Here is a 72,089-nt window from a genome sequence, read left to right on the forward strand (position 1 = left end):
ATTTTTAAATAGTAATGGGTAGCATAAAAAGTGAGTGAGTGTTTCTTTTAGGTCCGCGCGTTGTTGTTTTTTTGGTCATGATCTAGGTAAGATGAATTTTATGTTATTAGGGGGATGTTTTCCTTCACGTCCGCGCTTTCAGTATAAATTGAAACTCGTTCGGCAGTCCAGCTACCCTTGTTGATTGATCAACACCAAAAAATGAACACGAGACTTGAGAAACTGTTGGAGCTTCATGTGCATCTGGAATATGCCAGGCGCATATTAAATGAACTGGCCGCGGAAGCCATTGTCGAGGAGGGAAGGATAAGAGAGGAGGAAAGAAGAAACAAAGAAGAGGAGGAGAGAAGATATAAAGAAGAAGAAGAAGAAAGAAGATATAAAGAGGAAAGAAGAAACAAAGAAGAGGAGGAGGAAAAGGAGAGAAGAAATTTCAAAATCCCAGAGAGCGAAAATTGGGATTCTGAAGCGACATATCCTGCCTCTGCTCTCTCCCCCCAAAAGGTAAAAAGTAACTGGGGGATAAGATGTGTATGTGGCGCCAGGCCTGGAAGGTGCCACCATTAACCAGGTGTCCATGAAGTTCCAAACAAAACAGCCCTTTTCAGGGCTACCCAATACTCTAGAAAAGAAATAACGATCCATTTGCCAATGTGTGTAAGTAGAGTAGTGTGAAAATAAACACTAACTCTTTTTTTAAAAAATGTGAGGGTATGTGTTTGTGTGATTGTGTGTTTGTGTTTGTAAGTGATAAAGTAGGTTGGTGTGGATAGTAGATTATGGGTTTCTTAGCGTATGTGAAGAGTATAGTTAGGGTTTTATTATATGAAAAAAGTAGGGGGATGTTTTCCTTCACGTCCGCGCGTTGTTGGGTCATGATCCAGGTAAGATCCATTTTATGTTTTTTAGGGGGATGTTTTCCTTCACGTTCGCGCTTTCACTATAAGAACCCACAGTGTTCGTCGTTCAAACCATTCTGCAAAGAATAAAAAGAAGATGGCGTCAAACCAAATGGACAAAATACAAACCTTGCAAGACGTTTTAGACAACTTAGGAATAATGGAACAGATGCTAATAAGACTGGTTGAAGACCATTATTCCTATAGTCCCCATCGTGTAAAGATGGAAATTAACAACTTAAGAAAAGCAAAGGACAAGATTAGTGGTGTGATGAAGGAAATCAAGGAGGAGAAGGAGGATGAAGAGGAAAAGATAAGAATAAGAACATGGAACGAAAAAATTGAAAAAGAAGAAGAAAATGAGAAGAGGAAGAAAGAAGAAGAGGAAGAGAAGAAAGAAGAGAAGGAGAAAAAAAAGAAGAGAAAGAGTGTTGGAGATAAAATAAGAAGTTGGTGGAGGAAAAGAAGAAATTAGAAGCAGAAGAAAACCCAAAGGCCCTTTTCAGGGCCCCCATATTTCTCGAAAAGAGATAGTCTTTCCATTGCCTACCCCTTCTTATATTTTATTTTAAAAAAAAAATAGAGACCCTCCCTGTTTCAATTTTACATAGACCCTATATAATCCCAGGGGTTTTTGGCTATGTTAAATTTACATAGACCCTATATTGTCCCAGGGTGGTTAATGTTAAATTTACATAGACCCTATATAGTCCCAGGGGTTTTTGGCCATGTTAATTCCCATAGACCCTATATTGTCCCACGATTTTTCTCCATGTTAAATTTACATAGACCCTATATTGTCCCAGGGGTCTTTTTAATGATAAATCCCATAGACCCTAAAGTATCCCACTTCACTACTCACACACGTTACGAAATATACATCAGACTTGGTGCAGCGGCGACATGGACATAAATAAATTCAGAAATTTCTTTAGTCGTGCTCAGGCAAAACCACACGGATTTGTAACGATAAATTTACATGATCCTCGGACACGGTATCGAATAGGATTAGATACAGTTTTAGTTAGAAATCCTTTAGGATTTTCCAGAAGCAGCAGAGAGACTGAAACAACACCAATTATTTCGTCTAGTAGACCCTTGTATCGAGAAGTAGTTATATAGGTAGATATTTTTCATGAGATAACCCTTCTGGTCAGCGAAGAAAGCCTATTTATCAGTGTTTTCTGACTAGAAGGGTTTATTTTGAAGACAAGATCTTCTATCAAGAGTGTTTTCGATAGAAGGTTCTGTTGGACGAAATAGTTGGTGGGTTCAGTCTCTCTGCTGCTCGTCCCTATATACTACTATCACCTTACTGATATCCGCGGACATAATTTTGGTACTCGGTAATTTCACCGGTGCTGATTTTCGTCTTATTAATCGCGCTAGTCTTTCTTTGATTGCCGAGAGCGCCTCACCAGCAGCACTAACAATTGCACCAGGAGCTTTTTCACTAACAACATTAATGGCTTTCAACGATAACTGTTTTGCAAGAGGACCAAATTTTTGTGCTAACCCTGCAAATAATCTTTGAGTTACATCACCAAGTCCGTCTCCGGAAGTCGCTCTATAGACTGGTAATCGTGAGTTTACTGCTCTGATCTGCACAGGTGTATGTCTATTGAATATGACCATGTTATGCTATTTACTATTGTTTAATCGCTGAAATCATCAACGAGTTCATGGTATATACAAGCATCCATGACACCACCTTGAAACAATCGCCGACAGATATCAGCCGCTTCATTAATTATTTCTGGTGAGTTGTTTCCGGCTCGTTTTCCTCCTATGAGAACTTCTAACCGCGAAACGTCATTGAAACTATTATTAGGGCAGGGAATAAAATCACTTTTCAAACCCTTGACGGATGTTTGTTTTTTGTTTTTTTGGTGCTAGTCGGCTGTGTTGTTACCGGTGTTGTTTTTAATGGTGTTGACAGATCTGCGATCACAACAGCTCTTGCAACAACCCTTGCTTGAACATCTTTCTTCAATTGTTCAAACTCATTTTCCCATTTTGCCGTGACCCGCTGAATACCTTTATGTGTAACAAACACCAACCGTTCCCATTGGTCATACCTTAACGATGGTGAACCATGCTCCAGGTAGTTTTCATGATCATTAAATTCACCTACAAGATCAACCGCGCCACCGTAGTTTTTCATCCTAATATTCTTTGCCTTATCCTGCTTGATTTCTGCTTTACCAGGTTTGTATTCCGGCAGAGCTTCGGCTCCAGGTGGCGTTTCTGATGCATCTACGAAATCCTCTCCGGGTGGTCTTGCTGCAACTTCCTTGATAGCAGTGGCCGCCTTAGCAGCTGCTTCAGCGGATCGTTCAGATGCGGCTGCCAACCGTCTTGTCGCAACATTTTGTTGTTGAGCAGTACGCGATAATGATGTGGTAACAGGTTTAAACAATAGTTCAGATGATTCTGTAAAACCTTCCTTAGCTTCTTGTTGTAATTGTTAAAAAAAAATTGAACTCATCTTTTACAGGCATAATTGTTTTGATTGCTTCTAGTCGCTCTCGTGCTAATCTAGCTGTGTACGATTCCGGGTGTACCATTATTTGGTATAACAATTTTTTAATTCATAGCAGCAGGGAAGGCGACGACAATGAATTGGTTCATTATTTGTAATCGAAGCGCCATTAATGGGTTTTTCAACCAGAAACCACATTTGGACTAACTCAGGAGGACCTCCCAAGGAGGTTTATCTCCAAGGGTTCCTCTTGAAACGTAGTCGACGTTATTTTCGGTTGAAACCCTTTTCTTTTTCTTTTTTTTTTTTTGAGACCTTATTTGGATATTTGGAACCTTCTAAATTTTGTAGGATTCGCCCTCCCTGCTGTTTGGTTAGCATGTAATCATTCTACAAATCGTACATGAAAGATCTATAATTTCGGTCATGCAAATATGATCCGAAGGGTAATGGACATTGTACGTGTCCACCTCCCTCCAACTCTAATGGACAGATCATTTGAAAAGGACACATTAAGATAATAGTTAAAAATATACCGTACTATAATATTTTCTTTGAACTCTTACACTATTGCAATGAAAGTTGTATCATGTACTCAAGTTTATGCATGAAAACTAATATATTGTTATCCTAAAATGATCTGCACCATAGAATTTTACATTCCGGATCTTTATTTCTCGTGTAACTTTTGTCAAGAATCACTATCTACCAACATAGTTGAAAAAGAAAGAAAAAAAAATGTTTTCTTAATTGCTTTTCTTTTTAAAGATAAAATCATTATTTGTCATTGATGCAATAGGAATTGTCAGTGACTCAACCAAATTTTGATAATCTACTCGGGACTCCCCACTTCCATTATTTAGTCCTATATAATAACATTGGGACTCTTGAGAACTTAGATCCTCAGAAAAACCTGGTGAGATTCTTGCGTAGGATTAATCTTACCTCAGGATTAATACAAATTTGGGTTTAAAAAAAAAAGAAAGATAACTGATAGTTTTGTGTGACGTTTAGTATTCGTAATGACTTTTTAATTTTAATTACGCATCATTTACCTATTCACTAATGATATTAGATATCGGACATTTGATAATTCGATTTGTAAAAAGTCCTTTAGTCCACACTAATATCTTTTCTGACCTGACCTTTTCGAATTTCAACACTGCTTCATTTTTCTAAATTAAATTAAACCCTATTTTGCTGAATGTCATTCGATGCACCTGTTATAACAATTAGCCGTAATACATTAAATATCATATACATCGATTATATATATATATATATATATATATATATATATATATATATATATATATATATATATAATTATTTAAATTGTTATTTTTACATAGTTTTATATATATTTTATATTTTATTTTATTTTAAATATAAATTATTACAGAATATAACCATAGTTCGATGCCTGATGCTATCATGTTTATTACGGAAACAATCCTGATTATCACTTTCTTTTGAAACAATCCTGATGATGACTCGTAGAAAAAAAGGAGAAATAAAATCCTTCAAACCGACTTAGTCGGCTTCCGCAACCTGATTCTGCACGTAGTGGAAAGTGGACAAGACTTTTGCGCATGCTTCTTCGAAATCGGGCACTAAATTCAAACTACCTGCTCATAACTGACCATTTCTCACTAGAAAATGTTGTGCTTAATGTCTGCAACCTGCGATTAAGAAGAATGAGATAGGATATCAGTTTTAATGGGTAAAACAAGCAGTACGGAAGGTGAATGATCCGTGTTAAAGAGATGAAGGTCTTGCGGGTGTCTCAGTTGGGATCATTCATCGCTATTGCGGGATCCAAAAGTGGTAGGAAGCGATCTGTAACGAACCCAGTTCAACTGAGAATTGCCCATCCCCCACTCATTTCATGTCCCGAAATTACGCCGAACTGCATCAAGGAGACTGTTGAGACTTAATTTTTATCATTCTTGGATGCATCTCCATTGAAAAATTAGCTTTATTTACTTGTAAAAAGTGGTATTTCAATTTTATGTCATATAATTTCAAGTTGGAACCTTCAGTAGAAAAATTAATATTGCATTGATAGTTTGCATTTATATTTTTTGACATTTGATTTTGTACTGAAGGTTTCTAGTAGAGAAGAATAGGAAATATGTGAAACAAACCAAAATCATCGATTACATCAATCTTTGTCATTTAAATAAATTGAATACATACATTTCAAGAGAAGAAACATAAACACTATTTTGTTTATCTGAATGAAAATCAATATATACATATATATAATCTCAAGAAGTTATTAAATCGAGTTTTGCACGCTGACGCCGTTGACCAACAACGGGGTCAATGCACAAAATATTTGAGAGATAACTAGGCCTACGCACCGGTCATTGCAGATATGGCTGAAACGACCAGATTGAGATGCCAAGGTATCTACTTATTTATCCAAAACATAATACAAAAGAAAACAAATCATAATTATACAAGCAATTGCAAATATAAACCCAATGTAGGTATATGAGAAAGCTTGCCAGTAGCTTCTTGAGGGTCGGTGGTTCTTTCCGGGGTTTTTCCTGGGTTCTTCCTCCACCATTAATACTGGCCGCCATGTATAGCCTATCGTGTGCTGAAAAATGGCGTTAAACACAACAACAACTTGTCAATTTGGCAAATATAAACAAAATACTCTCTCCTAATGGAAAATCCGAATCAGACCAAACAACAGGTGCCAAGGCACAAAATATATTAATCCAATAATACACTTAATAAACAAATAATTTATGCTATGGCATAATAGAGACCCAAGCAACACGCATGCATACACAAAAACATTGCAGTATAGACACTTTATTATTTTATAATTTGGTTTTAAAGACAAAACTCTTTTCAAAAACTGTTAAGTCTTAAACAAGAAAAAGAAAACTAAAATGAATTTGATTAGATAATGCCATCCATACACAAATATGGGGACAATATACAACACCAACACCACTATCAACACACACTGGACTCTCTCGACTCTGGCAGAGTCACTATTATAATAAACAAAAAGCTTATAAGGGGATGAAAACTACCTCCCAAGTTTTATATAACTTTAGAGGGAGCCAGTACTCTCCAAAGTTCTTGTGAGAAAATGGAAATCAGGCCCACTGCCAGCCCAGGCAATGGGAAAATGGTACATTTTCTCCAAAAATCTCAAAGGGATAATCAAACCAAAAACATTTGACAAACAAAACAAAGAGTAACCTTGCTAAATTATTTTTACTATTTTATTATTTTTCTGACACAAACACTTGTAACACTTAGGTGGGTGGACAGGGAAACCCATAGCATACAACACTATTTGGAAAAAACAAGGGTGCTACTTCTATGTCCTAACCAACCATATATGTTGGGATGGGACTAAGAGGTGTTAAGACTCCTACAGTAAATAGAGGTTACTCAGAAATATGAAATATACATGGATATATTCAAAAATTTTGGCAGCTTAAGACCTACTATGTTTATTATTATTACCTCCTCTTAATGTATGGAAATTAAACTTTATATATTTTCAATGCTTCGCAAAAACACTTTTCCCTCCACTGGCCGCTTAGTACCATAGACATGTATCCGGATATGTATTCGGTTGGGTTCCAATGCTTTTACCTTAAAAAATTCCAAATTTATTTAAAAATATACCGTAAAAGCAGACCACTGTTCTGGAACCTAAGCGGCCATAGAAAACAGGAAGCCAGAAACAGTTATGCTTACCTGACAGTCCTCTGGTGGCAGGGTCCAGTTTCATAAATTGGCCCCTGGCAAATTTCTTAACTGAAGGCTATGGTGTGACTTTTTCAGCTATTATTGTTTACTATTTATACATATGGTAATATTTGTGAACTAGGTGTTTCGGGCTTGTGTTGTTCTTGAAATTGATGTCAGGCATGTACACCTTCCATAGTTGCTCTGCAGTATGTTGATAGTGAAATACCAATAGTCGGCTAGGAAGAAGAACTAGCCTCCCATAGCAGTAGACACGTGGATTCAAGGCAAGTAGAGTATCTCAAAAACGGCTTGGATGACAACTATTCTGAATTGCATCAAACTATTTAGCAGACAATGTTTTTCAAAATTTTCATAGGGGAAAGAGCTTCCGTTTGCACTGTGAGCACCACATGCTGTCAAAAATGGCCTTTGGATGTGAAAAATGCATGTATAAAATAGGGGTTGGGGTGCATAAACTTCTTCTGCAATGAACTGCCATTGACTTCTCTGGTCAAGTGAATACTATTCTTATGCTTTGTTTTAATATAGGTATCAAAAAATATGGACCTTTTTAACCTCACTTGTGTATTTGATTTTTTTATGATTTTCTATACTAGGTTGCTGATTGCGGCATTAAATTTGTACATAAAAACTGTCCCTTCCCCTCTTAAGGCTCTTAAGGATAATTGATAATTTTTTTATGGTGCACTCAGCCACATCTATTATACTTTTCTGTTTTTTTTGTGTATATTTAAATAATTTTTATGCATTAGCTTCATTATATTTCCTTCCTTTTTCCACATATCTCTTAGTGTTGTATGTAATGCTCTTTGGAAAGGGAGGTAACTGTGTTTTGTACCTGAATGTGAGAACTGTTCACATCATGACAAAGTAGCATATTTTGGACATAACTTACTAAATATGGGAACAAAATGGTAACCATAATGTATTGTCTTGCACTTTCTGTAGCTGTCATGGTTTGCACACCTATATTTATGAATAATGTTCATATTTCAATACAGACACGCATAAACAATTGCATAGCATGTCAACATGTATTCTTATAAGTAATTTTACTCCACAGGAGCAGATAGAATTCAGAGGAATCATACATAAACATACTGTTTGAATATTGAATGTCACCAGTGGAACGGTATTAGAAATAATGATGCATAAGGCATATTGTTTGCTATATTTTGGTGAGAAGAATGAAAGTTATAGCACACTGATATAGTTTCTACCTTCATGACCCCACTCTGAAGTTGACATAAGAGATTCATATCTCACACTTGGGTGATAATGGGAAATGTTTCAGTGTTATGTATATATCTTGAAATTTCTAGGTTCAGTTAACAAAGGGGGAAAAGCTTAAAATTAAGTGTCAGTTTCTTGCATTTGACAATGCACATACAGTTTCTCCTCTGAAAGTCTTACGTTTTCACTGAATATTAAAAGTACATCAATATCACTTGTTTCTTTTCTTTTTGCAGGTCTCAGTTTGCATGGTAAGAGATTAGGATTAATCGCTTAGTCATGCTGAAAGAAGCAATAGCTTCAATGTCATCCAGATACTCATTCTGATCTAAGTGCACAAGAGAGTGACTTTGACGGACAGATTTGGCTTCTGCAGGAGTTGTTTTATGGTACGTGCTTATCAAAAGCCAAGCCGGTGAAAATGCTTTTTACCTTGAACTGAATTTTCAACTGTAAATAATTGTTCTATACCTTATCTTATTATTTACTATGATTTTGTAAACTCCAGAAAACATTAAAGTCAGTTGTAAGTAAATTGGTATCTGAGAAGAAATTTCTCTGTTAAATTGTTTTGAGTAATTTGTATATGTGTGGTCAATTTCATTGGCTGTGTATCAATGAATTTATTTGAAATGTCACTTTGTAAGTTTTATTGTCCCACACATCAGTATATCAATATTACAGCATTGTCTAATGTTAATTGATTAAACTTTGACTTCTCCAGACTAGCTAGACTTGTGTTGTGATTACCCCCCCCCCCCCATTTGTTTGAACTGTTCAATGGAAAGTGCTCATTTTTTGGGACTATAATATTACTTTGGAACTTGTGAATTATTCAAAGGAGTTTAGGACGACATTTTGACGTCACTATTCTTGGCAATCCAGTACATTCCGGTTCTGATGTTTATGTGGAACTTTTCATTCTTATGGACTTTAATATAAATCTTTCAGGATTATTTTGGATTTACTCCTCACATTTTCATTTATAACTTTGATAATTAAATGATTTGTAAAGTTTTACCAAACTTGTCAGTTTTGCTTTTTTCAGTTACATAGTTTATGACCATAGAGTTGTAAACAATCTATGGAAAAAAAAAACAATTTGTACCTGTCATGAACTCCCCCACACTTAGGTACTTAAAATAATGGAGGGTGAATGTTTAAGACAGGTGATAGTCACTGAAAAGATGATGGCAAACCAAAACTGCACAAATAATATTACATTTATTGACATATAACATTAAAAATGTACACAATCCCTCTAACACTACCTTTCGTGATGATAATAAAATATTAAATGAAATGAGATTAATAGAAACTGATTCATGTCCTGTTATTTGGCTCTCTTTTAATTGTAGTCCTATCATTGCATGTATATAACACTTAAACGTGGCCAATTCTTTGCTTCTCTGCTTACATTTCGAATTTTCCCTCACCTGTTCAGGGCAGTTAGTGGGTCCCTATGGGAACGTGCACTCCCACGCTTCTATCTTGACTGCTTTATATTCCCAAATCTTATCAATGTATGTGTGACAGTTTGCTTTCCACGCAGCACAGGTATCTTGGATGAACAGATTTTTCCTTCAGATCACATCAGTATTGCTTAGTGAGTATAAACTAATTCACTTTTGGCAAAATATTTTGCTCAAGCTGTTAATTTGATGGGTTGTGTGACATCCCTCCCCACTTTAAGACAACAAATGAGTCCTGTTTGGTATCACTGGATTTGTTCATGCAAACCAATTATTAGAATATAATGCATCAGACCAAAAACAAACAAGTAGATTGAGACAGTCTTGATGATATGAAATAGGCAAATTTTATGGACAAACTTGATGGACGAGGCTAGACACAAAGATAAAATGATGCCTATTTACAAGACTGGGTACCCATGGGCATTGCCTAATGATGTGTCCACTGTAAGAACAAGGACAACATTAGTGAGTGACTAAGCAACCTGTCCTGTTTTGGTGGTCCTGCCAGGCTTGGCAACATTTCATGCACTCCACTACACTTAATCAGATACTTAAGATGGGGGGAGGGGGGGATGTTTAGAACAGGTGATAGTTACTCAAAAGATGAAGACAAACAACCGAGAATACAAGAATAATATTACTAATATTACTATGATACCTATATAGGGAACAACAGTCTCAGTGTATCTGTAGAAACAATTGTGGGTGCCATTTATAAACTAAAATAGTGTGATGTAGTAAATCAAAGGAACCCTATACATTTTTAGTCAAATATTAACAGTCTTTTAACAAGGAAATGTATGAAATCTTCACAAAATAACACATGTTGGCTTTGGAGGGGAGCTTATGATAAATATTGCTATGACAGACAGTTGTTTGGCCTGATGACTTTATATCAGTGCAATCAGCTCCAAGACTGGAATACTTGAAACTAAATAAGTTATTTAAATCTAATATAGATGCTTTTGACCAAATATTGATTATTTTACCTGCAAAAGATGATATATCTTGTACAAAAGTAACTATCTTCTGGGGTGACTCTACCAGGCAAAATGAGCAATTAGGTCGCCTAAAAAATTTGAACTTCACCTTCTTCTGTTAGGAAAGTGACAACTACTTCACCCTGTGATTTTCAATAGAGGTACATTGATTGACGATGCATTTTGAGATGCCCTCTCGCCTTTGCCAGGTTAATTCTAGTGTTGTGTTGTAGCAAAATGTATTCAAGTCCACACTGTGCTTCGGACTTTGTGCCCTATTGCAAGAATCCAAAATAGCTTGGGATCATATTTGCATATTTATGGACGGCTGCACTCCAGATGCAGGCATTGTATAGAACATTATCAATGTGATATAAGACAGCCTCCTCATCTCAGAAAATAAATTTAGCTCTTAAGGTCTCCACTACATATAGCAGCTTGAACTTGAGGTTCTCACTTTATCAATAATTGTTTTAAAAATTATTTTTAATTGCATAAAAGTTGATGCATGTTTCTCATGAACTAATTTATATTACATGGATTATATATTGGAGGATATAAAAATACGATATCTTATGTATATCATTAAGTTATCCCTCTTACACTATACATGACATTTAAAAAAATGAGCACTCACATTTTCATTTTTTTTCAATGGAAATAAAGACAAAATTTATCATGAAATATTATATTAGCCCTCAGTCTTTTTCTGTTTTTTTTAAAAATGAAAATAAAGACAAGATTTATTGTGAAATATATTAGCTCTTGGTCTTGATGCACATGTAAGCACAACCGATTTTTATTTTTGTCTCGTGGTAAAGTTTATAAAGCTTAAAAATTGTATAGTTTTTTATTAGATTTAGGTATTGTTGTGCTCAGTGTTAGACCATGATTGATAGTTTCATGTGTAGCATCAATATGAATTATATGGATCTATATCGATCTAAATTATTCATCCTTTTGTTTCAGATGGAAATGCACACAGCTTATCCTGAAGTTCTCATGCTTGTAATGGATGCTATAGTACAGATGCCTTCGGACATTCTTTGGACCCATTGGGCATTGGCTCCACATATTTGTCTAAGGTAAGGTTATCAAAATTCCTCTTCTAATTTTTCTTTGTTACTTTTGTCTTTGTGATTGCTTTATTATAAAAGACACATCACTTTATTATAAGCTACGGATCACTTTTAGATGCACACTTTACCCCTGTTTTTGTCTCCATTTAATTGGCTATATTTATTTATTCTTGGCATCATTTGTATTTTAATTCCTAAATTTCACACCAGATCCAAAATAACTGCTTAGAAGCTATGATCTACTTTATTTTGGGACAAATTGGCTTATTGCATGAATTTTATTCACTACACAAGGAGGGAGTTTCTCAGTGTTACAAGGCTGACCTTTGTGCATGGACTAAGAGTAACTGACCCCATGTATATGCCGTCATAGTAAAGCTTGACGGCAATACAAAATTATTATTTTTATTGTGATTATGTTGGTGGGCATTGTAATCATTAGATTGATTTATATTTAAATTTATTTAGATGCAGAGCTATATTTTCAGGGTGATAAATAGTGTAAACCACAAAGTAATAACTTTATGTGTGAAAGACACTATATTTTTGCAAAGAGATAATTATTTAAAAATTAAATGCTGAATTGCAAATTTAAGATGCATTATTTTGTGAAACACTTGGCATTTGTTAAAAAAATATTTCCTGTGGAATTTGAGGAATTACGTGCACACCTTGCAGAAGTTTGAACTTTGAATAATGGGTGATTTTCATTTATGAAAAGAGTGTCACGGCTTGGCATTTTCTTTACAAAAAATTATTCTGTAAATAAGATCAGTACATTCATTTATTACCTAATTGTTTATGTACTATTCTATGACATCGGGTGTATTACTATTTTTTAACATACTGGAAATTTTTTAAACTCACCAGTAAATGAAATTTTCATAAGATGTTTTTCAAAACATTTACCTCTAAGGTTCATATGCATTAGGTACTACTTTATGGTAACTCCCCACCCCGTTAAAACAACGCTTGCTACGGAAACGACAACGAGGGAACAAAAGCATTTTCAGTCGCATCATTCTTCAACGCATCACAACAGTTGTGGATGGCATCCTACGCCAGGAACAGGCAAGGTTTTAGGAAGGGCAAATCCTGCATCGACCACATCTTCGCTCTGAGACAGATCCTTGAGCAGTCCCATGAGTGGAATGGATCCCTTTATGTGGTCTTTGTGGACTTTGAGAAGGCCTTCAACAGCCTGCACTGAGCCTCTCTGTGGAAGATCCTACAACACTACGGCATCCCCCAGAAACTTGTCAACGTCATCAGGTCCCGTACGAGAACTTTGAGTGCAGAGTCATCCACAACACCCTACTCACTGAACCATTCAAGGTGGAAACCGGAGTGAAGCAAGGATGCATTCTCTCGCCGATCCTCTTCTCACTGGCCATTGACTGGATCATGCACCGCACCATAGAGGGCAGGAGGCAAGGAATACAGTGGACACTGACCTCAGTGCTGGATGACCTGGATTATGCTGATGACATTGGGCTGCTGGCAGGCAGACACCAGGATATCCAACAGAAGACACAACAGTTGGTACAGACAGCAAGCACCATAGGTCTTCGAGTCAACATAGGGAAGACACAAGTCTTGAGGAAGAACACTAGAGTGGGCAACCCAGTCACCATCAACGACCAGCCTCTGCAAGAAGTAGATGAATTCACGTACCTGGGCAGCAAGGTCGCCACGGATGGAGATTGCACAAGGGAAGTCACCACAAGAATCAGCAAGGCCAACCAGGCCTTCGCAATGCTGAAGCCCATCTGGAGGACAACAAACCTCAGTGCCCACACAAAGATCCATATCTTCAAGAGCAACAGGCTGAGCATCCTTTTGTATGGGTCATACTGTTGGAAGACCACTGCATACATAGAATGCAAGCTCGAAGTCTTCCAGACCAAGTGCCTGCGACGGTTCATGAGGATCTTCTGGCCAAACATGATCTCGAACGAGGAACTCCGGCACAGAGCGGGCGCAAGCACCATCGCTGAGACTATTGCAAGCCGTCGATGGAGATGGCTCGGCCACGTCTGCAGAATGCCTCCTGACTCACTACCAAGGGTGGCACTGACATGGACTCCACCGGGGAAAAGGAACCTTGGCAGACCCAAAGAGACCTGGCGCCAAACCGTGGAGCAAGAACTCAAGTCTAGAGGCTTCACCCTGCAGACCGCCCCCATAACAGCAGCCGACAGAATAAAATGGTGCTCCCTTGCTGTCGCCTCAAGCATCAGATGGCGCAGAGAGGATTGATTGATTGATTTATGGTAACTCAGCAGAATGGCGGTCATATTGTGACAGCTAAAGGAAAATGTTCAACAATGAAAAAATGAACGGCACAAAATACAGGAAGATATATCCTTCCCAAAAAATATAAATGTGGAGGTACACGAAGACAAAATATAAAGCAAGAAAATGTTAAAATTCTATAAACGATGAGTCCTTGAATCATTAAAATTTAATGTATAAACCGCATATCCATAAAGGGTTTTGGAGGGGAGCTTATGATAAATATTGCTATGGCAGACAGTTGTATGGCCTGATGACTTTATATCAATGGAATTAGCTCCAAGACGAGAATACTTGAAACAAAATAAGTTCTTTAACTTTAATATACATGATTTTGACCAAATATTGATTATTTTACCTGCAAAAGATGATATATCTTGTACAAAAGTAATTGTCTTCAAGGGTCATGCTGCCAGGCAAAGTGGGCAATTAAGCCGCCTGAAAATTTTAAACTTCACCTGCTTCTGTTAGGAAAATGAAAATGACTTCGCACTATGATTTTCGATAGAGGTACATTGATTGACAATGCATTTTGAGATGCCCTGATCGCCTTAGCCAGGTTAGTTCTAGTGTTGTATTGTAGCAAAATGTATTCATCATGCCATAAGAAGCTAGTTGTTCTAGATAACTTTCATTTGGAAAATGAATTCTGGTAATTACAGGTACTTTATTAAAGATATGGTATTCTTTGCCACCTTTCTTTTAAATGTCCTGCAATAATTGCCCCTTTTTGTACACATTCTCTTGCCTTGAAAGTCTCCATGCATTTTATTTAGATAAGTTTGTTTGCATTCCCTTCTGAAGTAGCTGGAATAAGTCAAGAGCAGTTTCTTTAAATCAGTATTTGCCACTGACACACGCATAAGCCTATTTATAACATACCATTGACTTTCAGTGAATTCTATTTATTTCTGTCAAACTGTTCTTTTGGAATTTCCTGGTATAAATTCAAACATTTCTGAGTGATAACAACATTAGTCACATATTGCCCATTCTGTCCATTTGAGTCCACACTGTGCTTCGGACTTTGTGTCCCATTGCAAGAATCCAAAATAGCATGGGATCATATTTGCATATTTATGGATGGATGCACTCCAGATGCGGACATTGTATAGAACATGATCTGTGTGATATAAGACAGTCTCCTCATCTCAGAAAATAAATTTAGCTCTTAAGGTCTCCACTACATATAGCAGCTTGAACTTGAGGTTCCCACTTTATCAATAATTATTTTAAAAATTATTTTAATTGCATAAAAGTTGATGCATGTTTTCATGAACTAATTTATATTACATGGACAATATATTGGAGGAAATAAAATATACTATACCTTATGTATATCATTAGGTTATCTCCCTTACAAGAAATGAGCACTGATGTTTTCAGTTTTTTCAATGAAATTAAAGACAAGATGTATTGTGAAATATTATATTAGCCCTCAGACTTTTTATGTTTGGTTTTAAAATGAAAATAAAGAAAGATTTATTGTGAAATATTATATTAGCCCTCGGTCTTGATGAAAATGTAAGCACAAATGATTTTAATTTTTTCTCATGGTAAAGTTTATAAAGCTTAAAAATTGATATATTTTTTGTTGTTGTTAGATTTAGATATTGTTGTGCTCAATGTTAGACCATGATTGGTAGTTTCATGTGTAGCATAAATATCAATTATATGGATCTATATCGATCTAAATTATTCATTCTTTTGTTTCAGATGGGAATGCACACATCTTATCCTGAAGTTCTCATGCTTCTAATGGATGCTATAGTACAGGTGCCTTCGGAGATTCTTTGGACCCATTGGGCATTGGCTCCACATATTTGTCTAAGGTAAGATCATCAAAATTCCTCTTCTCGTTTTTCTTTATGCTGCTTTTGTCTCTTTTATTGTTTTATTATAAAAGACACATCCCTTTATTATAAGCTACATATCAATTTTAGATGCACACTTCCCCCGTTTTTATCTCCATTTCACTGGCTATTTTTATTGTTCATTTTTAGCATTATTTTTATTTTAATTCGTAAATTTCACACCAGATCCAAAATAACTGCTTAGAAGCTGTAATCTACTATAGTTTGGGACAGATTGGCTTACTGCATGAATTTTATTCACTACACAAGGGAGGGAGTTTCTCTGTGTTATAAGGAGGATGAGTAGGCTGACCTTTGTGCATGGACTAAGAGTAACTGACCTCATGTATCTGCAGTCATAGTAAAGTGTTGAAAGCTTGTGCTTTATAATAAGATTGGGTCATCACCACCTCTCTGTGATGTTACATAAAAGATATAAAGTCCTTTATTTTAGAAGAATTCTCCATTATGTTGTAGGAAAGGTAGATATTAATCAGTATATTTACCTTTAAATGATCATTACATAATGATATGTGATTTATCCCATATCACCCTTGTGAACTTCAGTAAGTGCTTATATGAATAAAACACAACTCATAATTCATTTTATTTCCAAAATTTAGTTTGGTAGTAAAGTTCACGTATAAAAACGGCAGTTATAACAGATTAATGACATTAACATGAACTTTAATATGAAGCATAGCTTGGTACATCATAAAAAAAATTTTAATTGCAAGACTAAATGCACTTGTTACTTGTTACTGAAAAAAATAAGGTTGACTATAGGTATAACAGTACTAATTGTACAACCCCAGGTGGGCGGATCTTAATGTGTAAGGAACATTGTATTCAGAAATAATCAACAAAACTAGCTGTGATTGGTGAATTATGTCAGATTTGTAGCTTCTGTCAGGTTTAAAAAAAGTTGAGTCTGTTGGCAACATGTGAGTTTTTATTAATGCATATCTAGTTCTTATTTTCTAATTTTTAATTATATTTTAAAAATATTATACACATAATTGAAAATACATTTTTTGACAGGATAACTCTTAGTCCTGTTTAGTTCCAGCAGAGTTATCTCTCTTAAATGCAATGGAGTACCTGGATCTATCTTTGTCAAATTCACAATCCAACATTGTTCTCTATGATAGTTGTGACACATGTGATGAAGTAGAACAGAAAGTATATTTATTTCACCAAATATTAGCACTGATGTCTATGGAAAAACGATTGGTATTGTGATACCTACAAGTGTCTTCACAACAGTATTCTCAATGCCACCATATTTGTTGTGATGTCAGTGGTGAAAGATCAAAGTAGTGCGATCCAACACAGTTGCAAAATGCGATAACGATATTGCTTGATCCAGTTGTTAGTAATGCACAGTTATGCTTTATTTTTACATCTTTTTGGAATTAACAGTGTGTCGACTTATTTTTTGGCATTTAGTACGAGTGAAAGAATGTCTTTTCACATGCTACAGATCTGGAATGAAGACAGCTTGAGGGCAATACAAAATTATTATTTTTAATGTGATTATGTTGGTGGGCATTGTAATCATTAAATTGATTTATATTTAAATTTATTTAGATGCAGAACTATATTTTCAGGGTGATAAATAGTGTAAACCATAAAGCAATAACTTTGTATGTGAAAGATACTGCATTTTTGCAAAGAGATAATTATTTAAAAATTAAATGCTGAATTGCTAATTTAAGACATATTATTTTGTGAAACACTTGGCATTTGTTAAAAAATGTTACCTGTGGAATTTGAGGAATTACATGCACATCATGCAAAAGTTTGAAATTTGAACAAAGGGTGATTTCCATTTATGAAAAGAGTGCCAAGGCTTTTAGATTTTCTTTTCAGAAAGTTATTCTGTAAATAAGAGCAGTACATTCATTTATTACCTAATTGTTTATGTATTATTCTATGACATCGGGTGTATTACTATTTGTTGTTGTTGTGGGGTTTAATGCCATTTTTCAGCACAAGATAGGCTATATATGGCGGCCGGTATTAATGGTGGAGGAAGAACCCGGGAAAACCCTGGAAAGAACCACCGGCCCACGAGAAGCTAGTGGCAAGCTTTCTCGCATACCCACATTGGCTGAATCTTAGACTCGAACCGACGCAGGGAGAGGTGAGATGGCAGTGATCCGTAACGAAGAGCGCTTTAGACCACTGGGGGGCCCTGCTATTTTTTAACATAATGCAAATTTTTCACACTCATCAGTAAAATAAATTGTCATAAGATGTTTTTTAAAACATTTATTTACCTCTAAGGTTCATATGCATTAGGTACTACTTTATGGTAACTCGGTAGAATGGCAGTCATATTGTGGCAGCTAAAGGTAGATGTTCGAAAAATGCAAAAAATGAATGGCACAAAATCAGGAAGATATACCCTTCCCAAAAAAAAATTAAATGTGGAAGTACATGAAAACAAAATACAAAGCAAGAAAATGTTAAAATTCTGTAAACATACAGTCCTAGAATCATTAAAATTTCATGTCTAAACTGCACATCCATAAAGGGTCCAAGATTTTCTCATATTTTTTATCCTCATACAACTTCTTCAAGCAGTTTATGTCAAAATCCTTACATATAACAGTCTGGAATTTGTTAAACTCCACAATAATCTATTCCACTGTCAGTGGATCGACAATTGTTTCTCCCCAGTTTTATCAGATTAGACTTTTTTTTATACCTTAGTTGGTCTACTTCTTTAATTGCCTATGTAAAACAAAAGCAAGACAAAACTGATTTGAATTGTTTGTGCATTTTGCTTAGTTTAAGTTAGATTCTGCTTTATCACCCACATGATATTACATTTTTGGCTTTTCACCTTTGCTGATTCTTTCTGACGCCTGTGCCTGCTGTCTAGATGTGCCTGGGTGTTCGGGGGTACCACTTTCTTTTAAGGAAAGTTTCTCCTTTTTTGTTTTTTTTTTCGATGCCTGCGTCTGCTTTCCAGATGCTTCTGGTCTGTCGGAAGTGCCACTTTCTTGTAAGCAAATTTCCCCATTCTTCTTGCATATTTGCACCATTTCCCCATTATTTATATCTTTTGGTGGGGTAAGAGATGACGGTAATTCAATTCTCACCTCAAAATCATGTTTCAGCACCCCGGTGTGTGCATTTCGGTTTTCTGCCGCTTTCTTAATGTCATCAACAATTTTGTCGTTGAACCCCCTATTTGTCATTGTCCATTCTCTGGGAACAGGAAAAGATAACTTTTTTGCCAGTTCCTTTTGTACTGGAACTCCCACTTTTTGTCTGATTTGTTTTTCAACTTCATTGTAGGTTAATGTCTGAACGGGATTGATAGGAAGTACAAACATAGTCGACGCCGAATCTTTTCCATAGAATCTACCAATTTCTTCTTCGATCTTTGTCATTCTGCTACATTTTTCTGATGTATCGACTTGCGTGAATCCGATCTTAACAAATTGCCATTCCTTGTGATATATGTATTTCAACGCAACTCCGTATATACATGGCCTGAAATTTTCTTTCCGCACGTAGACGGTTGATCGATGGCTTGATGTATTGAGTGCTTCAACTAAACTATCACTATTTTCATTGCCCCCAATGGCCCCTTTCCAAAACCAATTGCAAAAGGCTTTCTTCTTTTCATCATTAGTAAGTATTTCGTCAAATATACTAGTGTTCGACATCTTGACTAATCAATTAGAACGTGTACCCTCTAATGTAATTTTAAGCATCTCGATCACAAAGAAGCGAATAATTGGGGTAATACTAAAGTACGAGAAGCTTCTCTTCGTGGAAAGAAAAACAAGTGCGAAAGAACTATTTTCTTTATTTCTTTATCAAATTCAATAATTCTTATTTTTAAATGAGAGATGATGAAGAAAAAAAGCACATTGACCAATGTATTTACGTGAATTTTCTTGACATTTTGGTTTCACGACCTCAGTACTTACGGCGCGGTATGTCGGATGACTTGCGAGATGAAGAGAGAAGTGCAAAAAAATAAACTCGTAGTTTCGTTATTTCTTTATCAAATTCAGTATTTATTTTTTAATGAAAGATAATGAGAAAACACATTGACCAATGTATTTACAACATGTATTTTCATGACATTTTGGTACTAAGGCCAGTCAGTAAGTATTGCGGTATGTCATATGACTTGCAAAAAGAAGAAACAAGTGAGAAAAGAACTCCTATTGTCGTAATTTATTTACGAAATTAATATTTTTAAAATGAAAGATGGACAAACACAGACTCTAGCATATGGCATGTAAAATGACTTGCGAAAAGAATAAATACATGCAAAAAAAAGCTTTTTCCTGTAATTTCTTTATTATTCGTCCAAATTTCATTATTTTTCCTTTTAAAAGAATGATAAGAGCAAACACGTTATATTTTAAAAAAACCCAACTCAACCCCAACTCCCAACGTATTTAGAACATATCAAAATTTTGAATCTTTTGACATATGACCGGTAACTACAAATCACGATACCTTTAAAATGTTTGCAAAAAGAATTTACAAGTGCAACAAGATTATGTGTTTCCTTTATTGCTTGATCAAATAGAATATATATTTTATCGAACACTGTCTTAAATATACATGTTAGGATGCCAATTCATCGTCACTGCTTACAACTTAGTTTGAAAGTTCATTATTACTTAGGTTATCTGCAGTGTCATGCAGGAATGACGAATAGGTCTTTGCCGATGAATTTGTGCGCATAAAAGTCGGTCCGAAACCCAGTGGATTTTCCATGGTCAGTCTTCTTACAACTGACAAATCTTTATAAACTTTAGGTGTCACGTGGAACTCTCCTAGTTTGTAAGTTTTTCCAATACATAACACACAGGCCAGTTCCTTACAACAAAATCTTTTAATGCCATAAACTTGTTATGGCATAAATAGTGTTAGCAATGGATATTTTTAACCATTGATGTGCTTTACACTTTGTACAAATGGGCATGACTACACCTAGTACTTCTCGTGGGTCGGTGGTTCTTTCCGGGGTTATCCCGGGACTTCTTCCACCATTAATACTGGCCGCCATGTATAGCCTATCGTGTGCTGAAAAATGGCGTTAAACCCTACAACAACGGTGCTGTATGTTTTCGATGGACTGATAACGCTATAAGTAAATATTTCTTGTTTCCGGTTTGCTGAGTAAAAGCATAAGATGTTGAATGAAAGGTTCTACATAGATTCAACATTTTGTGGCTGTCCAAATACCAATGATGTTTTAGACAATTTTCCAATCTTTTCGACTGTTAGAGTAAAAAGACGTGCCGTGTATTGCTTTAAAAGGGCAATGCAAGGAATTGGAATATTTAATGGAGGTAAGAGTCGTGAGTATCTGACATGTTTTCAACTAATTTCTATATAATAAAAAAGCAAGATGAAAAAATTATGTAAAAACGGAAAAAGAATTGCAACAATTAACAAATTATACTTACATCACAGAATATACAATCCCTTTTACAATTTACCTGACAAACACACGGATACATTTTGGCCATTTGCATATAGAAATGATAGGAGGAATATTGTTTGATTTCTCAACATTGGCCTAACCTAATATATAAGGCTACCGACGAAAGTTTAATTAACACATCTGCTGGGTCCTTTCAGCCGAGAAATGTGCTCTCTCAGCTCATCGAAAGAAAGACGGTAGTAATGAAACCAACCTGATAACCGTTAAGAATAGAGAAACTTATTAATTGTTCTATCAACGTTAGTCACCTCAGAACAAAGCTAAGTAAAACTCAATTTTTATCCCAAATAAAACCATTACAAACAACAAGATTGTTCAGTTTGAGAACGTGAGCAATTTCCTCTTTAAGAAAGATTCAGTACCTTCATTATATATTATTATATCCACGCTTTAAGAGCTTCGTGAATCAATTATTTGGATATATTATGAGTTTGATAAATAAAGAAAATAGTTTTTTCGCACTTATTTCTTCCTTTCGCAAGTCATTTGACATACCTTTGTACATACTGACTGATCGTAGGACCAAAATGTGAAATACATGCTGTAAATATATTGGTCAATGTGTTTTCTCGCCATCTTTCCCTTAAAAAAAGAATTAATGAATTCTATAAAGAAATGCGAGTTCTTTTCGTACTTATTTCTTCTTTTCGCGAAAAGATTCATTTCGCACTTTAGTACTACCGAATATTTTGTTGCAAAATCATTTGTATGAGCCGAACATAATGGACTTAGGTTATACGTAACGGTTCAGTACCCACGAATGTAGTCCCTATCTTTTGTTGAAGCATTTTTCCCCTCTCATTTTGCTGGTGATAGCTGAGTTAGATTTAGGCATTTGTAGATTACGAGCATTATGGGGTTGTATGTGTTTTGGGGACTGTATAAGGTGTGATGAGGCATTGCTATTAGAACATCTCACGGTCATTTCCGTCATGTCTTGAAATAACATCGGAAGCATTTATAGGAATATGCATTAATTAATATGTGTGGTGATTCACCTCTAGTGGAATGCACAACACGTGTTTAACTCTTTCATACTATATATCTCTTATATAGTATGATAGAGAGGGTCCTATGTCAGAACGGGTCATTGGGGTAATCTGAGGTATTTTTGTCACTCAGTATGATTTTTTTTCTTCTTCAGATTATTGTTTTTTTTTTTCCCCTCAACATCAAGCTCGCATCGAGCACCTGTGTGTCAGTGGTGTAAAGAAGTTAGAAAATTAAACTCAATAGTAACCCCTGGTTTTTCTCATCTGGAAATTTAGCCAATATGCGTCTGGTAGGGAACTGCAACTTTTGCTGATGGGACTCATGTTTTTTTCCAAAAATAGGAGCCCTGGACTCCTAGTTTTAAAATCCTAGCGAGACCTCTACGGTATTATCATCGGTCGGTCATAAATGCATTAAAAAAGATGTTTTGAATCAATGTTAACTATTTTTGCCTTGGATGCCATTTTCAATCGAATGCTGACAGTATTGTTACACGCACACGGGTATTTACTTGACCGAGCAGATGTCAAACCCTGGCGCGATTCTCGCTAGAAGTCATAAGTTTACCCCGACTTTCCAAAGACTTCCATACAACTTCAATTGTAAATTAGAAAGCCCGACGTGTCCATTCTATACCTAAATTTTCGTCTAATTAATGCAAGACCACAGATAAAACAAACTGCCAAATATCTACCAACCGCACTATCTGCGTTTTACCGTCATCATGTTTCCTTACCGCCAACCGTTCACGCCTTAGAAAATATACGAGTACCCCCTTACAATGAGAACTATTTTAACTCCGCCACCTTAGGCCAGTCAATGTATGCTTTCCAGGCACATTTCGCCAATATAACTGCACCATATTTGCCCACATGGCGACATGAACGGTGTCTGCCAAGTCCCTTCTTATTTATTTCCTTGTGTGTAATATCGTAAATACTGCACTTGCAGTCACACCACCAATGTATACCACTAGATTTTAATATGCACTATTTTACTCCAGGGACATTCATTCGGTTTTGGCCGGAATTCACTACTAGTAAACCATGGCATCATGGAAGCACACTAACACTTCACTCCGTGACGTTTGCTCCTAATAATTAACTCATTATTTCGGGCTAGGAATATTTCCATGGCGCCGAATTCCAATAATCACACAAGTAATCACACAAATCTAAGAATTCCTTAAAACGTGGCGCTATAACGAAGTGCACATACTCTAAATTTCCTACATTACCCCCGCCTTTAAAAGGATCACTCGACCTCGATTGACACAAACGTCACACTTCTGTGGTCTAATCAAAATTGATTATTTTCCCCAAAATCAACCACCCAACCGATTAATGATTCCCAAAGATGATTAAAACAAAACTCTGAATCAGTGGACTTGTTTCTAATAGCCTCTCACTCAACATCCATAATTTAAAGAAAATTTCCTTTTAATTTTTTTCTTTTCTTTTTGAATCACTGCTTGCTTATTAAGTAACCTAAATGTCAACAATAGACAGAAATTAACCAAGTTGAATCCAACATGAAAATGTTCCAACAAATTGTTCGGGTTCAAACTCTCTCAAAACAATCTTCGGAATTCGCTGCAGGAAAGACTTTTTTATACATAGGTCTCTAACAACAAGACAGTAAATGAAACACATGACCATTCCTGTTTACCCCAAAATAACTCGGGTCTGGAGTTTGCGTTCCCACCAGGATACACGTCTCCAAATAGACCTTATTACGCATGTACACATTTTTTTGGGGCTCAGTCTGTCAGACGATCCTATCTTCTTACAACTAACTCACCACTATTGGACCAATGCTACAGCGTCCAAACATAGCCATAAGCAAACGTTTAGAACACCCATCACATAAACAATTCAACTATACTGTGGTGTTCAATACCATTTCTCCATGCTGCTAATTAATTGACATGTGCTACGAATTGTCAGTCACAACTTCCCAAATAGACACTTTTCCATTCAAGCAAACAATTCAGGCTACACATGACGGAAACCACACGGAATTATTATGATTGTCAAGATGGTAGCGAATAATTTTTAATACACACTGTACGAAGCAATTCTCAACTGGCAAGTCGCTATCAGTTCAATGACAATAAAACACATGAACCTTCCTGTGTGCAACGAGATTAGAGAATGCGTTGTTCAGAGAATAATACGTCTCTTACGAACCTCAAATACAGGTCAACCATGACTTCAACGTCCAACTGGCGCGATACACATTGTCATTCACCAAACGCATGTGACACTGCCTTTTCAATCATCTATTCACCACTTGTACTAACTCTACAGTGACAGAATAAAACAGTCCACTAACCTCCAAATAATCATCATAAAATCACCATCTTCTCTTAATAATGTAGCTCTGCTTCACCCCAAGCACAACCCAAACAAATAGATCTAATTTACCAAACTATGGATTCAAGCAGCAAACAACTTCTAAAACTATTTTGAATTAACTTTGCACAAGATCAATACATACATCTTATCCATAAGAACATAAAAAAATATTGGACATCTGTTATCACATAATTATTTCACTAGAATCACACTATTTAAACAGCCGACGGGCGCAGATTATTATGATTCTCACTGCGCGGCTTTGTTTTTCAAACCCGTTATGACAATTTGTCTGTACCCATCCAATTTAATAATCACGGGGACACGATTATTACCCACCCATACCATTTATCACCGGTCAGTGCTATAAGTGCATGAAACAACTGTACTCAGTTTAAAAACATGTCTGTAACTTGTCACAACACAGTGACGCTTCTTCGCCGAGCCCTTCTTTGTTCCATTAGTTTGGCTCTTTGAGCCTTAATTGGATATGGCAATACTTCTTCTTCCTTATCGATTTCATCATCGCTATCGTGTATATCTTCCTGGCTATCGGTATGTATATGTTCACTTTCTGGTCGCACCAAGCATGGTTTTAGTCGTTGAAGTGAACAATCTGAGTCGCCTTATGATTGCTCCTTGCGATCAGATATGTAACATCCGTTACTTTCTTAACAATCCGCCATGGTCCAGTCCATTTGACCTGTAATTTAGGTGACTTCCCTTTCTTTCTTAGCGTATGGTGCAACCACACTAGGTCACCATCACTGAAAGATTGACCATGAACCTTGAGAGCATAAGCGACTTTCTGACGCCTAATTTTTCTCGGGTTTCCTCGTTGGCTTCCCAGACTACTTCTCTATAATCCGACACAAATCGAGGCAAATTCTTTCGGGCGTCGTCTGGTGTTTTGCCAACTAGAAGATCCGTAGGGACAATCACTTATCGACCCAGCATTAGCTTGTTCGGGGTGAATCCGGATGAAGTGTGCTCAGATGCACGATATGCCATGCTCGTAAGAGAAAGGTATTGGTCCCAATTTTCTGGTTTATCATCCACGTATGCTACTAGCATCTGGCATAAAGTTCTGTTATACCGTTCCACCATCCCATTACATTGTGGATGATAGGAAAACGTTCGCGTCTTCTTAATCCCTAATATTACTCAGAGCTCTTTGAATACGGCACTTTCAAACTGTCGGCCTTGGTCAGATAACAGCACACGAGGCACGCCAAATCTACAGATAAAATTGTCCAGCAACGCTCTTGCGACCGTGGTGGCTTCGATATTAGGCAGAGGCACCTCCTCAATCCACAATGTGAAGTAATCTCCAATTACAAGGATGTATGCATTTCCTTCTTCCGTTTTCGTAAGTGGTCCCAAAATATCCAGGGCTACCAGCTCTCCCTCTTCCCCAGCCGTTATGCCCTGAATTTCGCTCGGCCATTCTGCTTGGGACTTTTGTGCAGAGCGCAAGCGGATCACGTTGCACAGCAGTCACGAATATCATCCCTCATACCGGGCCAGTAGTATCGTTGACGCACTTTACTGAGCGTTTTGTCAACACCTAAATGTCCCCCCGGCGGCTCCATCATGGCATTGTTTTAGGACTTCTTGCCGCCAACTGTAAGGTACGACGATGTATCTTTTAACTGGCTTGCCGGAACGATCTAGCCAAACTCGCACAAGCATCTCGTCTGACATCTCTAATAATTTGTATGCCTCCCATAAAGCCTTAACGTCTGCGCTATTCCCAGATACTTCTTCCCAAGCAGGGTGTTTCTGTGCCTCAACCCAACTAATAACTCTTGATAAAGTAGCATCTTGTCTCTGTATCTCTCCAAAATGTATCCCACTGTCTAGCCGTGTAGCAGAGATTTATTTACCTCTAAGGTTCATATGCATTAGGTACTACTTTATGGTAACTCAGCAGAATGGCGGTCATATTGTGACAGCTAAAGGTAGATGTTCAAAAAATGCAAAAATAAATTGCACAAAATACCAGAAAGATGTACCCTTCCAAAAAAATTTAAATGTGGAAGTACACGAAGACAGAATATAAAGCAAGAAAATGTTAAAATTCTGTAAACGTAGTCCTTGAAACGTTAAAAGGATCCAAGATTTTCTCAAGGTTTATCCTCATGCAACTTCTTCAAGCAGTTTATGTCAAAATACTTACATATAACAGCCTGGAATTTGTTAAACTCCGCAATAATCTATTCCACTGTCAGTGGATCGACAATTTTTTCTCCCCAGTTTTATTAGATTAGACTTTTTTTTATATCTTAGTTGGTCTACTTTATCTGGCTCTGTAATAACAAAAGCTAGACAAAACTGATTTGAATTGTCTGTACATTTTACTTAACTTTAAGTCAGATTCTGCTTTAGCACCCACAGGATATTACATTTTTGGCTTTTCACCTTTCCCGATTCTTTTTGACGCCTTTGCCTGTTGTTCGGGAGTACTATTTTCTTTTCAGGATAGTTCCCCCTTTTTTGTTTCTCTTTAATGCCTTTGCCTGCTTTTAAGGTGCTTCTGGGCTGTTGGAAGTGGCACTTTCTTTTAAGGAAGTTTCTCCCTTTTTTTTTTTTTTTTTTTTTTTTCTTTTTTTTTGTTTCTTTCGATGCGTTTGCCTGCTTTCCAGATGTTTCTGGGCTGTTGGAAATATCAGTCTTCTAAGCAAATTTTCCCATTCGTGTGGCATATTTGCACCATTTCCCCGTCATTTATATCCATTGGTGGGTTCAGATCTGACGGTAATTTAATTTTCAGTTTAAATTTATTCTTCAGCGTCCTGTTGTGTGCATTTCGTTTCTCTTTCGCGATCGTAATGTCACCACAAATTTTTTTGGTGAACGTTGTTGTCATTACTCATTCTGTTGGTATGGGAACAGGAAAAGACAACTTTTTCGCCAGCTCCTTTTGTATTGGAATTGCCAGTTTTATTCTGAATTCTTTTCAGTGTCGAAGACACGTCTTGTGTCAACATGATTAATAGCAAGTACAGAGTCTTACCCATATCAGCTCCCTAGACGCTATCAATTTCTTTTTCGATGTTTGTTATTCTGCTAACTTCTTCTGATGTATCGGCATGCGTAAATCCGATCTTAACAATTTGCCAGTCCATGTGATATTTGTGTTTCAGCGCAACGCCATATATAATTGGCCTGAATTTTTCTTTCCGCACGATGTATTGATGTAATGAGTGCTTCAACTGAACTGTTAAGATTTATAATGCCGTTAATGATCCGTTTCCAAAACCATTTGCAAAAGTCTTCCTTGGTTTCAGCATTAGTAAGTATTTCATCATGTTTACTATTGATGACATCTTGGCTCGTCAATTGGACGTAAATCCTCTGTGATGTAATTTTAAGCAATGAAGCGAATAATTGATGTAATATTATTGTTTTGATTTCTTTATCAAATTTAGTAATTCTTATTTTTAAATGATAGATGATGAAGAAGAAGAAAAAAACACATTGACCAATGTATTTACAACATGAATTTTCATGACAATTTGGTTTTACGACCAGTCAGTACGTACAGCAGTATGTCAGATGACTTGCGAGTTGAAGAAATAAGTGCGAAAAAGACTTGTAGTTTCTTTATTTCTTTATCAAATTCAATATTTATTTCTTAAATTAAAGATGATGAGAAAACACATTGACCAATGTATTTACAACATGTATTTTCATGAAATTTTATTACTAGGGCCAGTCAGTACGTATTGCGGTTTTTCATATGACCTGCATAAAAAAAGAAACAAGTGAAGAAAGAACCCGTATTGTCTTAATTTATTTACGAAATTCGTTTTAAAAAGATGAAAGACGGCCAAACACATCGACTGTAACATATGGCATGTAAAATGATTGCGAAAAGAATAAACAAATGCAAAACAAAAACAAAAACATTTTCCGGTAATTTCTTTATTACACATTTTAATTCCTTTATTCTTCCTTTTTAGAGAATGAAAAGAGCAAAGAAAAGTTATATTTATAAAAAAAATACACCTCAACCCCAACCCCCCAACGTATTTAGAACATAAATTTTTTGAATCTTTTGTCATATGACCGGTCACTACAAATCACGATACCTTTAAAATGTTTGCAAAAAGAATTTATAAGTGCAACAAGATTATGTGTTTCCTTTATTGTTTGATCAAATGGAATATATATTTTGTGAAAGACAAAGACAAACTGACAATGAGGCAGACAGGACACAATGTTTCAAAATATATTTACCATACGAGTTTAACTGCCAAAAGCAGTATTTTAATGACATGCATAAAAAAGAACACACACGTTCCTTATAACTTGATTTTAAATGATTAAGTTCATCTGTACAAATCTATGTAATGGTGCAAGAACATTTTATGTTAACTTGTAATTGCCCATGCTCCTTATTGCCCGACACGTCTGCTTCTTCACTTTGCATAATGACGTACAGCGTGTTGATGAACTTTGGAAGATACTGGAACTTCCAGTCGACCACAGACTTTAAAATATGTTTAACACTTTACGAATTGTTATTTGTCCAGTTTGACAGAATTCAGCCTTTCCTAGCCGGTCATATTACACGTTTTTCAGAAACGGCAGCAATTTCTGGTCAAATTGGTTCTGAAAGACTTTCCAACTTCCGTTTCATCCAAAATGTTGATTTCCCTATGGAAACAAGAGTGGAATAAGTGCCGACGTCTGATTCCGTCTTTACCAACGATGGCCGTGATGACATTTTGTCTGTATTGTAAAGAATAACGACTGTCCTCCAATACAACAACTTGAGGAAAATCTAAACGCACCAGTTTTTGGCAACGAGCATAACTCAGAGATTAAATCTTCGGTAACCTCGATTTTTAGACGCAAAGCTAAAAGATTAAACCTTGAAGTAGAGCCCACGCCCTCTGAACTGAATGGTCGTTATCTTCACGTAAAGATAAATAATTGAAACATAATTAACGTCTTTGTTCCAACAAGTATGAATGTAAAAAAAAGCATATTTCATCTCGTTTTTGACATCACACATGGAAACATATGTATTAGAAAAATGTTTAATAGGTGGAGATTTTGATTGGGTTGATACCGATCTGGATAGGTACGGAGGTATGTCCTACTCAGATACGGCTGCCAACCATTATGTTAAAACATTTAAAAATACTATTCATTTAATAGACGTATATAGATTTCTACATAGGATAAAGTCGAATATATACATGTATACCAAAACTAAAGGTAGCCGCATAGATAAATTTTACATATCAGAAATGTATACATCAAATATTAATGCATGTACAATAATGTATGAACATATTTCAGACCACAAACCAGTAACAATTAATCTTAACATGGAAAACCTGACTAAATGGGGTCAGGGAATATGGGAGCTGAACGGTGCTCACCTGAACGATAATTTGGATTATGGGAGCACTGTTCAGCACCACCTGAATGACTTTATAGAAATTGAACAGCCGGACATTCTCATAGAATGGGAAAAGCTAAAAGAATTATTTTTTTAAAAAATTCTAAATATCATATTACAAATAGGAAATTATGTAAAGAATGTATTGACAATAAACATAAAGAAATGCAAACCCAAGGAGGGATAAAAACTAAAGAAGATAAAACTGTTGCCTATGAATATGATAAGATACAAAGAAACATCACAGAAGGAATTAAAATAAGAGCTGGTAAATTTAATGAGCTGTACACTAAAAGCAAGGGAATTTACAGAAGACTAGAATTTGAAAGAGGGAAAGATAAAAAAAATAGATAAATTAAAAATAAATAATAAAGTGATATCGAATGAAAAGGAAATTTTAAATGAAGTAGAAGAATGTTACAAGAAATTATATGTGTGAAGTGTCGAAGTTTGAATTGCAATTTAAGTCTTATCGCAGATAAGCCAGAAAAGTATTTGTGAAGGTCACTCCGACCTTTCTTCGTTGATCTCTCCCCCCCCCCATGTCAGTGTAAACTTCAAAGGAACAGCATTCAGACCCAGAGAAATTGACTGAGGTAACTTTACATGATCCTTAGAAAGTAAACATTTGAGCTACCAACCCTGACCGCTTAATAAGAACCTATGTCCACTTATCATATTTTCAAAGGGAAATTGTCACGCAATGTCGTACACAGATTCTGAGCTGTATAAATCTGATGAAAGGAATTATTTCTTTGGAAAAGATTAGGGACCACCGCCTACGATTGGGTAGAATAAATTAGAGCGTACACTTTAGAGTAATCTAACTTTCAAGTGACGACCCTTCTTTAGTCTGGAAATTTCCAAGAAGAGGAAATTAGTTGACTCCGTGGAAAGCATAAAAAGATTAGTGCATTCCTCGTGAAAAAAGGTAGGGACCAGGTGTTCGTCGTGTAAAAAGAACGGCATGTTTAGTGCTAGAACGCACAAGTCCTAAAAGAAACAGCGACAAGGTACGCAATTTTAGTTTCACGTAATATTCTATTATTTGAGTGTTTGTTTTATGCAAATGTGTTTTCTGTGACTTTGTTTCCATATTATGTATTTTTATTCAATTTCATGGAAATATGTTGATGCTAGAATTGTTATGCAATTTACCTTTTAATTTTAGTTATTAGTTCACTGGTAGAATTGATTGCATGCGATCCAAACGTTCATATGTGTAGGATTTCATATGGTTATTTGAAGTAATTCCCTTTGTTGTTAGGACGATACAGAACTTTCCATTTATTTAGGACTTTTGCAGACCTTTATAGGCGACTGTACTTAGAAATAGACGCCATGTGACAGCATACACTATTGATTTTTGATTTTGATGAACAAATTTTGACTAGTTTGGATTTACTTCATAATATTGTAAGTTCCTCTCATATTTTTCGTTTATAACTTTGACAATTCAACTATTTGTTCAGTTTTATAAAACTTGGTTTTGTTTTTTTCTGTTACTTAAGTTTGTGAAGATAAACTCGTTACAATCTACTAGCACACACGTTATTTGACAATGGATTTAGCATTGAAAGGTGAAGTCAGGCTAAAAGAGAAACAAATTATGACACAGACCTTATTGTTCAGAAATATATCCACGAAACTGGACGTTTTTAATACTTAAAATGATATTCTAAGTAAAAAAAATAATTGTAAAAATTGAAGAGGACAAAAGCTACCGTAACCAGGACAATATTCTCTCTCTCTCTCTCTCTCTCTCTCTCTCTCTCTCTCTCTCTCTCTCTCTCTGTGTGTGTGTGTGTGTGTGATTAAGTGCTATTTCTGGTATCGAGCCTTTTGCTTGGCCAGTGTGTGAGAATGCTTGCTAGTAACATCCTGTAGGACGGTGGTTCTTACTGGTGTTTTCCCGGGTTCTTCCTCCACAAGTTATAATGGCCTCCATGTATAGCCCATCATGCACTGAGAAATGGTGTTAAACCAGAAACAACAATCAAGAACATAGTCAGTGCATTAGGGACGAGTAAATATTTGCCAATTTATCAAACTCAGCTAAACTTAACATACCCATAAATACTCTTGTGGGTTTGTCAGCCGATTTATCTACAGACTCCATAAAAAGGAAATTGTTCCATATTTTTTATGTTGGCCATGTACTATTTCACATGTTTTACTTTCGCTAACAATATTCGCACCGCGTCTGATATCTCAGTTTGGATTAGAAGAGTTTTGATACGATCTGGAAATAAGTAGAGGCCGGCAGGTGAATCAGTAGTTTTCCCCAAGAAAATGAAATTTGGACAATTCAAATTTACTTTAACAGTCCTAAATTTGGTTAATCATTATGGTCTAGTGAAAATATGTCGACCTGTCACACAAAAGACCCAAGATTGAATTTCACTCACACAATTATTCATTTCAGCAACAAGCTGTTCAATGTCAGGTTAATTCAAAACAATTACTTCGATTTTAATGTCAGAAACATAATTTGAGCTGTAAACTACAACGTGCCATGTTAGATGGTTTTGTATTACAAACACACCTTTCCCACGGTGAAATTGACATCGTCTTCTGTTCCTAGTTTTATAACAGTGTTTACAGTGGTCACTATTTCTGTAGAACAACCGCTCAAGCTAATTCTTTATTATGGAAAGACCATTCAAGTTTTTAAAGGGTTATGTTATTTGAAACAATTTTATTTTGTTATGAAGGAAAGAATTTAAGAAATGTCCCCGTCTGAAAGAAACATAAATTAAATGAACAGTTCCATACAGTACAAATGCAGTCAGAATTGAACTAAAAAGTTCGCAGCGTGTGTATCAATCCTCGTGACTGTGTGATTACTTTTCAAGGACTAAACAGGTGGATAAAGACTTCAAAAAATGGTACTATTAGCTGCCTTGCTTGGCGCTCAGCAGTAAGAGGTTAGTGTTAGGACTGGTCGGCCTGGTGTCAGGATAATACGACTGTATGGGACATCATGCTACATGTTTGCGGCATGATGCGACAACCAAAAACCCCCACGCTCCGGCCAAATGCCCCCATACCGTCCATGTGATGGATAATGTTGATTTCTTTGGTGCCAAAAGCCAATCCGAGCCTTATATGGTGACCAGAGCCCCCCCCCCCCCCGCGTCCAGTGTTGATTTCTTTGGGGCCAAAAGACAATCCAAGCCTTGTACGTAAGCCTGGGTGGCAAGATGAAATCTACACGGGCCAACAATTTCACGGAAGCACGAAAACAATAGAGACTAGATGTGGTCTCGTGGTGCCAAAATTTGTTTTAAACATTATGGGCCGCGCATGTCGCTGTCTTTATTGAGTTTGATGTGCATTTTAATATACAGGTTGCTGAACCAAAGATTCTTTCGAGACCAACGCGATAACGTGTTTTTGGATCATGTAAACTGATCGTAATGAATCCGTGTGGAGTTCTCTGAACATGTGAAAAGTTTAATACTTAATATTCATGTCGCCGAGACACCAGGTCTGATGAATATTTCGCAGTGTATGTGTATAAACACAGTTAAGGTAACCAAAAGATTACAGTTATCTCGGATCACTTTGGCGATCTGAGCGTACCGCTGTGTAACTTAAATGACAAATGTGTTTTTATGTCTGCCTCATGAAACTATTCTGGCTGGATTTGTTTGCCTGTCAAGAATGACATCATCCTAAACCACAAAATTATTAATGCTACCATCAAGATCTTCGACCGACGGTGCATCATTGATGTAGGTGATAAATTCAACACCTGCAACTTCATTGAATTCCTTGAGGACATCATAACATCGCTGGTCGTCTGAGGATGGCGCTACTAAATAACGTTTGCCCCATTTGAGCCACTTCTTTATCAGGTTGAACAATAACAGAGATTAACCAGACCCAGACGGACCAACGGTACTCGCTGGATGATGCTTGACGGATGCTTGGGTTTGTGTCACTGAAAAATCAATCACGTTCAAATTGTAGGAATATGTATTATTTCTTCTATGATCACGAGTCTGTATTGTATTCGATGCAAGGCGGTCACGAATACAGCTGGGCTAATAACAATACGATAAGGAACAACAGGCGAGCACTTACAAACAAATGTGTAAAATGTGGCACAAAAATATAAGTTTGTGAGAGGCGAGGAGCGTCCAACGGCGTCACGATCACTTGTGGTGGTATTCTGTGGTGCTCGGGAGATTACCAGAACACTGTGGGCTAAGTACCGGGAGGGAAAACATCTTCCGGGATATAATTACCGTGGTCATGGAACATGACTTGATATCAAACTTTACGAAACAAATCAAGCGAAAACCAGGCTACTTTCCAGTAAATGCGATCGGTCAGGCGTGCTATTCTCATGACGTGGTATTCAAAAATAAAGATTGTTAACGACATATCCCTGATGTCAAGTTGATTCACACGCTAAAATCGATAAATAAATTTTTTTTAAAAAAACATGAGAGAATCGCTTGCCAACTGGTTGATAAGATTGGCTATGAGTGGTAAGTTAGCCGTAGGGGCGGACAATCAAATTTTCGGTAATTATTAATGCCATCGATTTATTATGGTCCATAATGGTTCAGGAAAAGTACAGCAGCGATTAGGAATCTCACTGATGAAGCAGGTGTCGCGCGTGGTGTTGCCGCAGATTGGTTGTCCCGATGGGCAGTATGGCAGATTTATATACCACTACCTAAGACGATTCAACATGGATGAAAGATGTCAGCACTCCCATCGAAGTTCATCAGGCAGATATTTTGTTTTTACAACTGGCACATCAGGCAAACGACATACTCGTACATACAAATACGCGTTGACGGTCGTCGACGTTTCAAGTAGATACAAGCAAACAGAACCGCTATCGACTAAAATAGCAACTGAATTCTCAACCGCATTTCAACGAATTTATTCACGTGGACCCAAGCCGTCTGGCGGCCCGCTCTGGTCACGATTGCTGCATTTGATCCTGGCAAAGAATTTCTTGGCGCAGTAACATTGCTGATGCAAGAACATAATGTTAAAATTAGACACGGACACGCCTTTGTACATCGTGATCAGGCAGTCGTTGAATGATTTAATGGAACACTTGCTGAACGATTCTTTGGACATCAATACGCACAGGAAGTACTGAGCAAGGACACATCTAGCGAATGGGTTGCAAGACTACCACACGAGATAGTCACGTTAAACCGCAAAACCACGCGTGGAATTGCGATGAAACTTGTCGAAGCAATCGCGAAGAAACGTACCGGCTAAGCTGCGTAACTTTTTCCCGTGAGACCAGTGCTAGGCAGCAAAGTGATAGCCAGGTATATATATATATATATATATATATATATATATATATATATATATATATATATGTGTGTGTGTGTGTGTGAACCTTGATAAATTGTGGGTGGTAAGAAGAGCAACCAATCCTATCTAGAGCGTAACCACACAATATTTTCAGCGTGGTAAGATCTACAGGTAGGCCCATAATCTCAGCGAGAATTTGTCCGTGAACAGTTACAAGTAATTCCTAAAAATACACAATTACCACCAGGTTGGAATCGCGCTAGGAAAGGGCACTAGATTCTAGAGATCGGTTACATTCAAGACATGTCACCTCGATATTTTCGAGTGTGTGGCCGAGACTGCTTTCGATTCTGTCCACGGTAAATTATTATACCTCATTAGGAAAATATTCCAACAATATTATTGTCTTACAGCAGACGCAATTATTTTGTCGTTGCTTTAGTGTCATGATAAACTCAGCTGCAAGATCAATTTTGCATTATTTATTTTTTTTTTGTTTTGTTATCTTGCTGATAGCCAGCTAGTGTTTTTCTTTACCGTGCCGGCAAGTTTAGTGGTTGATCCAACGTGTGTTTGATTATTGTCGTAGACAATTCTGCGCAGCTGAGACATTTTTGTAACTCTCGATACTGCCAGATACACTAAATTTGACCTTTCGACAAGATCGTCTGTATTCCAGACATTAGTGTCTTAAATTGTTAGTCCGTGCTATGAGTGAATTGTTATTGCATAATCTAGAATCCAGCATGATGGTTGTGCCCGAGCCTGTTCAGCAACCTCCACGGGAACATCAACGATATTATTTAGAATGAGCGTTTAATGGTTTCCCGTTCCTGTAATATCGACGAAAATAGTCTGGCGATGAGTATCCGCTGGACGATATACAGTGGAACTGCAAACATAGGAAATTTTTCCCGTTGAAGCTCAAAAAGTCTACGTTGAAGAAAATCGCGATCAATTTTCCTGGATGCAACTATCAGATTATTTGGAGCTTTGACTTAGAACCGATAAACCGCTACTTCCCGTGTTGTACCGACGCCTTTCGACGACACTGGAGTGTCCTCTCCATTGGAGCTACAAAGCCTGGGCAGGGTGATGAGGAGAATCAGTTCTTGCCCATGCAGAAGATCCCCTCTCCACGCAGCTGGTGGACCCAAGGAAACGACGAATGTTGATACAGCTTGGCACCAGCGGTGTTGCATGCGTTGCCTAAATGACATTGAAGTCAATCTCAGACTGCCTTCGCGACTCCGTCTCCGGATTTTCTGTCGGTGTTTAATCCCTTAGCCTCTCACATGAGTGGGTATAGCTGCAAGGCAGCTGAAGTTTGGAATGGAGTTGTCCTTCTCCTAGATGAGCTACCATCCAAGATTTACGAGTCTCATGTACCCGAAGAGACTGATTTTAAGGCGCCAGTGGCCTGCCTTCACCCTTTCTCCTGTTAATGGAAATATGGTCTGCAGCAGATCGAAGCTAACCCACTCGCGAAGGCCAGGAACTGCATTTTAGTTGACAGAGGCGATCAGAGATGCAAGCCGTAAGGGGCATTTCTGGAGGAGTGGGGTGCTTGTTTACCACTCCCATCCCAGCAACGTCAACCTTGGACCACATATGCTAGAGTGGAAGCTAACCACGAGACCTGGTCAACCTGTTTCCGCTCTCATGGAAGGGGTAAGATCAATGAGAATGGTCAGCGACTGCTGGAGAGGTGCTGCTACCATAGCCTATGACAGTATATGTGACCAACACTTTCTTGAAATGCAAGGAGATCCACCAGGTGTCATGGAGACACCCACCATCACCAGTAGACCTCCTCATCACCAGACGTGCAGGACTGGCCAGTGTCCTCCTCACCCGCAACTACCACAGTGCCGACTGTGACACAGACCATTCTCTCATGGCCAGCAAGGTGGGAATAATACCCAAGAAGCTGTACCAAGCCAAAAAAAAAGGGTCGCCCATGCATCAACACCTGCTGTGCATTCAACCCAGAGAAAACACAGCAGTTCATCACCACACTGGAGGAAGCTCTCACCAAGGCGACACCTGATTACACCATCGACTCCAAGTGGTCCCACCTTCGTGACTGTATACAATTCAGCCATCACTGCCTATGGGAAGAAGGAGCGCAAAAATGCCAGCTCCTATGAGGCCAACTGGGAGGAGATGGAACCCATGACTGAGGTGAAGAGGAAAGCCCTCCTGGCATACAAAGCTGCACCTAGCCATGGTACACTACAAACCATCAGGACTGCAAGGAACAACGCTCAGCAGACCGCCCATTGCTGCATCAATACCTTCTGGCTGAACCTCTGCACCAGTATCAAGACAGCTGCCGATATCGGGGATGCAAGAGGAATTTATGAGGGTATCAAGAATGCGACAGGCCTCCACCTCATAGACCACCCCCTCAAGTCCAAAACTGGCGAAGTCATCACAGACGAGGAGAAACAACTTCAGCAATGGGTCGAGCACTATTTCGAGCTGTATACAACCCAAAACATCGTCAGCACCATCCCAGACATGCCAGTTATGGAGGAACTAGAGACACTGCCCACCCTGGAAGAGCTTGGAAAAGCTATCAATTGCCTTGCCTGTGCGAGGGCTCTTGGAAGCGACGGCATTTCGCCTTAAGTCCTCGAGCAGGAAGTCAGCACTGCTACAGCCCCTGCACATACTCCTCTGCCTCTGCTGGGAACAGGGACACATCCCCCAGGACATGCGTGACGCCAACATTGTCACTTGGTACAAGAACAAAGGAGACCATAGGAACTGCAACAACTACCGGGACATCTCCCTCCTCAGCATCGTCGGAAAGCCTTTTGCCCGTGTTGCCTTGGTACGCTTGCAGACCGTATCCTTCCGCATCTACCCAGAGTGGCTTTCGAGTCGGCAGGTCAACTGCAGACATGATCTTCTCACTACGCCAGTTACAGGAGAAGTGTCGCGATCAGCAGATGTCCCTCTACATCACCTTCATATACCTGACGAACACGTTTGACCTGGTCAGTCGGTGTGGACACTTCAGGCTTCTGCAGAAAATCGGCGCAACATTGGAGGCCTTCCAAGTCATCAGCAGACTCAAGGAAGGCTGCGTCCTTGTGCCGACGCTCTGCCATCTTGTTTGACATGCTTTTCCAGTACACCTTCAAGGACTGCAGAGAGGGAGTGTACATCCATATCAGGGCTGACGGCATGCTGTTTAACATCGCCTGTCTTTGTTCTAAGACTACAGTCGCAGAGGTCCTCAAACATGAATTGCTTTTTGCTGATGATGTAGCCTTGACATCACACACAGAAGATGGACTTCAGCAGCTGATATGCCGCCTCTCCCACGCCTGTAAGGTGTTTGAACTGACCATCCTTATGAATAAAACGAATTTCATGGCACAGGATGCAGAATCCCCTCCTTCCATCATCATCGAGGGGTACAACTGGGAAGTTGTTGAGAACTTCACATACCTCGGGTCCACCATCTCCAGATAACTATCCATTGATTCTGAGGTGAACGACAGGATTTCCATGGTAGCAGCAGTGTTGGCCAGACTAAACCAGGGGGTCTGAAACAACCCCATCCACACTGAAAAGACCAAACTGCGGGTCTACCGGCCTTCGTGCTCAGCACACTCCTCTACAGCAGTGAGACATGGACCACCTATGCGAGACACGAGAGGAAATTCAACAGCTTCCACAAGAGATGCCTGAGGCGCATTCTGCACATCCATTGGTAGGACAAAGTACCGAACACAGAGGTTCTGGAACGCGCCAACATGAACAGCATGTTCTCCATTCTCAGCGAGAGGCGCCTTCGTTGGTTCGGCCATGTCAAAAGAATGGACCCTGGCCTGATTCCCATGGACCTGTTATATGGGGAGCTAGCAGATTAGGCACGACTGTTTGCAGCAAAGGTGTTTGCAAGGGGGACATGAAGACGGCCATCATCAATGTTAACAAATGCGAGAACTGTGTTAACGACTGTTCCACCTGGCGCCTAACTGTCAGACAGGGCATTCAAGAAGAAGGTGAAACAGCAACTTACTCTGGAGCTACACCATCATCTCCTGTAGGTGGACGGATACCAAGAGGTTGCTAAATCATAGATATACTAATAAATCATAGCATACAAACATAACATACTAATAAATCACATTGATATCTTAGAGGCACAATAGTGCAGCTGACAGTGAATTTTCTTGCAAAAATGTTGGGACATTTATGTATATCAATTGATTAAATACTATTTAAAAGGCAGTTCTGGGGTAATATCAAGTATGTAGAGGTTCTCGTTATGAAATACAAGCTCTCTGAAATCTTTGTACATAGATCAGCAGATTCCAAATGAATAACACACAGTTCTGGTGACCGAAATTTGCATAATTATATGCCATATTGTAAACACTGAAGCTGAAGACATAAAACACAACCACGCTACGAGACTGCGCAAAATGTAAACAACGGTGAGTATGATCTTCTTCTAATCTCATTCTTTTCTCCTTATCCTTTTCCTTTCTAACTTTAATTTTGAGAGAAAACATTGAAATGTATGTAAAACTACTTTCATAGTTATATTTCGAAAGTTTTTGTGGTACAAGAAACTCTAGGCCAGATCATAAAAAGGTACACACACACACACACACACACACACACACGTACAGTCAGTTGTCACTTGAAGTTTGACCACCGTTTTATTCTTGCACTTGTTTATTGGGTATTGTGCACACTGAGTAAATAGACTGTTAGACTTTGCTTTGGTGCCCATTCGAGGAAAGTAGGGGCCCTTTGAAATTTTGGATCCCCCACCCCACCCAACACTTGACCATGATCCAGCCCAGAAAACTTCCATCAAATCCCAACCTCTCATGTATTAAATTTCTGATTCCCAGTTAGCACTATATTCCTATAAGTTTGATAAGTAATCATGAATATATTAGTTGTCAAATTATGAAATACTTTTACATATTAAAATTCATTAGAGAGACTTCAATCAGCTCACTTTCAAACTCAATTCCAGAGCGACCTTTAAGAGGAAGAGGGAGAGGAAGGACGAGGCATGGAGCAAGAACCAGAGGGGGAAGAGGAGGAAGACATGATGTGCAGCCTGAAAACAGCTGACCAAGCTCTACACATAGTTCAAACAAGGCAGACAAGAATGAGGGTAATTGTTTATTTATATCTTGAAAAACAAGTATTGATACATATTGAAAAATGTTTAGTACTAAGTAACTTGACAAAGACTAATATCTAAGTCAGCAGTGTTTTGCACAACTTAGAAAATGCATACTTGTATTATAGGATTATTTATTTTACCAAACAATGTATGTTTAAACTGCTTTACTTTGTGTTGCTACTCACACCCCACTCCGATATCATTTGACAAAGGAAGATTATGCACAGATACCATAGAAAATACAGAGGCCACCTCATTTATTAGGCCACCTTATATAATACCAAAATAATAAACGTATTATGGAGACAGTCTCATAGAGTACCCCATTGCATAATGACATACATATAATTGATATGAAACTAAATACAAAAGGTTTTAACATGGGTCACTTAAATGTATAAGGTATAGTGGAAAAAATAGCATTGATTAAGTTAACGTTGTCTTCCAAGGAAAATAATATGCATGTTTTAGGACTCACTGAAACCAAATTAAATGCTAACCACAATGATAATCTATTTCACTGTCAAGGCTACAAAAAAAACCATTACATAGGGACAGAGAGACAGCATTAGAGAAGATGTAAATGAAGAAAGGTGACTTGACTTGGAGTACCATGAAATTAAGAGTATATGGGTGGAAATTTCTCAAAATAATGCAAAATCATTCCTAGTTGGCTTCATTTATAGGCCACCTTCCTCCAAAGCAATTTGGAATGATAACTGTTTGAAACAAATAGAAAATGTTCTTGCACAGGAGAAAGAAACATATATACTAGGCAGTATAAATAAGAACCTTTTCAATACTCAAATAAGGAGTAACTGGATGGAATATATTGAATCATTAGGCCTAGTCCAGCTGGTAAATGATCCCACGAGGGTAACAGAAATATCATGCACTCTTATTTATCACAATTTTACCAACCTACCGAACAATATGGCTTACGATAATGCACCAAATGTTGGTCTTAGTGACCACTATTTTACTTTTTTGACAAGAAAGGTTAAACGCAAGAGAAATAGGAAATATACACACAAAACTATCACTTACAGATCTTTCCAAAATTGAAGTAAAGAACAATTTCAAGATGACCTATATAAAGTTCCATGGAATATTATCCAAAATTTGGATGACATAGATTTAGTTCTGAGGGTGTGGACTGACTTATTCATGGGTGTAGTCTCTAAGCATGCACCACTGAAAGTACATTGAGTAAAGTATGAAATCCAACTACCGTAATTGATTTACTACTAGATAATATGAAGACAAGAGCGAGACCAATTGAAGACTATGGGAAACCATGCACAATATCAAGTATGGGGAAATAACATCACAAGTATGATTAAAAAGGCTTTAAAAAAATACTTTTTATCAATCAGTGCTTGAAAACACAAAGAGCAACACAAAACTCCATTTGGAAAGTCTTCAATGAACTCATTGGGGTAACACACAAAGATCAGACATAAAATTCACTCACTTCTGGTAAATGACACAAAAGTCACTGATTACACTGACATTGAATTGTTTTAAATGATTTTTTCACTAACATTACCACTAAGTTAAAAGAACCAGTGATAGAAAACAACTTTAATAAACTGAAGAAAAAAAACCTAAGGAGATATGTTTCTTTATCCCACAGGTATAAAAAAAACTTTGTTAAAAAATGTCTCAGTAAACTTGATACCAAGAAAGCTACAGGACTTGATCAGATTGGTCCACCACTCATTAAAAATTCTGCCTCAGCTATTTCAGATAGCATAACATTCATAATCAATTTAAATATTGCAACCCCATCTGTCCCCAAAATATGGAAAACTGCGAAGTTAATGCCTATGCACAAATCTGGTTCTAAGAATGATGCTTTAGACAGAAACATTCATGTGAGACTGACTTGATCTCTCTAACTGATAAATGGCTTCAACCACTTGGTCAAAGTTGAATAATAGGATCTCTATTTGTTGATTTCAGGAAAGTTTATGAAATGGTGGATCATGAAATCCTTTTGAAGAAACTGAAAATCAGCCAATGCGGTGAAGGCACAATTAGATGGTTTACTTCATACTTAAGTGAGAGAACACAACATGTTTATATAAATAATGTTATGTCGAAACCTGGAACATCTAGGTATGGAGTACCACAAGGTTTGATTTTAGGTCCATTACTATTGATACTATTTATTAGTGGCCTACCACTTTTTACTACGGGACTCAATTTCATCTACAGATCTCTATGCAGATGACAAAATTGTCAGACATCCAAAACACAAAGCACGAACTAGAAATTTCTTTACAGGATGCCCTAAACAAACTGGACAACTGGTACACATGCATTGGCATGGTGGTTAATACTGGTAAAACTAAAATATTACTTGTCTCAACATGGCAAAAAAGAACAAATCTTGGTAGAGATGGACTATGTTGGACATGGAAGGATAAAAATTTGCAAATGGTTTGTCATGGTAGACTACTTGGTGTTTTGGTAGATAATAACCTATCATGGATAGAACATATCAAACATGTCAATAAAAAAAAGTGAATTCAAGTTTATGGCTTTTCAGTAGGATAAGACATTTTTTCCCTGAAAGGTGAAGAAAACTATTTTATAACAGTTACATACAACCCTATTTAGACTATTGTAACACAGTGTAGAGTAATTGAAATGATAAAAACATAGCAATGCTGGCACATCTTCAAACAAGTGCATTCAGGCTAATATCAATCCAGAAAGAAAGCAATGAAAATTTAGCTGGTAAGTTAAAATTATTACCTATTAAAGACTGAATCCGGTTGAGAAAAGCCAAATTAATGTACAGGATATCCAATAATAGTGCTCCTGAATATTTACAATCACTATTCCAGTATAGGCTACCAGGTAATACTCCCCGCCTGTGATCCATGTCTACCAGCCAGTATAAAATTCCCAAACCAAATAAGGAATTCTTCAGAAAATGTTTCCAGTACTCTGGAACTTTGCTCTGGAATAGTATTCCTGTCGACATTAGAAATGCCAACTCTATTCCCTTCTTCCAAACCCATTATATACAGTGGTTTCAAAGATGCAGTTAAAATAGATAAATTCCTTTCTATGAGGGCCTAAAGGTAGTTCACTAAAATCATTTCATATATAGGTAGAAGTGATCTATGCTAGTGGCATACAAATATTCAATACTATTAAGGTTGACTTGCTCTTTTTCCAATTTACGTAATAAACCAATTTAAGTAATAGATTTATTATTTTTATTTTTAAAAATACAAAGTGGTAACAAAAAGTCTATGCAATCTTACTTTGGAGTTAGCAATTAGACCTGACTACATACATGCCAACCATTACACTTTTGGCGTAATCATTATGCTTTTTTCCACTAAATTATGCCTTATGCATAAATGTATTCGGATTACACGTTTTCGATACATACCCCCTCCAAAAAAAATTTAATAATTTGTTTTCTTATTTTTATTAACATCTCATTAATCCCACAGACCGTATTCTAGAAAAGACGGCTTCTATGTAACTATGATATAAGAGTACGCTTGTCCGTAGACTTACATGTACTTTCCTAACAGTTTTGGCCTCGGTTTCTATTTGGAGTCAGATCGCAATTAATACTTCCTGTTCAGTACCCACGAATGTAGTTCTAGTCTGTCTTTAGAACATTTTTCCCTCTCTCATTTTGGTGGTGATAGAAGAGGTTTTTTATGCTTTTTTGGTAGGGATTTAAAGGTAATTGTTTATTCTTGAAAATATGAGGTCAGGGTGTTGTTGTCTGTGTGTATTTCAGCGACAGTGCACTTTGAGTAATAAGGCCTTGGTGATGATCTGGAAGTGAAATCTGTGTTCTGTTTACATGTTGCTCTGTTGACAGTCCAGGATCTCAAATTAGAGCAGGTCACCCTTTGACGAAAACTTCACCGTGAAGTCATCTTTGAAGGTATTTTAGATTAACATATGATTTGTATTGTCCCACAGTGGAAAGGTCAGTACTGAGAAACAAATGTAGAGAACATATAGTAAAATTAATTGTATTCTATGTCCTGTCAGGGCATCATTGATTCAACTTTAAATTGCTATAAAAATTTTATTATTAAAGATAGAGACATGAGATTTTTACACCTTGTGTATATTATCTGTAACAATTAGAAAATATAATTAAAATTTAAAATATTTAATTAAATTTGTTTTTAAATTGATTTAAAAATGTAAAAAGTTAAAATAAATTGTTCTCTATAAATTCACAGAAATGGTATCTGTTGGAAATGACACTCATTATTTTAGCAGCAGTGTATTCCTAGGCCATATAGAAGTTGCAATGGGGGATTGTTTTCAAAGCCTGTCAGCGAAAATCTCATTAAATTCTGTAATAGCACATACTAGTGTGTGTAAAACATGGACAGGAAATGTAACAGCCAATGGATTATATGGCCTGTTGTCATTTAAGGATCCTGTGACAAACACATGGAAGAAAAAACATGTTCGAAGACTGGCACTGATGGTGAAGTTGAGAAGTCTGACTATACCAAAGGAGCTAGATGCATCCCATTAATGCCATAATAGTTTGTGTGTGAATGTGGATCATCTGATTCTAGAGCATCATTCCGTTAACAATAATAGGCAGTATTGCAAAGGTTATGGTCATTATATTGGCCATGGTGACTATCCAGACTGCATGATAAAGTTGAAATTGTAATATGGGATAAATTCAGGTATCATGATATATCCTTTACACCCACCCACATCCATATCAATTTATGTCTGGCATGGAAGGAAGGAAGGATGGATGGATGTGTTGAGTAACAAGGAGAAAGGAAAGGGTGTGGTCTTTATTTTAGTAGACCATGCTGGTATGACAGTGCTTTCTTAAATACATTCCTCCCTTCCTCCCTCCCTTCCTTCCTTCCTACCTACCTACCTTCCTTCATTTCATTCATTCATTCATTCATTCAGCAAGTCTAGTAAGTCATGTCATGTTATTTTAATTTTGAATTTTTTGGTCTTTATTTATTTTGCTTTTTAATTTATTTATTTGTGTCTTCATATTCAGAGAAAACTGTTTCGACCTCTCCATAGGTCTCATCAGGTGGTAGTAAGTAACACAACTGCACATAACATGCGTTGTTACCTACGGATTTCCCCACTACAGTTTTCCCTTCTGTACAATGTGTTCTTCATGGTGTCTTTGAGCACTTTCATTTTGCACATGGAATTAAGATAACTTTTTCGGTCTGCAGTGTCCATTGGCTCCTGCTAAACCTTTGCATAGGAGTGATCACCCTTGGTGTCTAGCAGTCCTTTGCAGTAGTCAGACTTCCTATTGCCTTTCTGTGTCCTGTACCTCAGATGGGCCTGTATCATATTTCCTCGTCTTGCTAGAATACGTTTTCTGGTATGTGGATGCTTTTGATACAACTGATGGTAAGTGCAGTCTTTATCCATTGTCTCCAGTGATCTCAGAGTCCTTGTTGAAAGTTTACCTCCCAAGTGTGTCACTTTTATTTTCAGTGATGATCCCAGGCTGTTATTGAGTCTATATATTGTTGAATGCACTCATGCCTCAAAGTTTCTGGAATAGTTTACATTTTTAGATAAAGAAACACTGATTGATCTGTTCACCGCCTCACATTTATGTGTGTTTGTGTTCAGTCGCAGTCTTTCTACAACATCGCAGGAGAGTTTCATTTTCAGAACTTCTAGCAGGATATTCTTATCATTTTTTGTCATGTTGAGATGAGTCACTTGATCAGGGCCCAGGTATGCTGATTGCATCCAGCTGTTAGTACTTCCTCCCCCACAGACCTTTGAATAATGCCAGCATTTTGAGCAGTCCCCTGAATAACAGCGTAGAGTGGCATCCAGTACTTGGGGAAGTTAACATTTAATTTTAGTAACATCCACTATTGTCCTCCATCATTTGCTTTAAGATTAAATTGCAACGTGCTTTAATGTCTTGGCTGACAATTTTCTGTTTGAGCCTTTTTCCTTCTCTTGTTCTTATTCCTGGAAACATGTTTTCGCTAAATATTGCAGAATTACACTGTTTGAACTGTAAACGACCCAAATGGATGGGATCCGACAGTCTTTCTACTTTCCACATTGGATGCAGAATGGTGTAAGCATTTTGGAAGCCAGCAGCAGCCTATGCATCTTCATCTGTTGTTGCATGTCCAATGAGAATCTCTTGCAGCACAAACTTGTTTCCCATTTCTCTTGCCATTTCATACTCTGAATATGGTGCAACCTTTGACGAGAACATCACCTTTGAAGGTATTTTAGATTAACATATGATTTGTATTGATTGTCCCACAATGGAAAGGTCAGTACTGAGAAACAAATGTAGAGAACATATAGTAAAATTAATTGTGTTCTATGTCCATTTTTAGCAGCTGTATGTCTTAGTTAGGAGAGAACAGACTGGTTTTCTAACTTGTAATGATTGCTCGCAGATTCTTTGTTCAAATTGATAATTTGTACAGAACCAGTCTGTTGATATTTGGCGCTAAAAGTCAAGTCAGATTTATTCTATTCGATGCGTGTGTTAGTGCAAACATGTTTTTCAAATAATTTCACAGATGGATTAGAAAAGATGAAAAAATCGATTCAGAGATGAATACATGAACTACATATTACAGCGTTCCATTCTAGGGCAGCTTCATGCCCCATGCAGGTTGTGTGGAAAGGATTTTAATATTGGTCATTGTGGTAAAAGAAACCTTGAATTGGCTCATTTTCCTAATTCGAGTACTATGGTTTTTTTTGTGTTTTTTTACAGTAGAACTAACTTGTGGACATGAATTTTATAAATGCAGAGGCATTGTGTACTGAGTTATTAAAAGAATATGGACTACCCCTAGCGGTAGAAGACTACATTGGACCTTTGTTCAAACAGATGTTTCCTGATTCCAAAGTTGCAGAAAATATGCATGTGCAAGAACAAAATCATCTAATATTGTTAGGTGTTTAGCAGAAGATACTTCACTTAAAATTGCAGAAGCCATGAAAATTGGGCCATTTAGTATTGCAACAGACAAGAGTACTGATTATGCAGACAAAACATTGTACCCAGTCTGTGTAAGAGACTTTGACAAAGAAAAGGGCAAGGTCAGAATGCTTTTCTTTCATTACCAGGATTAACAGTAGATTCCACTGGAGAAAACTATTTATTTGCTTGATAATGCTTTGAATATAATATATGTTGGCAGAACAGTATGGGGTTTTCAGCTGATGCTGCATCAGTGATGACTGTAATTCATAAAGGAGTTGCATTCTATATTTTGAAAAACATCTCTATCATTGTACATATCAGGTTGTCTCTGTGATATGATGCACCATGCTGCAGAAAAGGCTGCTGATAAATTAGAAGAACTCCTGAAGTATCAAAGCGGTACTCTACCTGACAATGTACTTCATGGGGACAGTTGATCTTTTTCCTCTTATTTGCCAGCTAAAAGACCCAATAACTGTAAGATATAAATTTCCTCTTCTTTATTAGGTTATAAAGGAATATTGGTTCTTTACCATTCTAAAGCTGACTGTGAGAGATTGTTCAGCATTGTTAACAAAAGTAAAACTGAATTTAGATCCAAGATGTAATAACCCAACACTTAGTGCTCTACTGGTGGGCAAAACATTTATAATCTTAGCTGGTACAAAATGTTTTGAAATGCAAAATGAGAGTCGGTTGCTTTTTGAAGCTCAAAGTGTTATATATGAAAACTTGAAGCAGTGATTGATATTAAAAGTCCAGACGGTTAAATAAACCATTATGTACACATGCTCATTGAATTTTTATCATGTTATATGTGGATTACTCTTTTTCTGCTCAGGTTACTCTTTTTGTCCACTTGGATTACACTTTTTCCTTCGCCAGGGGTTGGCATGTATGTGACTTGATTGCAGTTTTTTTTATTTATTAGATATGTACAAAATTCAGATATCCATTTAAGTCTTGTAAAATAAATACTACACTTTTATTCTTCTGTTTTAAATATAATGTATGCCTTAATGTGTATTTCTAAAGCTCCAAAATATGTTAAGATAATATTATATACATATGCACTGTCATGATAAACATAAGGACTTAATAATCCTAAAATGTTTTATTTGGCCAGAATTTAGACTGACATGAAGGCTTGCAAGAAACAGAGTTTTTTTCTTCATATCTGATCTAACACTTTTGGGTAAAGATTTTTAATTTCCCAGTCTGCTTGGCATTCAGTTTTTCCACCTTTGAACTGTTGATTACTGCAAATGATTTCTGTAATAAAAATTTTACTTGATTCAAAGGCAATTTTGAAACTTCTGTAATTCTTTCAATAACTTTTATTTATTCCTTGAGCATGTTATTGCCAAAGCTTAAAATTTTTATGTGCAAAATATATATCACAAAAGGTATGAATAACTTGACAGGTATGTTGGCTACATTACCGAAAACCTCTTTGTGTATACAGGATATGTGTAGCACATGCTTATGAATGTGTAACTTGCACTTTGTACCAATAAAATCAAAATACTGCATCCATTTACACACAGAATTAAAACGTTGAGTGTTACTCTTACATGATTGTTGTAAATGTTGAAATTTCCATGGTATCATGATTTTAGCTTTCAAGCTTTTTGTACCACATACATATAGGGATTCAGTGTGCTTAATCTGTTAAACGAATTCCAGGAGATCATAAGTGTGGAGCCAGACCGGCTGAGGGAACTGTTCATACAGATGTTGAAGTTCCACCCCAACCTTGTCTTTAATGTATTGGAGCCAGGTTCAAGGCAGTGTGGTGGTTACCACCCAACCCCCAGCACAGGATTACCAGAATGGTGTGTGGAAAATGTAGGGAGATGCCCGCAGACTTGGTATAGGTGTTGTGAGAGCTCTGCATATCACTTTTGCTGGTAATGAATATATCAGGTTTTGTTTAGAATGTGTACTGTCTCTTATGCATTATTCTTAACATGCTCAAAAGTTTATTTAAAGTAAGAAGTTTCAAGACTTTTAGCGAGGCTGCTTACCAAATGAGACATAAGCTTAGATTAGTTCTTTGCAACCACTGTGAAAGAATTTTTAAATTGTAAGCCATCCAAAACCAGACATGCATACATATGCAAATGATAAGGACTTATTATTTTTACAATTGATACTCATCGAGTAGATTCTTTTCATTACCTGGTTTCAATGTGGGTACCTCACTACACTAAACAAATTTAAGTCGATGATGATAAAAGGATAAAATTCTTATGTAAATATTATCTTCATCAGCAGTCAGCGTTTCCTATTTGATCCCAATGCAGGAGTCTCTGACTTCTAGAAAAGCTCCCCAAAAACTTTGAGCTGTCCATCTTGACATAAACTACACTTAATATCAGTTCTAGTTGCGATGAAACTCTCAGTGCTCATGTCAAAATAAAGACAGTGTGCAGTTTTGATCCATGTGTATTTTACGGTGTAATTTGCTGATCAAAGATGAATAACATTTGAATAAGCACATGTTCCTATTATTTTTTAAAATATATTTTTTACATTTTAGAAATAGCATATTACAGATTGGAATAATTTTTCAGATTTTTCAAGTTCTAGGCCTTGATGAGGCTGTACTTGCCTTGGCCAGGATGTGCAGACGAAATGTTCTTGTCCTCAGTGATGAAGTTGACTTGATGAGTGCCAGCATACATACTGCCTATAGGCAGTTCATACTATAGCAACATGGAAGGCTTGGGTCTGGACAGAGACATGTAATTCCATCTTGCTGTTTCTGGCAGATACGTGACAAATATCCAGATGGACAGTACATTGGCTTCATTCCCTCTAGACTTGCATGAACTTAAACACTTTCTTGCATGTATGAGTTTGTATATAAATGAATACAGTTGACTTCATTCATTGTTTTCTTGTAACTGCACATAATATTGCATCAAACAATAATGCTTTCATTCAAAAAATTTTTAACATCAGTCTATTTCTGCCTATAAACAATGTGGGCATGAAGGTCATAAATAATCAATATAAAAAGTTTTCAGCAGTTGCAGATACAGTATTATACATTATTTTATTTTCAACTACTGATATTTACAGGATATTATATAATGTGTAACCTGCCTTAGCAGACATCTCCATAAATCAGACACTGTTTCATATTTTACATAACTAAAATCAAGAGATCTTCTTCACCAAACTAGAGTTGATGGTGGTTTTTGAGGTGCCAGGTTTCTACAAATTCTCCTGGGATCATCTTCCTTTAGTTCTCTTCTCCTCCACATACACTGCTTTCCCTCAAGTCGACAGATGAGGGCTTTCTGTATAAGCTCCCTGATGTGGGGATATGGTTTTTTTCCTTGCAAGGGTAAATGGACCATCTGCCGCTTTTTTTTGTTGTAACATCGATACCTGTTTTAAAGAAAATTTTATTTTCTTAACTTGTGTGACAAGCATCCCCATTCTAACCCATATTAACTTTTCACCCAATATTAGAGACTCATGACCATTTCCCAAGAAGGAATTGTCGAGGGGTTGTTTTTGTTCTTACTTGTTCTTTCCACAAAGTACTATGTGAGACAGGATGCATTTTTGTCCATTCCTTCAGAAGGCAACCTTGTTTTCATGAACATGTATTAGCTAGTAATCATCATGATGACATCATTTTCCCTAAATGTCCAGAGGAAATTCCATGGACCCCATATATCCTTAATAAAGTGTGTCAGTCCTCTGGGAAAGTGCTGTACATATCACTGGATCTAATTATTAGACTTGCATTGCTCATATCAAAAGAAATATCTACTAGAATGATAATACTAATTACAAGATCTGTATGCATGAAAATAATAAGATTCCTTACAACAAATATAAAAAAATGTGGGCCAATTGTTGTGAAATGACTTGTATCTAATACAAAGTTTTCATGACTTGTACATATGAATAATATTCCATTGCCTTGATGTCCATGCAAGGACCATAATGTACAATCAATATATAATTTTTTCTCTTATTTGCTGTAGTGAAACAAACTTTCACTATCTCCCTTTTCTTTGTTTCTCATTACACCTCTGCCACTATGGATATTGTGATCCAAGGCAGTTAGCTCATTCCTAATCGTGTACACAGGAGGGATGTATGAAAATCTCTTGGCACAGTACATCATGATCTGCTGATGAAAAATTTCAAGCTCAGCCGTGCTTCTACAATTATCAAAAACATGTATCTTCTAATGTGTCATTTGTAATCTGCTAACAGATTAATACAGTTATTAAATAATCATTACTGTTGATAAATATTGCATACATAAAATCTTTACTGAAGTGTTTATTGATAGTGTCATGGAATTGTTTATACCTGAAATTACCAAAAACTTGAGAAGGAGAGTCACTATACATGTACCATGTGCACACATCTTATGAATGCAGCAGCAGGGGGGGCGATTCCTACAAGGTTTTTAGGCGAAAAAACCCTTCTATCAATAATTTTTACAAAACTAACTCTTATTTTGGAAAACAAACCCTTATTTTGGCAACAATGACAATAAAGGTGTCTATTTACCAAAATAACAGGTTTAAACGTGTAATCTAGTCTTGGAAACGTTATTGCTGCACAGATTACATAATAAAACCAACTTGGGTTGGCGCCCTCCCTCCTGCTCTTAACGATTTATTAACTAAATAAATAACGTATCAAGTCCGACACGATATCGTGTTCTGGGATCGTGTAAATTTATTGTCACAAACCCGTGTGGGGTTCGCTGTGCACGACTAAAGAAATTTTTGAATTTATTGATGTCCATGTCTCCGCTGCACCAAGTTTGGTGAATATTTCATAGCGTGTGTACGTCAACTCCGTTGAACACCGCGAGTAGGTTACAGTTATCTCTGATCACATTTTGAATTTGTGTATAACGTTGAGTTACATAAATGACATCAGTGTTTTTATGACGACCACGAGAAAATATTCTCGCAGGGTTTGCTTGCTTATCCAGCATAACATCATCGTACACAACTAGATTGTTAATTGATCCATCAATGCTATCTACGCCAGGTGCGTCATTGATGTCAGTTATAAACTCAACTATGTCGTCGTCGCTTCCTATGGCCGCTTTCGCACTCTCGTTGAAATCTTTTATCACATCATAGCATCGCTGATCGTCCAAAGATGGTGCTACCAAATATAATTTATCCCATTTCATCCACTTCATTATCAGATTCAACAGCAGCTGTGTTTTACCCGACCCAGATGGTTCTATGATGATCATTCTGATTGAATTTGGTAGCACACTATTATGTTTCACCGGTTCTTTTATCTTCATTGCAGAAAAATCAGTAACTTCCATTTGTATACAAATGAATAGTATTATGGATTTATATTGTGTGAAGTGCAGGGCACGAACCCCAACAAACGACTTAACAACAATTACGACAAAAAATAATCGACAAGCGCTCACAGGAATATGTGCTCGATGTGGCACAAAAAAATTTAGGTTTCAAAAAAAAAGTTTAGCGGAGGCGACATCACAGCCCAACTTGGAAAACTCCCTGGAGCTCCCTGGGCAAAGTATCACGGGGAAAAACATCTTCCCGGATACAACTACTGCGGTCCTGGAACCAGACTTGACATAAGACTTGACAGCGACAACCAGCCCAACCCTGGCGAGTATCCGATAAATGCTATCGATGCAGCTTGTCATGTTCATGATGTAGCTTATAAAAACCCTGATTTGCAACAACGACATATTGCGGATGTGAAATTAATTAATTCACTAAACGCCATCAAAAATAAATCTCTTAAAGAGTCACTCGCTAACTGGTTAATAAAATCCGCAATGAAGTCTAAACTAGTATTAGGCACTAGTAATTAATAACAATACAAACATTTCCAATGGAGGCGATTTATTATTCCCCGATCGGATACTGGAGAGGTAACGCAGCAATTAATAAACTCGCCAAGTCAGCGTCGGTAACAAGAGAGGTTGCCAAAAATTGGCTATCGAAACAGGCAATATGGCAAATTTATCTACCACCGCCTAGCCAAATAAACTTTGCACATTTTGATGTTAGTGTGCCCAACGAGGTTCGTCAGGCTGACATACTATTTCTGCCACATGATGTTGTTCGTCGGAAAACATATAAATATGCGTTAACGGTGGTTGATGTTGCAAGTAGATACAAAGATGCGGAACCGTTAACAACTAAAACGGCATCTGAAGTTGCTTCTGCGTTTAAACAAATTTATCAGCAAGGACCTCTACGATGGCCACATCTGCTACAAGTTGATCCTGGCAAAGAATTTCAAGGTGCAGTATCATCGCTGATGAAGCAACATAACGTTACCATACAACGAGGACACACTGAAATTCATCGTGATCAGGCAATCGTTGAGAAATTTAATCGAACACTCGCCGAAAGATTATTTGGATATCAATACGCGAAAGAATTTATTCAAGATGCGAGATCGCGCGAATGGGTTGCAAGATTACCAAGTATGATAACTGCGCTAAATAATGAAATAACTCGAACAACCAACATGAAACCTGCCATCGCGATCACAAAAAAATATATACAAATACAACGAAATAATATTTCAACACAGCCAGTGCTGGGTAATGTTACAGTTAGATATTTATACGAACCAGGCGAACTTGAAGGTGGTAAACGAAGAGCGACTGATCCCATTTGGAGTGTTACCACACATAAGATATCCACCGTGACAAGATCCACTGGGAGAAACGCAAGCTTTTCTAGACCAGCAATCTATAGATTAGATTCAACTGCTCCTCAACGCGGATTCACCCATGAGCAACTTCAGGTGATTCCAGATGATACCCAATTACCACCCAAATCACTGAAGTGATTTCGATCACTAAAGTGATTCACTAGCTGCAGCGGCTCCAAGGGTGCCAGCACCCCGGCATCTATTACACTCAAGACAGGTCAACATAATATTTTCACGTGTGTGGCCAAGGTTGCTATTTTTTCTGTCCAGCGTGAACTGTCTTGGATCATTTTTCGGATATCTCCATAACATTACACAATTGCAATTTACACAGTGATTACGTTGTTGTCATCGCAGCTCGACTACAAATTCAACATCCAAATCAAACTCCCGATTATTTTTTTGTCGCTGTGTTTGCAATTGGTTAATTTTTTTCTTATCGTGTCGATCAACACTGACTTATCGGCGGCCGATGCCGTTGACGTATCTAACACAATTCTCCCCAGCTGGGACATTCTTCGCACTCTTGACACGGCCAAGTAAACTAAATTTGACCACTCGATGCGATCATCAACGATCCAGACTTTTGTGTCTTCGATGGTTAATCCCTGTGCTGAGTGAATTGTCATAGCGTATCCTAACATCCACGAGGATTTATCGGCGGCAAGTGCAGCGTCGACAACATCGATATCAACTAACACAATATCGTTTAACACTAACTGCTGCTTTTCCGATTTTCCGGGAATATTAACATCAATATTTTGTAGTCGTGTATCTGTTGGTCTATAACATAACGGTACCGGCAGCGTTGGGAATTTTTCTTTGTGTAGCTGAAGTAGTCGCTGCTGAAGTGCGTCTCTAACCGTTTTCCTACTTGCCACTATGAGATCACTTGGGGTCCACGTTTCCAGGAAGTCTTTCATTGACGTCCTTGGAATCACCTTTCGCATAACCACGCACTGAGTTTTATTATTTTGTAGCCGGATCAGCTTTTTAAACTTCTTTAGTCGATCATCAAGCGCTCTAATGTCGTCATCGATTTCTTCATAATAGTCAACAAAATTCTTCAACCACTCATGCGGAGATTCGCCTGTAAATGGCGGTGGTTGACCGTGATCACCGCACATAATAATCGCAGTATTCGTCGTCATTAACCACTCAAGGAATCTTTTCAGTGTATCTAGTGGCACAGTGTCTACTTCATCCCATAACGTATACGGGGGAATATACTTTGTGCCCATTCGCTCAGGGGTCCACTCACCGCCACTGTATTTGAAAAAGCTGTGATAAGTACAGGCGTTAACTCCGCGCTGTTTCATTTCCCTGGCAAGTCTGTGTGTGGGCGTTAACACTATCATGTCAGAATTTCGATATAACTCAATCACTCGAGTTGTCTTGCCACAACCGCCTGGTCCATTCAGATAAACAGTTCTGTGTCTGGCAACAGGATCGTGCACAGACGGTAGCGTTGACACCACCGAAGATGTATCCGTGTTATCACGATAATTGTCTTTAATTTCGACATCAGCTGATTCACAGTATTCGTGTAATCGCTCATTCTTCACTCTCCAGCATCCCCAAGATGTCGACTCCCCAACGACGCTTTTTACCGACGTCAGGTATTTTTTTGATATATAAAATGAGTCTGTTGCAACTCTCACTGCGGTGCTGGGAAATCTGTTTACCATCGACAGCAAATCTATAGAAACATAAGACAGCATCGATGATCTTAAGTGGGTAAACTGGCGTGATTCTCCATCAAGGTAACTAACAATCGTTCCCAATTTTTGACAACAACGCATCTTCGCGGTGACAAAATATATTTCTTGCGGCGGCGTCAGCTATTATAAAATTCAATTCGGCATCATCAAGGATTAATCTGCTGTGATGTATTTTGTGATCAAATGCTGCGCCCTGAGTAAACTTCCCTATTAACCTTCGTCCGAGATCCTTCGCTGCACTCTCTCTGCAGCTAATATAATCCTTGATCATTTTGGGAGTCCATCCCGCCATGAGCTTCTCATCGATGATTGGCGTTGGTAACCAAACTGTAGTTTGCCGGTGATAACATATAATTGCTTCACCGACAGTCAGCGATGTTAGTATTCCGCTGTCGAGCATATATCGTAACAACACAATGGGCGACCACTTTTTCTCGGCGAGGTGTCGGCCAAACCACGCGTAGTTGATTGGATGTAATCCTGCAGCGAATCCAAATGATGTTACTCGGGCGAATCCTGTGAGATCAAAATCGGGCAGTGGACCATTAATTGACACTCTGGTCATCAAACTAGTCGGGTGACCAAATCTAGCAAAATATTTACTACACTCACCGTACCCGAGAAAACTTCCTGGGTAACACGCGGTCATATCTACGGATATCATGTCGCGGTAATCATAAGGAATATTCCAAAGACCGCCATGGCCGTATTCGACACAACTCAGTTTAATATCCTCGAGGAATCTGTCGCTGGTTGGTTTCCACGAGTTTCGTTCTCTGGCTATGTGCGCGGAAACACTAGAAACAGTGAAACAGCGCGTCAACAACTGATCTAACGAGTCGGCGGGAACTGAGTAGTTTTCTGCGAGTTTTCTCATATCGCGCTGTAACGTCTCGGTTCTGTATACTTCTCCGTTTGGTCTCACGAACTGATCATACTCGGACTCCTCATCGCTTTTAAATAGCCACACCGACACGGGATCTGTTTTGCTTGCCTCATAAATACAGTCGAATATGTTTCCGTCGTAAAACCTTACAACACGATCTCGCGGAAATATCCTAACCGACTCTGTCCACGCGTGACTGTTATGATCAATAATTTCAATTGGTGATCCATTACGATTGTATTTTGATTTGTATAATTCCTCTCCGGTCAGCGACTTCACAGTTATGGGAAATCTCAGCAAACGTTCTAACTCGGCAACATCCGCTATTGATGCTCCGCTGTCGCTGACACGATTAGCCCACGTTGTTATCTTGGATTTTCTCGACGGCGTTAAACCGTTGCCTCGCGCGGAGTTGCTGAAATGTTCCATTATCCGCTCAGCTACACAATTCAACGTTGAAAATCCTTCGGATTTTGACATTCGCATCGGGGCGAGTTTATGAATTTTTGGTTTTTTTACCTTATATAACCCGTAAACGACTGCGGTTGCTGGATACGCTCTGGCATAATATGGACTATCAATTCCAACAAGCATTCCTGGTCTGCTAACACGACTCAACAAAACTATTTTCGTGTTGGCAAGGACAGGATCGCGTTTATCACGGATAATATATGTTTCCTTGCCGTTCTCGTCGACGACCGCGGCGATAAATTTTATTAACATATAATACTTGCTGTCGACGTCAAGCTGTTCGATGATATACCTCGCGCGCGCATCTGTCATCGTGACATCGATGAAATCTTCCGGAATAAGATTTTCAACAAACAGATCATCAAAGATATCTTCGACGGTATACGAATAATTTTATATGTCGAGTACACGTGAGATGCACCATCGTCACGAAATTCTTGTTTCGCGAGTTTGATGAATCTATTTAGCGGTGCTAGGTTTCTTCGCGGCGCGCTAATGGTTAACCTGTCAAGATCAAAGCGCCCCTGGTTTGGTCTTATCGATGACAATCTGTCAAATTCTTCCATGATATGTTGTTGTTGTTGTTGTTGTTGTAGGGTTTAACGCCATTTTCAGCACACGATAGGCTATACATGGCGGCCAGTATTAATGGTGGAGGAAGAACCCGGGAAAACCCCGGAAAGAACCACCGACCCACGAGAAGCTACTGGCAAGCTTTCTCACATACCCACATTAGCCGAATCCGAGACTCGAACCCACGCAGACAGAGGTGAGATGGCAGTGATCAGTAACGGAGAGCGCTTTAGACCACTCGGCCACTCGGGGCCCCTCTTCCATGATATAACAATAGGACAAATAGTGTCTAATTAAAAAAAAAGCCAATTATATATGCCTGAAAACTATTCAATTGGAAAATTGCCGGGACCAAAAAACGCTGTCAACGAAAATGTGTCGGAGAATATTGTGCTTCTCATAATCAGAATTTCAAGCGAGGATCCAACGGCGGAGTTACTTGTGCCGTGTGCGGTATTGCAGTTCGTGGGAAAACAAAATTGTGCTCAAGTTGCGGTGGTAAAAGATTCCGTGAGCTCGCCAGATATTACCGGCGCAAACACAATCGCGCACTTACAGAACAAGAAAACATCAGTAGTCACCCGATCTACTATTTAGACAAACAAATGCCATCTAGTATAGACAAATGGAATTCAGAAGACATCCCATCTAAGATAACTACGAAGCCTCAGCAGACGGAACAGTTAGACACTGCAGACTAAAAAAACTATTCGAAAACATTGGTAACCGTGGTTATAAACTGATTAGTGTCTATAAATCCGGCAAGAAAAAAAATTATTATCTTCATAGATTTGTTTTCGAATGTTTTAACGGACTAATTCCTGCGGGATTAGTTATTGACCATATCAACAGAGATAAACTGGATAATCGCATAATCAACTTAAGGGCGGTTACTCAGAGCGAAAATACTCTTAACGCAACAAGGGCTGCTCAGAGGCTTCCTCGGAGACCTGTTGTTGCTGTCGTGGACTCAGACGAAATAGAATTCCCATCAATGAATTCTGCTGCTAAATATTTTGATATAATTCGAGCAGCAATCCACCGAAACATTAATCTTATGACGAAATTTGTTTACTCGGAGAAGTACGATAAGTTCATATCATTCTACGAACCCGATCAGCCTTGACATTATATTAAAGAGACAAATCCGCTATTAGGTATAATGGACGAGACAACAGTTGCAACACTTACCCAAGAAATCAACGCGTTAAGAAAATTCACAACATCAAGTGAGATCTTCAACGTTGAATGGCTGCAGGATCAGTACGATAGTATCGCAGAAGCTCGCGCACAAGGTTACAAAACTCATAAACGCGAGTATAGAACAGTAAAGCTACTAAATGATGAGCTCATATACAAAATTATTCCACAATACAAAGATCAAATTAAGACATTCGTGCCGGTAGTTAGGACTATAAAAAAGATCCTCGATGACATTGGAAAGATCTTTGAGCAAGAAAAACTCTCAAGGGTTCTTTCTGATAAACTTGATAAATTACTCATCGATGAGTAATAATAATTATTATTTCGATAATTTTCACAGTAAAATTTTTTTTAGCAATTTTTTTTACGGTAATAATAATTACGGTAATTATTATGGTAAAAGTTAATCTCGCTCCGGAACAAATTCAGCTTCAACGAAACGTTACTCCGATCGCGAAGATTGCCAGAACCTATCACATCGGTTATGGCAGAATTTACGAAATATGGAGACAAAGCAATCCCGGCTCGATCAGACCAAGAGCGTCGACGAGATCCTGTGGATTTCAACAACACGTAGCAGCAGCAGCAGCAAAAACACAAAGTGTTTCCCCACAAAGTGTTTGCGCACCTAGTGTTCCAGTGTCGGTTCACGCACAGTTACAAGCAGCGCACGATCAGCTAGTGAAACAACTGTCAGCGGCGGCAGAAATAATTTCCAAAATAAAATCAGCTAACAAAAAACTGATAAAAAAAAAATAAAGAGTATCGCGAGTGCAACGAAGCATTTTTCAAGCAGAATAATGAGCTTCGGGCTCATGTTGAAGAGCTTACCCGCGAGTTGAACGCGCATATTAGGCGCTTGGAACCTCCTGAGGAACGAACCTTAGAGGAGATAAAGAGAGCAACCATCAAAAACATTATCGCGAGCATAATCCGCTCAAGGCGCATCAACGGCGTGTATTAGGGAATATTTCCCCCCGCGACAACATCCACTAACTGCTCCCGGGACAGACACGAGTGTGCATAGTTCAGAAGCTTATCATCGCTAAAGAACACGTAAACGTAATCGTGGTCGCGTAGCCGCTCAATATCGTCACTGCTCAGCAACATCTTGTCGGTGCCGGTGTTTCCTGCGCGTATCCTGGTATCTTTCAGCGGGTATGGCAAAGCGTTTTCATCATAAGCTCGTGTGAATGCAGCTCTGATCGCGTCGGCAAGTTCTTTTCGGTCAGATATGTGCACGCGAACATGTTGGTAAAATCCTTTAGGATTTTCAGTCATTATATTTATTGTGTTTATTTAACATAATTTATCACGACGTTGCTGTCGTTGATTGTGATGTTTCTGGAAACACTAGCGTTGAAACGCTCTGCGTTTCCCACGGGACTATCATCGGAATCGCTGGAATCGCAAAGCGATTCGGTTTCGGATTCAGTGAAATCGCATTGTGATTCTGATTCTGATTCGAACTCAGACTCGAATTCACTGTCGGAATCATATTGTGTGCTGCTGCAAGATGACATGTTATTATGTTATGATGTCGCTAATTGAAAAAATCGAAGATTTTTTAGGATTTCACCAGCAAATTTACACTAATTGTTTCCCCGCGCAGGTCCAACAGTCGTTGTTGTTGGTCAGTGACTTTAAAATTTATCCTTGTCAGCGTCGGATTATGACACCGCAGAAATACTGGATTGATTGGCTCTTGCACGATTAAAAATCCAGGAGGTTGTGTAGGAGTAAATGAATACAATATAAACCCTTGCTGGGCCTGATTTGATTCGCTCGTGTTTATGCTGTAGCTGCCATCGATGACATCACACACAAGATTGACCGCGACCACGTCGGTGATATTCACTATACCCGGAGAAATATGCCGGCCATCACCTGCTGTGCTGTTGTCGTGTTTCAAGATGTCAGGTTCTGGCAGTGTTCGCTTGTGCGCGGCAAGGATATACTCGAAGGATTGATCGATGAGATCACTAAGGGATTTTTTTAACTCGGGTACTTTATATCCGGGAAATTTGTAATTTGGTAATTCAGCTTCTGTTGTTTTAAATATTGTCAAAAACGCTTCCTTTTTTGGAGTATCAATTACCATCTGAATCAACCGCCGGTTAAAATATTCCATATCATCGATTATTTGATTTAATATCTCAATATATTTAATGATTTTGCTGCGTGAACCGGATAAATCATGAATATGTTCCTGAAACGATTGTTGTAGATATTTTAGATGTGTTTCATAATGCTGATTCATAGGGGGAAAGCCAGAGGACCCACGAATAATGCTATCAGCAAAAATAAAGTTACCCCAATATCGTGTAATCTTTGGGTTGATATCATCCTTCTCCCCCTCACCAAATACCCACCTGGTCCTCCATTCCTCATCGATATATTTGTTTATCAAATTTGGATTTTTCATAGCAGGTAACAAACCAGCGTATTTGGATGGGAGAGGCACATCGTGATATGATTTATTATCAGTTATGTAATCTAATTTTACAGGCTCTGGTGGACGTGGTATCGCTGGTGGTTTTTCCGCTGGCCACCCTAGCACGGTTCTAATTGAACTGTTATAGATATCAACGGTGTAACCCGGTGTAGCAACCTCGATGACCGTTGACAGCGTTGGCTCGTGTGCTGTTATATTGATTTTTGATTCCTTTCCGGTGACACGTTTCATTTGTCGCTGTATTTCCTTGTTGATTTCTTCTATCTGATAACTCCCAGTGGGTAACGTGATAATGTTCCAATCTGGGGTTCCATCAGCGTTATTCTGATATGAAAAAACAAATGAGTCATTCGGCGATTGTCCGTGAAATGATGTCGACCTGATGTTGGGCCAACTGTGATATACTCGTAATTGGGCCAGCGCGATTTCTTTTACTGGAATTGCAGTTGGAAAATTAATGCTGAACTCGGGTTGCGTCGAGGATATTGATATGATCGTGGTCCTTGTCGGAGTTGTATTTGCTGCTATCTCTTGAAGTATCTCCGTCATTATTTATCTTCATCGTTTTCAAATTAAGATTCTTCGCACGTTCGTAATCGTTGTAAATACTGGACATCAACGCAAATTCAGAATCTGATATGTTGTTGTCGTCTACGCTGGATGATATCAACGAAGACAGCCTTGAGTAAGCGCTGTTGGCCGCGTTGGCCAGTTGTTGATACTCGTGTAGTTTTGTTATCGCGCACGAGGATATTTTTTTTGCGATGATGTTGGCGACTCCCGCAATCGTCGTTGAGGCTGAAATCGCGATGGGGATAGCGATTGCAGCAGTTACTGGTGTCAGCGCAGACAATAGCACACCCGTGGATGCAACTACTGCGGATACCGAGTACACTGTTATGTCCAGCACGGTCACACGGCGTTTGTATTTTTTTATTTTTCTTGCGCATCTGTCAATGGTGTTTTTCAACGTTGATTGCCATTCGCGTACCTGATTATATCGATATTGTTGAGCATCTGGAAATGTTTCGGATTTCAACGTTGTCGTTGACATTATTTAAAATCGCTGGCGATTTTCAATTACGCGGTAACCAATTGAGGTGTTGTTGCGACGAATTCCAAACACCACCAGTAAGATGTTGCGGTTAATTTTTCGTCTGCGGCTTCAAGCATAAATGTTTCTTCGGTTCCGCTGTTTAGTATTACGGTGCAAACCCCGGAATATTTATCGGTGGAATGTCTCCAGGGAAACGAAGATTTCAAACTTAGCAGCGGAAAACACAGACAATCTGTACACGCCAGTGACTGTTGCTGTGTATTTGATAGTGTTATTTTGTCGGGACCATGTTGCGAATCCCGATGATACCGTGAATACGATGTTGGTGATATGCCCGGGAGTAACTGTAACGGGGACTTTAATCAGACTGGTTTTGTTGACGATATCCTGCTGTGTTTGTTTGATCGTGTTAATGTCGGTCTTTACATCGGCGAGTTTCACATCGACGACTGGAAGATCCTTAAAGAACTCATTCGCGTTATCTATAACTTTGAGAGCATTTCTTCGAAATCTTGTAAATGCGCCCACGTGAACATCATACTCTGCCCGCAACGTGGCTAGTTTACCGCCAACGTCGTCTACGTATTGTTTGTTTGCGGCATCTTGGTCGGATTCGGGATTTTTTAACGAGGTTATTTTGTTGCCGCTCATGCCGAGTTCGCCTGTCATTGTGTCGCCGGATTTTATTACTCTGTCATTGACTAGGCCAACAACGAGTCTGTATTGCGCGTCGACTTATTGTTTATTTGTGGCGTCCTCGGGACCTATCGGATCCGCTAACACGGTTATTTTGTTGCCGTTCATGCTGGGTTCGCCTGTCATTATGTCGCCGGTCTTTGCTACACGCGTCGCTGCGACTTTTCGTGCATCATCTCGAAGCGCCGCGATTGATATCAGTGAATCTCTGATTCTGCCGCCGTCAGAGAATACAACAATGTTGTCCGCGGTAGCTCCAGAAACTTTGATAATTATGTCGCCCAATTTAACATTACTGGTTTTTAGTTTGCCGTGTGTGTCCTGAAAAATAATAACCTCATCTGGTTCAACTCCGGCCACATTTAAAAGATTATCAACGTCATCTTTGGTCGCATACTTCGATAAATCAACATCTTCGCGGCGCTCCTTGGTTCTGCTTGATCTTCCGTAAATGTCAACCATTATTTGTTACCGCCGTTTTCAAATGTAGTATATTCGTGCACGACTTTGTGAGGAGGAATTTTTGGGTTTCTTGATATTGCATCGAGAACGTTTAATACCTGTTGTCCACAGATAGGTGGATCAGTTAGTGTTTGTGTTGGCAACGTTGACTGCCAAACTGGAATGTTGGAAAATCTCGCTATGTACCTGAGAAACTCAACTGGCGGTGCTAGCCCGTACGAATCGAAATAGATAATTCCACGTGGATCGATCGCGTAAGCAACCCAATGAGTTCCAGGACCTTCTCGGTTGTCGAGATTAATAATTCCTGTCTCGTTGTTGTTTGGTCGTGCCGGTAATTCATCTCGCATGAATACCCCCCGAAATTTTTTTATGCGCAATTTTCTGACAGCATCAAGCAAATCAAAATTACTTGCTGGAAGCGTTTTTAAAACCGTTTTGGGTACCATGACGCGGGAGTTCCTGGAAGTCTGAGACCGCGGCCTGTTTTTTTATAACCCGATCCTCTTGACATTACTGCGGCCAGTGGAAACAAGGATTTAACAGCAGGACTACTAAGAGCTTTTCTTGCTATTGCTGGTGCCGCCGCAACTAACTGTCTCATAGCGAGGGGCGCTTCTGCCAGCGAAGAATATCGTTTAACAGTCATTGGCGCTGCTTCTCCTGCTAACGCTGGTGCTAATGCTGCACTTACTAACGCTGGTGTTATTTGTGATATATTTCCTCCTCGTTTGTATTTTCCTCCAACTGCTTTCTTAAGTGCCATTCCTGCTGCGGTTCCAACTGCTCCTAACGCTGCTGACTTTGCTGCTGCGGCTGCTGCTGGTGCTACTGCTGCGGAAAGTATTGGAATAAGTGGAAAGATTCCACCGGATTTAACCATGTCACGGACAGCTGTGGCAGTAAAATCAAGTCTGATTCCGCTTCCTGATGCTCTTGCGCGATTGATTTGATTAAGCTGTGTTTGAGTAACCGATAACTTATTTTGACCACCGCTAAGTTGTGCGTGTTTAAGTGTTATTGACGTTCCAGACGCTGATGCTTGCTTGGATTTCAGTTTGTTGATCTGACCAGGAGTCAGAGCGACGTTGGCGTGATGATATGACATTTTATTTATCAGAGATTGTTCTAATTGACATGTTTTCGAAAACCTACAGGTTTTCTACTGGCGCATCGATGACTCTCATTCGGCCGCCAGTACCTTCAAGCAACATTGCTTTATCGGAAAGTATGACCGCGACGGCTCTGTAATTAGCTATAGCTCCTCTATTCACGGTAGCCCTGAAGTGAATATCAACGACAGACTGTCTGGTTAGATCAAGATGCTCCAGCGAGAAGTAATAGATTGGATAATGAGATATAAAATCCAACTGTGATATTTGCAAACCAGTGTCGATATTTAGATCACGCGCTAGATACTTTGTCAATCGGTGATATGCACGTGCAACATGGTTGTTATCAAAATTTAATTGTATATTTTCAGCTGGTTCTTGATGACCGTTTATTTTCAGAGAAACGTCAGTGACACCAAGCCGATGAAATATCATATGCGAATGTGTTTGTGAGTTTAATCGTGCAACATCCTGAAAAGCAATGAAAATATGTCGCGGCGCTGAAACCCCCTGCTGTGTTGCTATATTCCACGTGAATAAACCATTAACGTTATTTTGATAACTATCTGTGGTTGTTGTGAGCCACGATAGCAGCGTTTTGCCACCTTGATCCATAAAAGAAAGCAATCGCTGTTCTTGGGCAAGTGCAGGGGACAGCACTGGCATCCACAGTGACAGTTTTGTTATTTCTACGTTACCATCATCACCAGCACTAGCACCAGCTTCTCGCCATAGCGCATCACTGTCGTCGCCTTTTCTAACAAGCACGACTGTATGCTTTGCTCCGAAAATTACCTTTCTGACATCTCTGCAAAATCCAAAGATATGAGACAGCGGAATCGCACATGAAAAATTTCTACTATTACCTTTTAGCATTAATTTACGCGTCGCAAAACCTAGGTTATATTCAGGATTGTGGCTGTGTGGCATCAAAAATGCAGCACCTGGTCTTGCTATAGCTTCAGCTGGCTGTGGATCAGCTGCTGGATTAGGATGATCAGTATTATCCTTGGCAAACATCATTGATGGGCCAGATGATCTTGTATAATCGTCAGAATATCTCGCTAAACCAATTATTGTTGTGGCAACATCGACATCATTTTGAATCGATTCGATATTTTTTCCATCAATCATGTAAATAGCGCTACTAAACAGCGCCATAATTCCATTGTTGACAAAACCGACTTTAAAGTTGGGTCCGTATTCTGTGCCGTCGGTTTTTATAATTTTTCCTTCTACCTCAATAAATGCTTCAGAGGGTAGAAAATATCTACTTGTATCCTGAACCTGAAGTTCAATTCGTCTTCGTCCGTTTGGTTCTCGTGCGTCATACGAATAATACTGATAATCACGCACCGACTCATTTTTAGAGGCTGGCTCGTCTACGTCGAATGCGGTGTCAGATTCATATTTGTACATTTTATTGTAAAAGTTATCGTCTAAAACGAAGACCACTCCCCGCGACCAAACTCGTGTTTATTTGCTCAGGGAGTTCGTCGACTAGCGCAGCTAGCCTTTGATTTGCGGCTTCGTTTATTACTTTACTGACACTCGCTGGCATGTCTGCGGTGGCTGGTAATGCTACCCGTGGAGGGTTTTTTCTGCGCACCAATCGTGATAGTTTGTCCTTGACCCACGAGACTGCTTTACCGGCGGCGCTACCAACGGCGCTAATAGCGCTATCTTTAACAGCATCAAAAGCTTTTGCTCCTAATTGTTTTACGAACGGAATTGCTTTAGGTGCCACTCCAGCAAAGAATTTCGTAACAACATCACCGAAACCGTTTCCGTAAGTCATCCTGTATACGGGTAGTCGTGAATTTACCACGTGGACCATGACTGGTCTGCGCTGAGAATTGTGTACTAACATTTATTTATTTATTTTTTCTCTAATCGTCGATAAGCTCATCAATAAGTTCTCGATAGATGGGCGCGTCCATGATGCCGCTGCGAAATAGTCGCTGACAGATATCAGCCGCTTCATTAATTATTTCCGGAGAATTATTTCCAGCACGTTTTCCTCCGATGAGAACTTCCAACCGAGATACGTCATTGATAACGCTATCAGGGCAGATATCACCGAGACCACTACCGGTTACCGGAGTCGGCGATAATTGTCTTCGTGGTCGAGATCGATGCTTCGTTGGTGTTTCATCAGCTGGCAAACCCTTTTTCGTTTCATTAACTCGCGTAACAAACTCATCATATTCGCGCTTATATTTTTTGCTGATCTGTGAAATACCTTTATGCTCACGAAATACTTTAGCGTTCCATTCATGTTCTGGAGTGTTATAAAATTCTGGCTTTAGAAGCTGATGACGCATTTGATATCCCGCTGCAGCGACCGCAACAGGATTGGCTATAACCTCTGCATAACCCTGCTGAGAGAAATATTTAGTTTTTAATTCTGGTTTAGATAGACCCTCGACAATCTCCTTAACGTCTCCGATTTCAGCACGTGTTTTATCAGCAGACGTTATTGCTTCGCTGATCTGTTTTGGTAATTCCGCGATAACTTGTTGTGTCAGCGCGGTGGCTTCAGCGATCTTTTTTGTTGGCTCAGTAATTGGTTTAAATAATTGTTCTGCACCTGCTGCAAACTCAACTTGTGCTTGCTGACGTGCTTGTAATTTTTCTCTGACAGAATCTCGTACGGGAAGAAATTTTTTTATTGCTTCTAGTCGCTCTCGAGCTAGTTTAGCAGAATGTGCTTCTCCAATATTGGCCATTATTGTTTAACCCAAATTTTTAATTCCACCGATAAACCTTTAGTTAAAAAATATTTCCCCCGAGAGCAGCAGGGAGGGCGCCAACCCAAGTTGGTTTTATTATGTAATCTGTGCAGCAGTAACGTTTCCAAGACTAGATTACACGTTTAAACCTGTTATTTTGGTAAATAGACACCTTTATTGTCATTGTTGCCAAAATAAGGGTTTGTTTTCCAAAATAAGAGTTAGTTTTGTAAAAATTATTGATAGGTTTTTTTTTTGCCTAAAAACCTTGTAGGATTCGCCCTCCCTGCTGCTAATGCTAACTTATTCAGATCTTCAACTGGTAAATATAAACAGTAATTTATTATTAAGTTGAGAATAAAAACATTTAAGGTGGTCTCCACATTTTTTTTTTAAATACCATTCAGTTGTTACAATCTTGAAATTTAAGTAATGCTCCACTCTGTTTAGGAACCTTTGGTCCAAGAGCATCTGTGCCAAGGTTTTCAGCACTTTGGCATCTTTCATGGGATCAGCTTCATCAAGCCAAGGTTTTGTCCACTCTTCATTCTCCAACAAAGGTTCATGTAGACATTTATTAATGCCTTGGCCATGTGAGAGGATCTACTCATGTGTATTGGTGATGTGATGTAGGACACTCCTCCAGATACTCTGAAAGAATACCACAATCAATATCTTTAGCACTTAAAACTGGTCTCTTTTATCATATTGACCCCATATTGATAAAACAACTTGATTTATATACTCAAGCGAAAGCTACATTGTAGAATTGGCTAATAGTTAATGTAGCAGGATTGCAGTTTTGTTTGGATCATTGTTCTTTCAATATTCCACATTATTCTGACAAAGAATATAGCAGCTAAAACTGGTCTCTTTTGTCATGGTGACCCCATATTGATAGATTATAAGACAGCTTGATTTATATACTCAAGCGAAAGCTACATTGTAGAATTGGCTAATAGTTAATGTAGCAAGATTGCAGTTTTGTTTGGATCAATGTTCCTTCAATATTTCACATTACTCTGACATTTCAAATAAATTACTTTTAATAAACTAGATACCTAGAAGATTTGATGATGTATATACATGGATAGCATATACATTAAAAGAAATCAGAAGATAAGGATTATGCACTGTAATTTTGATTTCATACAAAAATATATAGTAGCAAATGTTTACGTATATCTGTTTCAAATAAAAAGGACTGAAAACTCACTAAAAAATTGTTCATAGCTGCTAGCAGTCTTGCATGAAAACTAAAACTGGTTCATGATGTCTTGGGACCATTGTAATAAAGCCATATTGTCTTTTTGTTTGGCAACCTTGAAAAGAAGGTAGATAAAATAAAGTTAAAAATGCACAAAGAGCAATCATCAGAACAGAAACAAAATTCCAATTCCAAAAGTTTTATAACAGTAAAGAGTGAAAACCAACAAGTTTTGTAAAAATCAACAAATCATTTAATTCCCAAGAATAAAAAATGAAATTTAAAAAGAACTTACAGTATTGTGAATTAAATCCCAATGAATAAAGTTCTAATTAAATGCCAGTGGTGTCCAAAAAAAGCTTCAACTGTTATCTCAGTATTTTGTTCTTAAATTAAATATGTCCTATGTGCCTTCGTCATGAGCTAAGTGGATAGATGGGAAGAGGGTGTTAGCATGAACTGCATGTGGGACATAGCTATAAATGGGAACTGCATAAAGAAAGCATATGAGTTGAGTCAACAGTAGTCTAGCTATAAATGGGAAACTGCATAAAGAAAGCATATGAGTTGTGTCAACAGTAGTCTAGTTCCCTGCTCTGAGGACTCGCAATTTGGCAGGATAATTATAAACACCAATACGGGAACCAGACTCATCAAGAAAAGAAAAATCAGTGATGTAATACACAAATTTATTTCACGTACACGCGATGGTTGTTGAAACCAGCTGGAACGATCTTTCATTTATTGGACATTTTAAAAATAAATGTTATTTAAACAGAATAACGAAAAAGTTCATTAGAAAAAGCGCATTATTAAAAACTTATTATTGATGTGATTGTAAAATGATGATTCAGTCAATAAACAGCCCAGTTCCCTAACACTGCTTTAACCCCTTAACCCCCCCCCCCCACTCTCGATGTCAAAAGTTTTTTTTTCTCCAATTCTTGGAGGTCCCTCCCTGACTCACGCCTCGCTTATAGTGCGGTCTATGTTTGTGGACCCTGTTGTGCACAATTTACCGAGGGACTGGTATATATATATATATATATATATATATATATATATATATATATATATATATATATATATATATAATAATGAGGACTATAGCGCCTAATCTTTAGAAGCTCTAAGCGCTTTACAACATTAGACAACACCTAATGATATGATTACAAACACAAACACCATGAAATTAGAAAACATAGAATAAACATGCTGAGAATATTTAAGGTAGGAAACATTATTAGGTCTATACATTTGTTCTTGCAGTCGAAATAAGTGAGTTTTGAGAGCACTCTTGAATGTGATCACTGTGTCTTTGTGTCTAAGTTCAGTGGGCAATTCATTTTACGTTGCTGGGCCCTGGTATGCAAAAGAACGCTGCCATATGACTTTCTTTTCATAGTGGGAATACTGAGTTTACGATTGTCAGATGAGGAGCGTAAGTATCTTGCTGGTGTATACGAATGGGTGAGGTCGGATAGGTATGTTGGACTAGAGTATGTCATTTAAACATAGCACAGAGAACAAATTTTGTGTTTGATTATGGATCGAATGGATAGCCAGTGTAGGGTACAGAGCAGCGGGGAGGTGTGCTCGGATCATGGTACTCTAAGTATGATCCAAGCAGCTGTGTTTTGAAGTTTTTGGAGCAGACATTGAGATGAACCAGACAGAATTGAGTTACAATAGTCCAGTCTTGAAAGTACTAATGAAAACACAAGTGTTTTAGTGGCATCAACTGAAAGATATTTGCGAATGGAGCTGATGTGTCTCAGCTCAAGATATGCAGCCTTGCATATGTTCATGACATGTTGGTGCAATGTGAGAGTACTGTCCAGAGTAACACATAGGTTTCGTACTGATTGTGTGAATTTAATGTTGGTATTGCTGATATTTATTGTTTGAGGTAAAGGATATGAATGAGAAAGTCTTTGTGTTGTGATCAGAATGGCCTCAGTTTTATCATCATTCATCTGCAGCTTGTTACATGTCATCCATGATTTCACATCAGAAATGCACCTCTCTACATCCTGGATGGTAGCATCAACTTTAGTTGGGTGGCTAGATTTGTATATTTGGGTGTCATCAGCGTACAATTGGTGAGACACTGGATGATGATCTATGACACTTGAGAGCGGCTGAGTGCATAGAATGAAGAGAACAGGTCCAAGAACAAACCCCTGTAGAACACCACAACATAGATCAACTGGGCTGGAGTGTATTCCATTTGCAGACACAATTTGTGTCCTGTTGACCACGTAGGACTTGAACCACAGTAAGGCTGTATCATGAATGCCAAATACATGCTGGAGATGGTGAAGTAATATATCATGGTCTATTGTGTCAAATGCTGCAGACAAATCAAGGAGGGTGAGGACTGTAATCTTTCTGCTATCCAAAGCAGAGAGAATGTCATTAACTACTTTTACAAGAGTAGTTTCAGTACTGTGGCAAGGGCGATATGCAGATTGTACATTGCTAAAAAGACTGTTTGAATTCAGATGAGATACAAGCTGGGATAGAACGACCTTTTCTAATATTTTTTATATGAATGGGAGATTAGAAACGGGGCGGTAGTTCTTTAAATCGTTATGGTCTAGTGTTGGTTTCTTCAGCAGAGGCTTTACAATGGCAGTTTTGAAAAATGATGGGAATTCCCCGGATGAGAGAGAGTTATTAATAACATCAGTTAGTGAAGGTAATACTGGATCGAAGCACTCAAGCAGCAGTGATGTTGGAACTGGATCAAGTTCACATGATTTTGGTGCACTCTTCATCAGGATTGTATTACGATATCCATAGAGACAGGTTCAAATACTGCTAATGGTTGCCGCTCAAATTCTGTATCCCAACTGTATGGTGACGAGTCAAATGAAATTGTGGTGTCAAGTTTATCTCTAATGGTTATATATGTATAGAAAGAATACAAATCATATGGCGAATAACAATCCTTTCAAGTGCACTGGATCCAGCAAGGGATCATGTGTGTCATGGATTGATTAAGATAAATGTAATCAACTGACAACGAACAGTGCGAAACTAGTATCTAGCTAGCCTGAACGCTTTCA

General features: G+C 38.1%; 2 protein-coding genes and 1 long non-coding RNA gene across 4 annotated transcripts; 2 read left to right on the plus strand and 1 right to left on the minus strand.

The window, feature by feature from the left end:
• Positions 1-4,994: 4,994 nt before the first annotated feature.
• LOC149783522 (uncharacterized) lies at positions 4,995-16,453 on the plus strand. The gene is made up of 4 exons (XR_016414027.1): positions 4,995-5,208; positions 8,601-8,753; positions 11,789-11,904; positions 15,910-16,453. It is a non-coding gene; the product is annotated as an uncharacterized LOC149783522 (long non-coding RNA).
• A 19,274-nt stretch (positions 16,454-35,727) lies between these two features.
• LOC149783523 (uncharacterized) lies at positions 35,728-50,626 on the plus strand. Of its 2 annotated transcripts, XM_089931769.1 has the most exons (5): positions 35,728-40,750; positions 42,728-44,687; positions 46,781-47,017; positions 49,422-49,645; positions 50,312-50,626. In XM_089931769.1, exon 1 carries the CDS (start codon positions 37,762-37,764, stop codon positions 38,227-38,229), a length of 468 nt encoding a protein of 155 aa, XP_089787895.1. In that variant the 5' UTR covers positions 35,728-37,761; the 3' UTR covers positions 38,230-40,750; positions 42,728-44,687; positions 46,781-47,017; positions 49,422-49,645; positions 50,312-50,626. The 2 variants fall into 2 exon arrangements, 1 of the variants encoding a protein (XP_089787895.1); XR_016413616.1 differs by lacking the exons at positions 35,728-40,750; positions 42,728-44,687; positions 46,781-47,017 and adding an exon at positions 47,075-48,212.
• A 153-nt stretch (positions 50,627-50,779) lies between these two features.
• LOC149783524 (uncharacterized) lies at positions 50,780-52,027 on the minus strand. The gene is made up of 2 exons (XM_089932861.1): positions 51,753-52,027; positions 50,780-51,081 (listed from the first exon to the last, which is right to left on the minus strand). Exons 1-2 carry the CDS (start codon positions 51,883-51,885, stop codon positions 50,915-50,917), a joined length of 300 nt encoding a protein of 99 aa, XP_089788987.1. The 5' UTR covers positions 51,886-52,027; the 3' UTR covers positions 50,780-50,914.
• Between the last annotated feature and the right edge of the window lie 20,062 nt (positions 52,028-72,089).

Source organism: Sinohyriopsis cumingii, chromosome 14 (assembly GCF_028554795.1).
Source record: "Sinohyriopsis cumingii isolate HCF-2022 chromosome 14, ASM2855479v2, whole genome shotgun sequence".
Classification (NCBI taxonomy): Eukaryota; Metazoa; Mollusca; class Bivalvia; order Unionida; family Unionidae; genus Sinohyriopsis; species Sinohyriopsis cumingii.

What these genes read in the sequence shown, in the direction of transcription:
- LOC149783523 (XM_089931769.1), top strand. Translation starts at nt 37,762, where the DNA reads ATGGAACCCATGACTGAGGTGAAGAGGAAAGCCCTCCTGGCATACAAA.
- LOC149783524 (XM_089932861.1), bottom strand. Translation starts at nt 51,885, where the DNA reads ATGATGTACTGTGCCAAGAGATTTTCATACATCCCTCCTGTGTACACG. An exon ending in AGAAAAGGGAGATAGTGAAA is followed by an intron (nt 51,082 to 51,752) that starts GTTTGTTTCACT and finishes TACCCTTGCAAG; the next exon opens with GAAAAAAACCATATCCCCAC.